This window comes from Nothobranchius furzeri, chromosome 7 (genome assembly GCF_043380555.1).
Source record: "Nothobranchius furzeri strain GRZ-AD chromosome 7, NfurGRZ-RIMD1, whole genome shotgun sequence".
Classification (NCBI taxonomy): Eukaryota; Metazoa; Chordata; class Actinopteri; order Cyprinodontiformes; family Nothobranchiidae; genus Nothobranchius; species Nothobranchius furzeri.
The window spans coordinates 78,710,675-78,771,622 of record NC_091747.1 but is presented as its reverse complement, the minus strand read 5'-3'; the positions used below and the strand labels follow the sequence as shown (position 1 = coordinate 78,771,622).

The following is a 60,948-nucleotide window of genomic DNA, read 5'->3' as shown; positions in this document are numbered from 1 at the left end:
GCATCATTTGGAGACCCTGCAGGCTTAAGACGACCAACAGTCTCCGTTATAATGGACAGGGTCACTGGCTCAAACCTGCCAAAGACAGCAGAGCAGGAAACAAAGACTGAGGGGTCATGAGCACAAGGACAGATTTGAGCCCTTGTTGAGGAAACCTTCTCAATAAAAAAGTGTAAAAAAATTTCACAAATAGCACGATTAAGTGGAGTCAGGTATTAATGTCGATGGTGTGTGTGTAAGTGTGTGTACATGCCAGACTTTCATTTAGCTTGTTATGTGCCAGGTTAGAGCACAGTCTCATGTTAGAGTTTTGTCTTGAGAACATTGAGATACCTCACATGCTGATGGCATCTAAAAATTAACTTTTTTTTTCCAAAATAAAGAATAATTTTAATCACAATTGAAACGTACAATCCATTAAAAACCTCGTCCAATCAATGTGCACGTCCTGTTCTCACTGACTGGATAGAAATCCTTCCATCAAACTGTGTGTCCGTGTGTGTGCGTGCACACACGAGCGTGTTGTGAACTGGTGTTGTGGTTTAGCACTGATGTAGCCATCTTTACGCTGACAAAAATGTAACTAAGTAACTTTTACTTTGAGTACATTTTATTTACGGTACTTTTTACTTTTACTTGAGTAAAAATTTAGGCAAGTACTTTTACTTGTACTTGAGTAAAAAATTATCAAAGTACTGGTACTCGTACTTAAGTAGGATATTTTAGTACTCTTTCCACCTCTGCGTATAACTGGTAATCTTTACGTTTTGTATAAAATAAAAAAGAATGGAGCCACAGACACCGTGCACAAGCTTCCAGCTGCCGTAGCGATCGGCCGCCATTTTGGATAGGTCTCCATTTGCCCCCAGTGCATTTATTTCCACTGAGAAATGTGCTTACCCAACTAAAAAACAAATTTGCTTTTGCTTTTTCAGAAAATTTGTCTTATGGCATGACACGATAATTAAAATATAAATATAATAAAATAAAATGAATTAAAATATAAAATCCCAACAGGTAGGGTTGAAAAGTCTATAGTAATCCCACGTGATTAGTTTTCAATAGCACACTGGTTGTTTAAACCGTAAGCTACACAAAAATGGGCATTGTTTCTTACTCTATGTTGACTCCAGTTGTGTTTGGAGAGTGAGGAACCCATCTAATACGGCAGTGGCAACGCTGTTACGCTTTCCAGCACCCAATGGGGCGTCGACGTATTCTATGAATCACACAATTCGTACATATGTTGTACTTCATTTTAAATGACAATGAACATAAATAATATATCTATATATAAACAAAACATTTTTTTTACAAATGTACATGGTATTGGAGTAGGCTGGTGTCAATAATTCATGTCTATCCCACATTAAGCATTAACATGTTCACTTCTGCAAACGTTAGAGAATCGTAAAAATTGTTAAAAAATAAATTAAATTAAACCATTTAAATTGAATATCTGGGCTACATTTTCACATAATGACAGTCTTTTTATCTTTTGTTTTAAATTTTTTCCAAGTATTGCTTACATGATCGAACAAATTAAAATGTCCTACTTAGAATGAATGTTGTGGACATCATTCTGAAAAGTCAGACTGTAATCTCAAAATTCGGAGGTTTAACGTAATCTTACTTAGATTATTATGCGTTGCTCTTTTATTTTCTAAAATTTAACAACAACGCTAACAACAACAAACAAAGTCAGAATTCAGTGGCCCAAACATCTTATATGCTACAACAGCCTGCCATACCCTGGATGACAGACAGCCCCCATTCGATTTGGTAAGGCACATGTATATGTATAAATATGTATATGTATACATATACATGTGTAAGTGTACAAAAGTTGAAAATAGAAATGTACAATTGTTCATTTATTCAAGCGAAAAAAGTGCCAAAGAGAAATCTAAATGTTGGTCTAATTTTGGACAAAATACATACTGAGAAGCTGGCAAATATCATTAAACTGTTGAAATTGATCTTGTCTGTTCCCTTGGCCGCTTGCCTTCTTCATACAGTTTTATTTAAAATTATTCACATCTTTAATATTAAGTGATTTTAAAAGCCTGTTCTTTAATTTATTGTTGTCAATCTTTATAATAATTTGTGATGACTATTTCTAAAAATGTATTTTATTTTAAATGAACTTTACTATGAAAAAGACCCAAACTTTACTTTATTACACTTAAAAATGATTATCGTTTGATGAAGAAAGTTTCATTAAGCATTGGTAGAAGTATACATTTGTGCTACTAATAAAACCAAAACGATCGTACGCTGCATGGTGATGTTAGGTTTTGTTTAGTTGCGCTCGTGGTAAGTAGGAACTTTGGTAAGCGCAGTGTATTTCCACCGGACAGCTTAGATGAAACACAGGGGGAGCACTTTGGTGTTACACCGGCGGTTCTTTTCGATTTGTTTTCGCTTACTGTTTGAACTTAGAACGTAAAACAAATCCAGGTATAATGGCGTTTTTTATTGTTTAAAAATTGTGAGTTTAAGTCTCGTGAAAATAGTTACATCACTTACATGCGTGTCATGTTAAACGCACGTTTATTAAAACTTGTGTCAAAACAAGTTCGACTTAAGGATGACCTCGGGTCCTCAAAAGAAGAAAATTTACTTGGGGCAGCATCAGATCAAAAAGAAGACAAGGTACGGTTAGGCAGACGTGTTCATATATCTCTCCTTTGAAGTATAATTGCTTTTGTTTCCCCCTGAGAGGGATCTGTTAAAAGTTGTGTCTGTTTTGTGCTTCATGGCAAAGCATCTTAGGCAACAATGAGGCATCAGATGGAGAGAAGTTGCAGAAAACGTGCTATCTGCCAGACAAAACAAATAAATCACACATCAGCAGAAATTCCTTCACGGTCAGTGTGAATATGTAAATAAACATTTACTGTTTCGTCCATCTAGATAAAAAGTCGTATTATGAACGTGTTTAGGGTGGAAGGCCTGCGGTGGAGTTTGGGGAATCCACTTTGGCTATTGATGAAGAGCTGATGCAGGTTCTGGATGCTGTCGATCATTCAACCGCTGTTAAAAACAAGGCTTGTTCAGTAAATAGACACGATGTGGAAGAACCGGCAGCAACATCAGCTGTTTGTGATCTTCCACAACCCCAAGCACCGACTGCACACAGCGAAAAGGAGAGAAACTCAGTACAGGTGAGAGGCAGGCCATGTCCCCAGCATTCAGACGGTGGACCAAACAGAGAGCCTGGTTCTCAGCGGTGGGTCTGTCAGCAGTCACCAGGATGGAGAGCTGACTGCAAAGACCTTGCTCAGAAGCTTCTCTTCAGTGAGGACTCTGAGGAAGTGGATCATGCTCAGAGGGACCCAGACAACTGCCGTTCCAACCCTTCTACTGTTAGAATTCTTCCTTCTCAAGAAAACAACCAGGAAGCAGGCAGCTCCGACAAGCAAGTGTTAACTTGAATGTATCTTCAAATTTTTCATCTTTTTGTTGTTTTTTTTCTGCACCACCCCAATCACTGTCTGTGTTTCCTTACAGGCATAAGGTCACAAGAAAACATTTTCCTCCCAACAGTGACAGATGCAGATCGAGTACGAATGCTGATCCAGCTCTGGATTTATCTACAAACTATATCTTATTTAGCCCCTCTCGAATCACAGCAGCCACAAAGAGGGCCAAACTCCTGCAGTCATTACAGAACCAGTCTACTTCAGTGCTCACCGCCCCCAGCGGCTTGGAGCTCAGCTTTCTCAGTGACACATTACCTGAACCAGGTGAAACCCAGCTTTAAAATCTGTTTTTGTGTCCTTGTCCTCATAATGTCCCCATGATCTTTTAGGATAGGTTAGTTAAACACTAACATTATAAACTTGTGGGGCAACAGTAGTTCAGGAGGTAGAGCAGGTTCCCCGGTGATCGGAGGATTTCATGTCTGTGCTTTGGTGCTTCTTTGCAAAAAGCAAAATAAATACACAAAAGAAAGTGTGTGTGTGAGTGTGAATGGCTGTTCATACTGAGCCAGGTTCTGTTGGAGGCTTCTTCCTGGTAAACAGGAGTTTTTCTCTCCGCTCTAAATCGGAGGATTGCTGTAAGTCTCTGACACAAGTCAGTCGATGCAATCTGCTGGTTTCCTTACATTGGAAAACTAATTGGCATAAAAAACTTAACTCGACTGGAATGTTTACTTTGTGAAGAAAGAAAGCACTCATAAAAACAACAGCAGGGTAGGGGAAGTCGCTGTACGTAAAAACATTAGAAGTACCCATAACTGAAGATAGAAGTAAAAGAAACTTGAAAACGGTTCATCCTAGAAGCCAGGCAGTGCAAATTCTCACATTTAAATTAAATAAAAAGTACAAAACTGTCAAATGTGAATTTAGAGGATTTGGTGCAGCGGGTCTTTTGCAGGCTGACTTCTTGAGATTTTTGTAAACAGTTAGATTTATCACCTTGAGGTACTTTGTTTTCTTTTGCAGGCGTTGCCTTGTGTGCTCCTGGTCAGCAGGCTGAAAAGCTGCTCCTGTCCAGCTGGGGTTTACCGAAACCAGTTCTAGAGCGCTACCAGAAACATGGAGTCACTCAGATGTTTGAGTGGCAGGCTCAGTGCCTCACTGTGGGGCGGGTCCTGCAGGGGGGCAACCTGGTGTACTCTGGTGAGAAACTCTTTTCTACTAAGTTAAAAGCAGAGGAGGCTTTTTAAAAAAAATTTTTTTTATTGATTATTAATTTGTTATTAAATTCAGCACCGACTAGTGCTGGCAAAACTCTGGTGTCAGAGCTGCTCATTCTGAAGCGGGTGTTGGAAACCAGAAGGAAAGCACTTTTCATCCTGCCGTTTGTTTCTGTGGCTAAAGAGAAGATGCACTACCTGCAGGTGAGAAAGAGATGGACACTTTGAACACTGTTGTTTACAGATCTCACGTTGTTTGTGTTTTTCTCTGCAGAGCATATTTGAAGAGGCCGGCATCAGAGTGGAGGGCTACATGGGAAGCACATCAGCTGCTGGAGGTTTCTCAGAGCTGGATGTGGCTGTCTGCACTATAGAAAAAGCAAACTCTTTAATAAATAAGCTCATTGAAGAAGACAACATGGGTCTCCTAGGTAACACTTCTGTTTTTATGTGCTTTGGCATAAAAGGAAAGTTTTATTGGTAAATTAGCAGAACAACAATAAAATACCTGCTGGTTTAGAGTTTCATTTCAAAAATAATTTATTAATCCCAGAGGGAAGTTTTATTCAAAAGCAATAATAATGACTATATTGTTATTAATAATAATTTTTTTTCTTTTTTTTTTCTCATTTTAACGGCATAAGGATACATAAAAAAGGTTAGCATTATTGCACTGAAGTGTGGTATTTTTGCTATGTCAGGTATGGTGGTGGTGGATGAGTTGCACATGGTTGGAGATTCTGGACGAGGATACTTGCTGGAATTGCTCTTAACCAAAATCCGCTATATCGGACAGAAGCAGAACACCACAGGGTCAGTTTCCCTGAACTTTGTTTTTCTAACCTTTACTGATTCATGAACATCACTCATCCCTTGTGTTAATTCTTCTTCTATACAGATCTCTTGCCAAGGGTGTGCAGATAATAGGTATGAGTGCCACGTTGCCTAACCTGTCTCTCCTGGCCAGCTGGTTAGGCGCAGAGCTTTACCAGACAGAATACAGACCTGTACCTCTGCAGGAACACCTCAAAGTGGGCAGCGACATCATTGACAAGAGCTTGTCTGTGGTGCAGCAGTTCAAGCCGACTCTCAGTGTTAAGGTAGCTGACGTAGTTAACAATTCTCAATGGGGATTTGAATGTTAGAGTGCATGTAATGACAATGAAGTTGCTTGTAAATAATTGAATTTAAATCGACAGCTTCACCTTTCGGCTCTGCGCTTTCTTCACCACAAAAGACCGACACAACGTCTGCATCAGTGCAGATGCAGCACCAATCCGCCTATCGATCTCACGCTCCGTCTTTCCCTCACTCATGAACAAGACCCCGAGATACTTAAACTCCTCCACTTGAAGCAGGGCCTCGTCCCTGACCTAGAGATCCTCTCAACACCTTGGCTGCGCCTAGAAATCCTGTCCATAAAGGTTATGAACACATCTGTGACAAAGGGCAGCCTTGGTGGAGTCCAACTCTCACTGGAAACTAGCCAAACTTGCTGCCGGCAATACGGACCAAGCTCTGACGTCGGTCATACAGGGACCTAACAGCTCTTATCAGAGAGCTTGGTACTCCAAAGTACCCCCCACAGGGCCCCCCGAGGGATGCGGTCAAACGCCTTCTCCAAAACCACAAAACACATGTTGACTGGTTGGGCGAACTCCCACGCACCGTTCACGACCCCCCTAAGGGTATAGAGCTGGTCCAGTGTTCCACGGCCAGGACGAAAACCACATTGCTCCTCCTGAATCCGAGGTTTCACTATCCAACAGACCCTCCTCTCTAGGACCCCTGATTAGACTTTACCAGGGATGCACGGGAATGTGATCCCCCTGAAGTTGAACCGCTCGGACTGTTGTTATTAATAAACTGCCTCTGGAGTCCCACAGGCCAAACTTAACTGATAGGACTCTTGATTCAGCTTGACAGAATCTCTAACTGCCGGTGTCCACTAGAAGGTTTGGGGGTTGTTGCCACAACAGGCACAGATGACCCTGCGACTGCAGCTTTTGTTGACTGTCTCAACAATAAAGGTCTGAAATATGGCCGACTCGGACTCGATGTCCCCCATCTCCCCGACAAGTCTTTCAAAGTTCTGTCGGAGATGGGAATCGAAGCTCCTTCTGACAGGAGACTCTGCCAGATGTTCTCAGCAGACCCTCGCGATACGTTTGGGCCTGCCTGGTCTGACCGGCATTCTCCCCCACAATCAAAGCCAACTCACCACCAGGTAGTGGTCAGTTGACAGCTCCGCCCCTCTCTTCACCTGAGTGTCCAAGACATGCGGCCGCAGATTGGATGAGATGACAACAAAGTCGATCATTGAGCTGGGACCTAAGGAATCCTGGTGTCAAGAGCACAAATGGACACCTTTATGTCTGAATGTGGTGTTCATTATGGACAATCCATGACGAGCACAAAAGTCCAATAACAAAACATTGCTCGGTTTCATGCTGGGGGAGTGTGGCGTTCCCCCCAACCACACCACTCCAGATCTCAGTGTCATTGCCCACGTGAGAGTTAAAGTCCCCCAGCAGAACGAGGAAGTCACCGGAAGGCTACCCTCTCATTCACCAGGGTAAACCCCAACGTACAGGCACCAAGACGGAGGGCATCAAGTACGCCCACCCCTGCTCTCCTCAGTAGGGGCAACTCCAGAGTGGTAGAGCGTCAAACCCCTCTCAAGGAAACTGGTTCCAGAGCCATTGCATCAAGGTGAGTCAGACTGTATCTAGTCGGAACCTCTAAACCTCCCACACCACCTCAGGCTCCTTCCCTACCAGAGAGGTAACGCTCCACATACCAAGAGCTTGCCTCTGCATCTGAAGATTATTCCGCCAATGTCCCCACCTTCAGCTACCACCCATCTCACACTGCACCCGACCCCTTTGGGCCGTCCCGCAAGTGGTGAACCTATGGAAATGGGGACATAGGTTTCCTCTTGGAGCTGTGCCCGGCTGGGCTTCATGGGTGAAAACTATGCCACCAGACACTCGCCAAACGTGCCTCACCTCCAGGCCCGGCTCCAGAGAGGGGGCCCTGGTGACCTGCGTCCGTGCAAGGGAACACTGTTTCCATTTATGTTAATCATCATAAGGGGTCTGTGGGCTACACTTTGTCTGATTCCTCACCTAGGACTTGTTTTCCATGGGTGACCCTACCAGAGGCATAAAGCCTCCGACAACTTAGCTCCTAGGATCACCGGGACCCTCAAACCCCTCCACCACGGTAATGTGGCAGCCCAGGGAGCGCTAAATCTATAAACATTTATTTATTTCGGGTTTGCGTGTTGTTCTTAAAAGGCGTAAATAATCTAAATCTTTGCATGTTTTTTTAATACATTTTCCCTCTAACAGTAACACGATTGTTTTTGTTTTCTGTTTAAAGGGTGACGATGACCACATTGTGAGTTTGTGTTATGAGACCGTGAGAGAAGGCCACTCTGTGCTGCTGTTCTGCCCCTCAAAGAACTGGTGTGAAAAACTGTCAGACATCATCGCCAGAGAGTTCTTCAAACTCAGACAACAGGGTACGAGTGCAAATGAAATGTAAACAAGGACGCGTCAGACCGCCCCAGGGCGGCTGTGGCTACAAAGTAGCTTACCATCACTAGCGGTGTGTGAATGTGAGAGTGCATGAAAGCGTCTTTGAGTGTCCTAAAAAGCTCTATATACCGTAAATCCTCTAATACAGGCCTGTGTTCAATTAACGGCCGGGTCTCATATGTTGGCCGGAGTCGGTGGAGGTGAATAATGGCCGGTCTCTTATTGTGGCCGGGTGGAAGGTGGTAACAAGCAAGTACGGGGGGCGGTTGTGTCATCGTCTCACTTTTGATTTGCCAGTGATAGACCGCGAGGGTAACTTTAACAGTGCGGAGACGAAGAGGAGGCGAAAATTTGATATCAAGTTCAAAGAGAACGTGCGCTGCAGAACACTGGGGAGCAATAGGGGTTGTATGAACTAGTCGACTTCACTATAGTGACTTTTTATGCCTGTCGTCGACTAGTCGCTGTCACGTGATAATGATCGGCAAGATGCAGCCCTCGGAAAAGACAGCAGCCTGCTGTCAGCAGGTGACAAGCTCCTGCGCTCGGGGGGGGGCGCAAAGCGCTGTGCCAGAGCGTCGGTACTGACGCGCGATCGTTCATGTCGGTTCATTTCCTTTAATGTTTTCTGTCTTTTATTTGTGCCTGATGTGTTTCGCTGCTGTGGAGCGGGGCGCATCAACTTGTCATCCGGTGACACACCGATCACTGATGCGGCCGCCAAGCAGGAAGCACTCCGCTGTTTTTGCGGTCGGTAGATCTTTTAGAACTGCAGTTCAAAGGTAACTCATGAGGTGAATATATATGAACCCAGGTAGCAGTTTCTCTTTAGGATTGAGAGGAGATGCAGGAAGATAATAAACAGGCAGGACAGAAAAACAGTCAAATAAAAACAAGTTAGTTTTTGTACCTGCTGGTTGCAACAAACAGACACCATTAAAGGTAATCAGAAGTGAGGAACAGAAAATGAAATAATTATTTTAATGTTTAGAGCAGCAGGAACTCCGAGAGGCTGCAGGCGCATCAGTGAGTTTGCAGCCGCTGCGCAGGGGGAGGGGGGAGAGGGCTGAAGCAGAAACTACAGTTGTTAAAAGAAATGTGTTTAACTTTGAAAATGTGGGCGCAATTTTAATTCAAAAATTCCAGCGAACCATTAGTTCATTTTGCTCAAATAGAAATTGAGGCCTGCCTCTAATTCTGGCCCTCCTTCCAATAAAGGCCTGGAGCTTGATGAGCTTGAATCAAATACAGGCCCAGGCCTGTATTAGAGGATTTACGGTAAGTTTGATGTATTATTATTACATATAATGTAGTTCAGAATGCACTCAGATCAACTAATTCGTTTGAGGGACTGTTTCTGCGCACTGCACATCTATTTTCAACGCGATGCTTTTTTTTACACTAAAAATTCAGTTGTGATTTATGTTCCAGGTCTCCAGGGTGAAGCTGATCCCCAGCCGGTGTGTCTGGACCAGGAGGGCCTGGTGGATGTTATAGCTCAGTTGAGGAGAACTCCAGCATGTTTAGACCCCATCCTGCAGCGCACCGTGCCCTGGGGGGTGGCCTTCCACCATGCTGGTACACACATTCACTCAACCTTTAACAATTAAAACCCTGGAAAACTGCCTGTTTTGAGTATGTAAACGAAATATAGTGTCCCTCTGCAGGTTTGACGTTTGACGAGCGAGACGTGTTGGAGGGAGCTTTCCGTCGGGGTTTGGTACGGGTCTTGGCTGCCACATCCACCCTCTCCTCAGGGGTTAATCTTCCAGCTCGCAGGGTCATCATACGAACTCCGACGTTTAACGGACACCTGCTGGACCCACTCACTTACAAACAGATGGCTGGACGAGCAGGAAGAAAAGGAGTGGACACCGTAGGTAAGGAGGGATGATAGTGGATTAACTATTATTAATCATTAGGGATGTAAGAAAATATCGATATGGCAATATATCGTGATATTTTCCCAGCAATATTATATCGATATTCAAAAGCAGTGTATCGGAAATATCGATATGGCAATATATCGTGATATTTTTTCCTGCAATTATTACATCGATATTCAAAAGCCGTGTATCTAATTCCTGAAACAATTTACATGCAAACATTTGTGTATTTTCTTTTCGTTTTGTGCAATTCAATCGCCACCCGCTAGTTGGCAGCAGTGTGCAACGGGTTTTGTTTCCACCACTGAAATATAAATCCCTCCATTATGGTTCAGATACCTCATGTTAAACATGTTACGCATCAGTTTGGACTGTTTATTGAACATTCTTACAATAAATTCAGTAAAAAAATTGCTTGTTACGTCTGACTGAATGTATCGCAATATATCGTGATATATCGTATCGTCTCCCCTGTATCGTGATATGTATCGTATCGCCAGAATTTCAAAAATACACATCCCTATTAATCATTACTTTTAGTGTTTGAAGTTTTTTTCTTCTTCTACCATAGGTGAGAGTTTTCTGGTGTGTAAGCCGACAGAGCGTCAGAAAGGTATTAGCCTTCTTAATGGGTCTCTGCAGCCAATCAGCAGCTGCCTAGTGAAAAGCGAAGGTGAAGGTGTAACCACCAGCATGCTGAGAGCTCTCCTGGAGGTGTGTTTGATGTCAAAGTTACATTAACAACAGTGGGAGCTCTGGCAGCATAAATGATTTTCTTTGTGTGTTTTTCACATCCAGATCATTGTTGGCGGCGTGGCTAGCACTCCTCAGGATGTGAGGCTTTACGCATCATATTCACTTCTAGCTGCCAGTGTGAAATGTGACAGCGGGACAGGATCGGATGAAAAAACCAGCAGAGGAGTTATTGAGGCCTGTGTTGAATGGCTGATAGAAAATGAATTCATTAGTTTTCAGAGGGATGGACAAGGTGATGCCACTGCTGGCTGCTTTTTTATTGATCTTAGATCAGTTGAAACTATTCATGAGTACACCGCTACACAACACATGTTACCCTGTCAAACATCCTCTCTGATGCTTCATTTTCAGATGAGCGGTATCGTCCAACCCAGCTTGGTTCTGCCACCCTTTCATCCTCACTTTCCCCTCCAGAGGCTCTGGGAATATTTGCAGATCTCCAGCGGGCCATGAAGGGCTTTGTACTTGAAAATGATCTGCACATTCTGTATCTGGTACACAACGTAATTTTTACCTAACTTAAATAAGTCGTGCCATAAAATGAGCTAGAATGAGAAATCCTGACCCGTGCGTTTCAGATCACCCCACTGTATGCGGAGTGGACCACCATAGACTGGTACCAGTTCTTCTGTTTGTGGGAGCAGCTGCCGTCTTCGATGAAGAGAGTGGCCGAGCTGGTTGGAGTCCAGGAGGGTTTTCTGGCTCGATCTGTCAGTGGAAAACTCGTTGCCAAGACGGAGAAGCAGCACAGACAGATGGCTGTTCATAAACGGTAAAGGAGATAGGTGTAGGAGACTATTTTCCATCAGAAGCTGATGCAGGAGATAGGTGTAGGAGACTATTTTCCATCAGAAGCTGATGCAGGAGATAGGTGTAGGAGACTATTATCTATCAGAAGCTGATGCAGGAGATAGGTGTAGGAGACTATTATCTATCAGAAGCTGATGCAGGAGATAGGTGTAGGAGACTATTTTCTATCAGAAACTACTGCAAGAGATAGGTGTAGGAGACTATTTTCTATCAGAAACTACTGCAGGAGATAGGTGTAGGAGACTATTTTCTATCAGAAGCTGATGCAGGAGATAGGTGTAGGAGACTATTTTCTATCAGAAACTACTGCAAGAGATAGGTGTAGGAGACTATTTTCTATCAGAAACTACTGCAGGAGATAGGTGTAGGAGTCTATTTTCTATTAGAAGCTGATGTAGGAGATAGGTGTAGGAGACTATTTTCTATTAGAAGCTGATGCAGGAGATAGGTGTAGGAGACTACTTTCTATCAGAAACTACTGCAGGAGATAGGTGTAGGAGACTATTTTCTATCAGAAGCTGATGCAGGAGATAGGTGTAGGAGACTATTATCTATCAGAAGCTGATGCAGGAGATAGGTGTAGGAGACTATTATCTATCAGAAGCTGATGCAGGAGATAGGTGTAGGAGACTATTATCTATCAGAAGCTGATACAGGAGATAGGTGTAGGAGACTATTTTCTATTAGAAGCTGATGTAGGAGATAGGTGTAGGAGACTATTTTCTATTAGAAGCTTATGCAGGAGATAGGTGTAGGAGACTATTTTCTATCAGAAGCTGATGCAGGAGATAGGTGTAGGAGACTATTTTCTATCAGAAGCTGATGCAGGAGATAGGTGTAGGAGACTATTTTCTATCAGAAGCTGATGCAGGAGATAGATGTAGGAGACTATATTTTATCAGAAACTACTGCAGGAGATAGGTGTAGGAGACTATTTTCTATCAGAAGCTGATGCAGGAGATAGGTGTAGGAGACTATTTTCTATCAGAAGCTGATGCAGGAGATAGGTGTAGGAGACTATTTTCTATCAGAAACTACTGCAGGAGATAGGTGTAGGAGACTATTTTCTATCAGAAGCTGATGCAGGAGATAGGTGTAGGAGACTATTATCTATCAGAAGCTGATGCAGGAGATAGGTGTAGGAGACTATTTTCTATCAGAAACTACTGCAGGAGATAGGTGTAGGAGACTATTTTCTATCAGAAGCTGATGCAGGAGATAGGTGTAGGAGACTATTATTTATCAGAAGCTGATGCAGGAGATAGGTGTAGGAGACTATTTTCTATTAGAAGCTGATGTAGGAGATAGGTGTAGGAGACTATTTTCTATTAGAAGCTGATGCAGGAGATAGGTGTAGGAGAGTATTATCTATCAGAAGCTGATGCAGGAGATAGGTGTAGGAGAGTATTATCTATCAGAAGCTGATGCAGGAGATAGGTGTAGGAGACTACTTTCTATCAGAAACTACTGCAGGAGATAGGTGTAGGAGACTATTATCTATCAGAAGCTGATGCAGGAGATAGGTGTAGGAGACTATTATCTATCAGAAGCTGATGCAGGAGATAGGTGTAGGAGACTATTATCTATCAGAAGCTGATACAGGAGATAGGTGTAGGAGACTATTTTCTATTAGAAGCTGATGTAGGAGATAGGTGTAGGAGACTATTTTCTATTAGAAGCTTATGCAGGAGATAGGTGTAGGAGACTATTTTCTATCAGAAGCTGATGCAGGAGATAGGTGTAGGAGACTATTTTCTATCAGAAGCTGATGCAGGAGATAGGTGTAGGAGACTATTTTCTATCAGAAGCTGATGCAGGAGATAGGTGTAGGAGACTATATTTTATCAGAAACTACTGCAGGAGATAGGTGTAGGAGACTATTTTCTATCAGAAGCTGATGCAGGAGATAGGTGTAGGAGACTATTTTCTATCAGAAGCTGATGCAGGAGATAGGTGTAGGAGACTATTTTCTATCAGAAACTACTGCAGGAGATAGGTGTAGGAGACTATTTTCTATCAGAAGCTGATGCAGGAGATAGGTGTAGGAGACTATTTTCTATCAGAAGCTGATGCAGGAGATAGGTGTAGGAGACTATTTTCTATCAGAAACTACTGCAGGAGATAGGTGTAGGAGACTATTTTCTATCAGAAGCTGATGCAGGAGATAGGTGTAGGAGACTATTATTTATCAGAAGCTGATGCAGGAGATAGGTGTAGGAGACTATTATCTATCAGAAGCTGATGCAGGAGATAGGTGTAGGAGACTATTATCTATCAGAAGCTGATGCAGGAGATAGGTGTAGGAGACTATTTTCTATCAGAAGCTGATGCAGGAGATAGGTGTAGGAGACTATTATCTATCAGAAGCTGATGCAGGAGATAGGTGTAGGAGACTATTATCTATCAGAAGCTGATGCAGGAGGTTGGTGTAGGAGACTATTATCTATCAGAAGCTGATGCAGGAGATAGGTGTAGGAGACTATTATCTATCAGAAGCTGATGCAGGAGATAGGTGTAGGAGACTATTATCTATCAGAAGCTGATGCAGGAGGTTGGTGTAGGAGACTATTATCTATCAGAAGCTGATGCAGGAGACTATTTTCTATCAGAAGCTGATGCAGGAGATAGGTGTAGGAGACTTAATTATTTCACACAAAATACAAATACTGAAGAGACGTCTTTGTAATCTCTACACAGGTTCTTCACGACGCTCGTACTGCAGGATCTGGTCAGTGAGGTGCCTTTGGGAGCTGTTTCTTCTAAATACAGCTGCAGCCGCGGGCAGCTACAGTCTCTGCAGCAGTCTGCTTCTACATACGCAGGTAGAAACATGCTCAGAAGTTTTTTCTGTAAATACTGTGAATTAGGATGCATTAAGTAGATGCTTCAGAGACCAGTGATTATTATATTATTAAATATATAAACTATACAATATGCAGGTAAAGCAGTACTCAACATCAGCATCCAGTTTAGAAGGCTTTGTTACCTAATTTTTCTGTATTAGAATCATTTATTTTGAGTTGAAGATGGAAAGTGTTGGAGTTCCTCTGCTCTAAATAATCACAGATCATAAATCAAAGCAGGAACATTTTTGCTGACAGGAATTTCAGCTTGGAGAGAATCTCACAGACCTCCCTGCTACCCCTTCAGGTATGGTGACTGTGTTCTGCAAACATCTGGGTTGGCACAACATGGAACTGCTGCTGTCCCAGTACCAGACCCGGCTGAGCTTTGGAGTCCAGAAGGAACTTGTGGATCTGGTCAGGGTTTCCCTTCTCAATGCAACACGAGCCAGGGCACTCTACGTTCAAGGCCTGTGTACTGTTGCTGAACTCGCCCGGGCGTCTGTAGCTGACGTAGAGAAGGCCCTGAGGAACGCAGTCCCATTCAAGAGGTGCGTGTCTACAAGTTTATGCTCTCCCCGTTAAATTATAACATCATATCCAGGATGTTGGTCCCAAAAGAACGTGTAGAAACCTTGATTAACAAACTCAAATCTCACTCTTCAACTTCTGGACTTAAGGTTGCCACTGCATTTCAGCTGCTTATCAAACGTGCTCCATAAGCATCAGTCTGTTAACATCAGCTGTTAGTTGATTTTTTTATGTTCTCCGGGAAAACATTACTAGTAGACTTGACTCCAGGTTTAAAATGAATTTTTTCTGTCTGGATCATCAGCTCCAAGCGTGCGGTCGACGAGAGTGAGATGGAGGCGGTGGAGAGACGAAGCTTGCGCTGCGTGTGGGTCACGGGGGGGCAGGCCCTGACGGAACAGGAAGCAGCTGTTGAGATTGTGTCGGAGGCAAGACTCCTGCTTCAAGGAGACCTGGCTCAGCTTGGAGTTAAGTGGGATCCAGGAGCACTTCCTCCGTCCAAATCCAGCCCTGATGATCCAGACTTGGGTATCTCACCTGTCTTCTGTATTGGTCCACGTGAAGCACGGACAGACAGGACCGAGGAGCATCAAAAGAGGAATCAGAAAAGCAAAGTCTCTGAAAAGCTCAGAGATGAGGTCAGAAAAGATGTTAAACGTCAGATGAAGAGGATTGATGCCGACACAAGAAATCTAAACATGACTGAAGCAGAAATCAGACAAACCGTTTGTGAAGATCTGATGGAAAGACACAAAGAAAGCACGGAGGTAATGATGAATAAATCAGCTGTAAATAATAAAGGAAGCCAAGCTAAAGGACGGTCAGAACAAGAGTGCAAACAAATCACATCGAAGGAAGGAGAGACCAGAGAAAGACCAGGGAAGCATCAGCCTATTGCTGCTGAGAGGACCTTAACGCAAGAGTTAGCTGAGATTATATCCAGTCCTCTACCTCAAATGCTGCCACAGCCTCAGCTCGTAGCATCTCCGGTGTCTCCTCCACGTTTCAGAGCCCCGATATCACGTCTAGAGCAGCAACAAAACGTTTCTGCAAACGGAGAGCGCCTCACAAAACTCACTGTATCGCCTCTACACCCGGGAAGGCTGAAACATTCCAGAGCATTAAGCAAAGTCCTTCAGTCTATAAAAACACAAAACAGTCTGCAAGATATCTCAGAACCCGTCGGAAGATCACAATCAGTAACCAGAGTGATTTCTTCCTCTGAACATCCACCACCTGTAGCTCAGGTGCCCTTAACTCCTCCTCCTCCTCCTACAGAAGTAACAAACTCTCCTCAAACCGTCACAGATCCCATGTCGGGTCCTGATGCCAAACGGAGAAGGGTTGACCACAGAGAGGTCGCTAATTTTTCATCACCAGAGCTATACGCAGGAAATAAGACAGATGAAGAAGGTGAGGAACAAATCAATCTGGATGGACAAAGCTTTGGAGACAGCTTTGACCTAGACACTCAAACGGAAAGAATCATGGCTCAGCAGTCTTACAGAGATGGAGCTAAAGATCAGCTGGTGGAGACACAGAAGGACACAGAAGACGAAACAATGGATGCCGCCCTAGAGCCCGCAAAGACGATGGGTGAGAGAAGTGGGCTGGAAGGTCTTCATGTGGCGTCTCCCAGATTTGATGCTTCTTTCACAGAGAGCCAGCTGGAGCTCATCCTCAACACCAGCCATCAGGTAAGTGAATGCTAAATAATAGTGAATTTAAACATGGTTGACCTCTAAATTCAGGATTCACAATGCCGTTTTCACAGATATCACTCAGGCCAGTCAAGGACCAAGATAAAGATGAAGATGCTCATCAAACTGAGAGTCCTAACGGAAGCAGCAGCTTCCTGTTTGACAGCATGTTCGACAGCCCTGTCCTGGAAGCGCTGGGCCCACACCAGAGGCCTGACCAACCAGAGGATGATGAATCTTCTAGCCAGAGAGATGCCGTTCACGGTTCTCTTCCATCAACCCAGCAGAGACGACGCAGCGAGCTTCTCGCCAACCAGGAGGCAGAAGAGCAGGAAGCGGTCCGGTGGGGAGAGTCCTTCTTTAACCTATCTGAATGGGGGGACTCGCTCTTGGTGGGTGAACACTTTTTGGAAAGGCATAGTTTGTTGGGAGACACGGAAAGAGAGCTGCAGGAAGCGAAGGAAGACCAGGACCTGTGTGGAGAACAGCTGTTGATTTCACCGTTTGGACACAGTCGAATACAGCCGCCGCTTCGTTTTACCCACCTAAAGGAGGGCGTCACGGACAGGGCCGACAACGATCAAGTCCTTGGTGAGAAAATATTTAACGATGAAGATCTAGAACCAATTGAAGAAAAAGAGGAAATAAGTCATAAGGAGGGTGAAATCGCAATGCAGCTTGAGAAGGAGGCGAACAAAGAGGAAGACACTTTAGAGGAAATGGATCTGAGTTCAAACCGATCTCAAAAGGATTTTTATTGCAGCCCAGGTTTACAAGAAATCTTTGATCGCTGGCCCAGTATGTCTGACCAGTCCGGCTCAACAAACCGTCAAACACAAGCTGCTGTTGCTGCCGCAGAGAAACCACAACCAGAGATGCAGCTAGACAGGAAAAGGAAAATATCACATCAGTCTGATGCTGCGAAGAATGGCTTCCAACATGGACGAAGCTCAACCAGCGAGAACACTCCAGAGAGACCAGGCTCTGCTGGTGACCTCATCCCACCAACCCAGGAGAAACCGCCGGTCACACCGAGAGTAAAACTGACTACTTTAGCGGTCCAGTCGCCTGTAACCACTCAGCCCCGTAAACAGTCAGGTCCCTCAGACCCTGTTCAAGAGAAACCAGCAGCCAGGAAGCTTCCCACACACCAAACCGCTCAAACAGGAAACAACAATCAGCTGTCAGAAGGCGTTTTGGCTTCTGCCTGTAAACAGGAAGCAGAAATGGTGACAAAAGCAAATTCTGCCACAAGTTCAAGTTTAAAAACGAAACCCCTGCCTCGGGTTAACCAGAACCTTTACCTCCCTATGGAGGGTGCACCCCCTCCCCACCTCCACCTACAGGCACCCACCGACGCAGAGCATCATGCCAGTCTTGATGGCTTCAGTCTTCAGCTCTCCCAGGATGCCTCGCTGTGCTGTAGCAACTCGGAGCTGTTCTCCATCATCGATGTGGCGAGTGATAAACGTCTGTTTTATACTTTTGTCAAAGAGTGGAAAACAAAGGAGAGGTTTTCTGTTGCTTTGGCCTGTGAGAAGAGAGAGCCCAGACACCAGCCTGAGGGGGAACTTGGAGGGAAGCATAACAGAGGTACCTGACCCTCCCACCAACGCCACTTTACTATAATATTTAAAGTATCACCAAGCACCCCCCCCCCCAGTTTGTGATCGGGATTTGTGTAGGTGCAGTTTTCATTTTGTGAGACACGTTTTAAAATGGTACGTTAACTGTGTTTGGTTCTTGTGCAGCTCATCAGAGGCTGAATGCCGCTGATGGTTTTCCAGTAAGAGGCAATGAAGAGCTCGTTCTGATTGGACTCTCTATTTGCTGGGGAGCCAAGGATGCATATTATCTATCCTTGCAGCAGGAGCAGAGCAAAGGTGGTGAAAACTACATAGAGGTAGATATTGGTAACCTTCCAAAGTGTTTTTTATGCTTTCATTTGTTTGATCCCAGGTCTGAGCTCCAGTCTGGCTCCTCCTCCACTGGATAATGATTTGACAGTCAGCGAAAGGCTGGAGCAGGTGAAAGACTGTCTCAACAGACAATCAGCTGGTCACAAATTGCATGTGGTGGTTACATATGACATTATCAAGGTGTACAAGACACTAGCGCTGAGCTGCGGCCTCAGCTTGGACGGAAGCTGTGAAGATCCAAAGGTGAGAAAACAAAACAAATTAGACCGTTTAAGCGCCTCGTTCCCCTTGTTAAAGGTACAGTAAGCAAGAATTCTACAGTGAAATAATTACAAAATTAAAGTCGCAACCATGCTGGAAGGAAGTTACACTGAAACCGATTTCCTTCTCAGCTGGCTGGGTGGTTGTCAGTTGTTCTCCTTTTAAAAAGGACACAGAGGGTTTGTTTACAGTCTGTTCTAGCACCATACTTCCTGGTTCCACAGCCAATCATACTTGAGCCGGTGGGGTTTTCAAGCAGGTGCAGGCATTTGTAATTCAACACCGGTCTACAAAAAAACAGCAGCGTTTCTGAAAGGATATTAGCTAGTAAAAGGAGCAGCCCACAAGTTATTTCTTGCACCCCTAAAACACCATGTAGTGATATATGTAACAGAAGTTACTTGAAAAAGAAAAAGTAGATGGATATTTTTTAGAGCATTGTTAGCATTGCTAGCTCAATGTTAGCTTCTAGCCTTCTTTACCCAATATTAGGGTAAAATTATTATTATTATTATGAGCTACTACAGCAATCATTTTCCCTCTGGGATTAATAAAGTATTTTTGAATTGAAAATAAAATGATGCAGTTGAAATGTCCCTGTGATAAACTATATATTGGTAAAACAACTCGACCACTTAAAGAATCAGTGAACATAAGTAAGTAAGTAAAGTTTATTTATAGAGCGCTGAACAACATGAGTAAAATCAGGGCAAATACCTCAAACCAATAAAAACAATAGCAGTGACAACAATAGTAACCAAAATCATGAGTATAAACAAAGTGAAGGTGTGAACAAGAACAAAGCCATCTTTTAGAAACATTTAGGGAGGGAACGCCTGGATGAAAAGGTGAGTTTTAAGATGTTTTTTGAAGACTTCTACTGATTTCAAGAGACGGAGATTTGAAGGCAGACTGTTCCAAAGTCTGGGTGCAATAGTCTGAAAGGCCCTGCCCCCTTTGGTTTTCAGTCTGGTTCGAGGAACAGCCAGGAGGTTTTCAGATGTGTATCTAAGGTTCCGAGAGGTGGTGTGTGGGGATAAAAGCTCAGATAGGTAGCTTGGAGCCTGGTTGTTAAGAGCTCTATAGGTCAGGACTAAAACTTTAAACTGAATTCTATATTCTACCGGGAGCCAGTGGAGGGACTGTAAACCTGGAGTGATGTGAGCTCGTCTGCTGGATTTGGTTAGGAGTCTGGCTGCTGCATTTTGGATGGCTTGAAGGCGTGAGAGGGAGGTTTTGCTGAGACCAGTAAAAAGAGCGTTACAGTAGTCTAAGCGTGATGACACAAAGGCATGGATGATTGTTTCCAGATCTGCAGTAGAAACCAGTTTACGGACTTTTGAAATGTTTCTCAGTTGAAAGAAACAAGACCGGGAGATGGTTTTGACGTGTGTCTAAACTTAAAGCTGGATCAAAAATAACTCCTAGGTTTCTAATGTTGGCCTTGGCTGATGGGCAAAAAGAGGCAATTTCCTGCTCGATTTTTGGCTGACGTTCCGGGGCTGCAGCGATCAGGGTCTCTGTCTTGTTAGCATTGAGGACAAGGAAGTTGGGGAATTCTGGGTCAGGCAGAACATAAGAGTTGAATCAGACGTAAGGATTTGAACCGTCGTTTTCATGATTGTTCACATCCTGTATCTTCACTTAGATTCCAGGGGATTGAACATATCTCTTTACACAGAGGAGGTAACATAGATAAAAACAACTTTGTCAAAGGGAACTGTTCCGGATCTACGCTCCTAATACACTCCAACCACTGGGACTGAATGAGGACTTTGAAATGTCTGTATTTCTCTAAATACAATATAATTGTGACTTTTAATGTAACTTTATTGCCTTGCTGTATGATGGCTTTTCCTGCTCGATGCCTGCCATCTCTTTCTTCTGAAAGATGATTTGGAAGTGTTTTTATAAGATTTTGTTAACGTCATGAGTCAAGGCACTATGTTATACAAAAGGGACTCCATCCCCCATAATGCCTTGCTGTGTGGAATTAACACAGGTGTTCAACATCAGCTGTTTCCTCCTCTAATAGGAACTCTCTGTATGAGCATTTACAATCCCCGATGAAGGTCTGTTGATCGAAAGCTCGAATCAATACTACATTTTTGCAGATTGAAGTGTGCAGGTTTTGCTCCTCTTCAGCTGTTGAAGACTTGAAATGAAAAGGTCCACCACGAATGACAGAAAACCCAGATTTGAAGGCGTTTTGAAAGCAAGAGTCAACAGCTTTAACAATGGTGTTAATAAATGTGTCAACAATGATGCAACACTGGTGTCTTCCACAGGTGGCGTGCTGGCTGCTGGACCCTGGCAGTGAGGAGAGGACTCTTCCAAACATGGTGACGGTCTACTGTCCTGAAGATGTACCGCTGCTGGATGGTCTCGGTAACACGCATTCATACTGTCCTCGTGTCAGAGCGGCCACACAGTGTGTGCTCACACACACTGTGATGACGCATCTCACTGGCTTGCTGGAGAAAGATAAAACTCTAGGTAAAAAGAACCGTCTTGTTTGAAGGCTTCTGGAGAAGATCAGATCTTTATTTCTCAGTCAAGCCACTTTGGTTTATTTATTTTTTGTCAGATTTATTTAGGAAAATAGAGATGCCCTCTCAGGTGTGTTTAGCCTTGTTGGAGCTGAATGGAATTGGCTTCAGTGTGGAAGAGTGTGAGAGGCAAAAACATGTGATGCAAGCTAAACTCTCAGCTCTGGAGACTGAAGCTTACAGCCTGGCTGGACACAGCTTCTCCCTCACCAGTGTTGACGACATAGCACAGGTCCGACTCGTCTTTCAGCTCTCCCTCCCTTTTGAGCCATTGTAGTTAGAGTGAGACATGATAATGTGTGTGTGTGTGTGTGTGTGTGCCTTAGGTGTTGTTCTTGGAGCTCCACCTGCCTCCAAATGGTGAAGTAGGGGGATCGAGGAGTAAAAAGACTCTGGGTTACACCAGGAGAGGCGGTGGCAGATTTCGACTTGGGAAACAGTTCAGCACCACCAAGGTGTGACCCTACAGCCTTCTGATAAGTTATTTCTCTAAAAATATTTTATTATTCTTTCTGATTTTTCAGAAAAGACAAGTTACTTGAGAAAATAGGATTCAACTAAAATATTTCTGAAAAGATCACAGCTGTGATATATATATATATATATATATATATATGTGTGTGTGTATATGTGTATATATATATATATATATACATATACATATATATGTGTGTATATGTGTATATATATGTGTGTGTATATGTGTATATATACATACATATATATATATATACATACATATATATGTATATATACATATTTATGTATATGTATATACATATACACAGATATACATATTATGTGTATATACATATATATGTATATCTGTGTGTATATATATATACATACATATATATATATATATGTATGTATGTGTATATATGTATATACACATTTATATGTATATACATATATACATAGATATACATATATATATATATATATATATATATATATATATATATATGTGTATATATATATATATATGTATATATATATATATGTGTATATATGTATATATATATATATGTGTATATATATATATATATGTGTGTGTGTGTGTGTTATATATATATATGTGTGTCTAACAATGTAGATAGATAGATAGATAGATAGATAGATATTACTGAAAAAGCTGTGGAAGTTAGTTGAGTTGAAATACTTTGACAAGTCATGAGCTTAGTGATGTGATCATACCAAGTCAAACGTGTCCTTGGGCAATCTCAGAAATCATAAAATGTAAATTGTGGTTGTTTAAAAATTGTAAAATTTCCATCACAACAGGCTCTGTGATCTGTTTAAACTTGTTTGATCGTCCTACTGTCAAGTCTACCTGAACTGCTAGACTTCAAAATTCCCAAACTGTGTGCAGTTTTCACGTGTTTTACCATAGCACACTACTTTTGATCCGTCTGCACATTCTGTTGTTTTCTAGTGAGATTCTTCAAAGACAGTTGATGTCAACAACTTATGTATATCATGCATACGCACTGGCACTCATCAAGTCTTTTCTACAGAAGTGCAGAATGTTGCAGCAACAATCAGTATATAAAACAGCTGTAATGGCTCCTAGTTGATGTGGTTGGAGCAAGGCCTCTCAGATTTGAGACATTTATCTTCCACCTCAGGATGTTCTGGAGAAACTTCGTCTCCTGCACCCGTTACCAGGTGTCGTTCTGGAGTGGAGACGGATCACGAACGCTTTGACCAAAGTGGTATTCCCACTGCAGAGGGAGAGGCAATATCATCAAACACTGGAAATGAACAGAATATATCCAGTCACCCAGACCCACACAGCCACAGGTAGCACACACACACACACACAGTTCATTTGATTTAGTCTCAAACACAATTTAGTTTTAGGTATACAGAAATACTCATTTACTCCTTCTGTTGTAGGTCGAGTTAGCTTCACAGAGCCAAACATACAGAACGTCCCTAAAGACTTTGAGATTCACATGCCTACAGTGGTGGGTGAGAGCCCACCGTCACAAAACGCCCTCCAGGTGACCAGAAAACCAGGGTAGGAGGATTTTGTTTTTAAAGATCTGCAGTAAGTTTGTGTGTTCATTACGGAGTATTGTGATTCACTTGTAAAAGGCACATATGGAGTTAAATCTGAGACTTTATTCCACATTAAGGTATTTTAAAAGTTATCGTTGGGAGGAAATAGTAAAATGATCTGTTGTTGCTATTTATATAAAAATCAGAATCGGATTTATTGCCATGTAAGTGAGAGGCTCGTCTACTAGGAATTTGTTTCGGTGGCGAGGTGCAAACATACATTCAAGTCAGGTCAGGCAGTTTTTACAAAATGACTCTGGTTCTTGTTCAAATGGAAACCCACTGGTGACTGCTTGTTTCATGAGACATCATTTCATTTATTTGACATTTTCAGAAACTAATCTTTTTCTCTGTTTTTAATCCTTTTGATCGACGTGAAGGTGACCCTTCTCAATAAATACTTGATTATTCATAGATTGTAGTCCTAAACAGTGTTGGGCAAGTTACTTCAAAACTGTAATGCATTATTTATTACTTATTACCCTCATTTTAAAGTAATTCATTACATTACAATATTACTGATTTTAAAATGTAAGGCATTACACTCCTTTTGCATTACTCTTAAGTTACTTTCAACAAAACAACTTCAGTATGAATTTGGTAATCTGATGCCTGGTGAACTCATGACACATCCGGTGGAAGGTGATGTGGTGTCTGAGCTAGGATTGCTGTTAAAAACAGTTCTTTAGAAGGACTGTTTATGAAATAAATGAAACAACAATCTGTACTCTCAGCACGCTGCCATCTTAGATTAACTGAGCAGGGAGTGAAGTGGTGGGGGCTCCAAGCCTATATTTGCCTTGGTCCCCAAATGCCTTGATACGGCCCTGGATGTGGGACTGACTTCTGGGGTGATCTGATTCTATCGCATGTATAAATAATAAATGCTTACGTATATTATTGCTTTTCACTGGTAAAAATGTGTATTGGGGATAAATCTATCTACTTTTTTCTTTTCAAGCACTTTGTTTGTTTTCTTGGTTTTATTTGAAATATTTCCGGCCCTTTCTCTCTCTAACCTTCCTGCATGCTGCATGTTTTCTCCGTCTTCCAGAAAAACTGTAAACTAGATTTCCTACTTTCTAACTAATCAGCCAAAAGGATCTTCACATGTGCAGCGCTCCAGCAGCAATGAGTGGAAATCACCGGGGCCCAGATTAACTCAGCTGAGCACGTCAGAAAAGTACAGAATACTAGAGAACATGCGCTGATATGAACGATCGCAGGGGAATTATTTTGATTTAGTGGAGCAGTTTTGTGAATATAACAGTGGCCGCGTGCAGGATGCAGCTGGAGTATTTGAGCCATTACCGCTGCGTCCTCTCTGCCTGCAAAGCTGAGTCCATGAATGATGTCATATATGCAGATACTGGATCTTTTTTCGGGTTTCCCGCAGTTTGAATTTTTAAGAAACGCAGCTTGATTCTGGGTTTAAAAATGCATCGTAATTACTGCATTACTGACAATTGTATCGAGTAAATATTACCATTTTCTTTCCCTGTAATGCCTTACATTACTGCATTACAGCAAAAAGCAATGCATTACAGTAATTAATTACTTTTGTACCGCGTTACTCCCAACACTGGTCCTAAAACACACGTTTTGTCTGGTTGACCCTGGATCCAGATAAAAATGGGTGCTGATTACAAATTCCACTCCTGGACTTCCAGAAAGCTGAAGGAAAACACGGCCATCTTGTTTGTAGTTGACGGTTTACTAAGTGTTAACTGGACTGTAAATCTGTCATAAATAAGCTAAACTGAGTCAATATTGTTGCAGGAGGAAGAGGCGCTCTGCAGCTTCAGCAGTCACAGCCGGACCTGCAGAACAAGGCCCAGCCTTCTCTGTCAGCATGAGACATGCGTTCATACCTTTTCGAGGTTTATTTGATGAAACAGTTGAAATTTATGGTTCCTGTTTTCTCTTTTTGTCACTTGCTTTGTGTTTTCATTCCTGTTGTTTGTATTAAACTGCAGGTGGGATGATTTTAGCAGCAGATTACTCCCAGTTAGAATTAAGAGTGCTGGCTCATCTCTCAAAGGACCAGCGCCTCCTGCAGGTTAGTGCAGCAAAATCAGTGTTTTATTCCTTTGTATTCAGAAACCACTGACCCAGTGTGTCACTAAGGTGCTGAACGGAGGAGCAGACGTGTTTCGCTGCATCGCTGCGGAGTGGAAAAGCGTTGACCCAGATTCTGTTCAGGACAGTCTCAGACAACAAGCTAAACAGGTCCTTCTAGGAGGGAGCAGGAATGGGTGTGTGGAGATTTTCAGCTGACTGCTTGTGTTGACCGACAGATTTGTTACGGCATCATCTACGGAATGGGAGCAAAGTCTCTGGGGGAGCAGATGGGAGTGGAGGAGGAGGACGCAGCCTGCTACATCGAGAGCTTTAAAGCCAGATACAAAGGTTCGCCCTGAGTCCGCAGCAACACTTTGGGGTTATTGCTCAAGTGGCTTTAAGAAGTTGTAAATTAGTTTTCACTGGAGGTCTGTTAGAGATGGATGACGCAATCCTGCACACGGGATTTTCCACAACAGCTGGATCAAGTATTAACGGGGACATGTTATAGAGAACTCACCTTCTCTGCTGCCTCTGTAAACACGCTAATCATAAAAAAGCCCCGTCCATCCGTGCCAGTGTTTGGTTTTAGGAATCATGCGCTTAAAACAAGCCATTTCAAAAAGTTTGTGACGTCACAACATTTGGCATAGAACCTCTCGTGCAATAGAGCTGCTGCCGGAGGAGCAGCTACTCTACTCCAAGTTCCTCCCAGATATCGGAGCGCCACAGCTTATAGCAGCCTGAGTGGGGCATGGGTAGGCATGGCCAGCTCCAGGCATGTTTTGTAATGATCATAGAACCATAACTTAAGAAAAAGTCTTCATGTGTTCCCTTTAGGATAAACCGGGTGAGTTCCACACACGTCATCTTCTGTGTTTTCTGAACCTAACAGCTGTTTATTAACGCACTGAGACCTAAAGCTGGATTTTGTGGGGTTAAAAACTAATCTTACATTTAAATGAATCTTTAAGGCAGTTTCCGGAACACTGTAGGTCCAGTGGAAGGGCCTGGGTCTAATTGTGAGATTGAGGTCTATAAAACACCAAAAGTCATGTGACGTCTCGTCTTCTGTTTCAGGGATAAATACTTTTCTCAAGCAGACTGTGAAGAACTGCGTAAAGGACGGCTACGTTCGGACGCTGATGGGCCGCAGGAGGCATTTAGCTGGAATCGCCAGCACCAACAGCCACATTAAAGCTCATGTAAGATGGATCACTCATGAGAATGTTACTTACTCTATGGGATGAGATTTGAAAGTTTTGTCTCATCCTCCATCTGTGATGCAGGCAGAGCGCCAGGCGGTGAACACCACGGTTCAGGGTTCAGCAGCTGACATTGTTAAGCTCGCTACTGTGAACATCCAGAAGCGGCTACGGCAGACGTATCCTGCAGAGCCGCTGTCTCACCGGCACACAGGTGCTCTCGTTGTGGGGTTCTCTTCTCTTTTTGTACCAACGCATGCAGACGGGTCCTGAAGACTGATCATTATGTTAATCCAGCAGCACAAAATCAGAGCAGAGCCGGGAGGTCGCAGCTCAGAGGAGCCTACTTTGTACTGCAGCTGCATGATGAGCTCATCTACGAAACCACAGAAGAAGACCTCATACAGGTATGAATGCTGCTATTCGGCAGAGTTTTGCTTTATGATCGACGTCTCCTAATTATTCTGAAACAGCTACTTTTGTTGTCCGCTCAGGTTGCACAGATAGTCAAGAGGGAGATGGAGACAGCGGCCAAACTGTACGTGCAGCTGAAAGCCAAGGTCAAAGTGGGACCCAGCTGGGGGAACCTGCAGGACCTTGATGTATGAAGTGTGTAAAAATCAAGTGCAATGTCTTTAACGCTAGTATTTTAATCCCGTTACTGACAGCAATGAATTTAATCCAGTTTATTAACTACATGAACTTTTAAAACAGCATCTGTAGATATATTTATCAGTGTACAGCTTGAGTTTTTAGCCAATTCTACATTTTTGAAGAAACGAGCAATAAACTAATGGTACAGATTTGACGGTTTCAGATGTTAGCGGCCTCTTCCTCAAGCAAAGATTCACACGTTTGACCAAATTCGTCCTGAATCACATTTTATTGGCCCGTCGCTGGGGCTGGTTGTCACGTGAACAAACATGATCTTTCATATGAACACGGTTATACACTGATGACACTCACTGCACAAGAAGATTCAACATGGGAGAAACCTGCAGTTTGAATAAAAACATCTTTAAATATGGGCACAGAAATAAATGAGACATTTTGTGAATTTGGCCTTGAATGTGTCGTTCGGAGCAGATGACTCATCTTTGTTTAAAACTAAAGCTGAACTCAGGATGACCTCTGACTCAGTTCAGAACTACACAAACATCTGTAGAACATCAGCCATCACAGACCATTTCACAAACCCCTTTTCGCAACCTTCAAGTGGAACTAGATGAGGAACGGTCACCCTGCCTGCATAACAGAATCAACCGGAGCTCATCAACAGGCTCAGTTTGACACCAAAAGTAAATAAATACACCACAAACAAATCTCTAAACAAACTCAACGGTACAGATAAATTAAAACAGGAGTGTGGATGCAGATGTTTTGTTGCTGCCTTCCTTCCATGAAACATCTGCAGAACTTGAATCCAATGAACTTGAGAGCCAACATGTATTTAATAATGTCAGTGTATAACATACTTACTGTAGGTAAGAAGCCGCTCCAGTTGGGTGTTTTTGCTCATTAACAGCTCCTCACACTGGATGCATTATGTGACTGAAGTGTAACGTGATAGAAAACTGCTTTCTGAGCCGTCAGACGTGCACCCACCCAATGTGTGGTTGCTCTGTAATGTTAAGCTGTGACGTAAACACGAGGCTAACTGATAGGAGAACATGTATCTGCAGACACACTGACGATCAGGATCTTTGGTCGTTTTGCTGATGAACCCTTAAACGGCTTGGTCTAAAAGAAGAGAACTGGCCTGTTCTGAGCAGGAAGATGACATGTTTGATTTTCAAAGTGAATTTGAAGAGAAAGCTGAAAAAAGTTTGTCTTGATCAACATAAATGTCTATACCACTTCGCTTTTACATGTTGTTTTTTGGCAGCACTGCTGCTGCAAAAAGAAGAAAGTTTTCAATTAAGGCATCAACACAGGCCGAGCTGCGAGTCTCAAGAGTAAGAAATAAACCAGAACAAATAATATGTACAGAGGTACGATAATACGTGCTACTCAAGCATCCTTGTGTTCCACCGGCTAGATGTGAGGCAAGAGAAACACCAGGTTGTGCTGCGGGCGTCGCCAACACCCATGCCTACGGTTTTGGGGTTTAATGGTTTGCATGAGAGAAGAAAAATAAGGACACAGTAGGTTTGAAGGTTTCTCTGAAGCTGTCAGGGCGCCTTCCCGTCGGGACTGAAGTGGTACCTGACAGGAGGACCAGGGAGGTCCTCGTCCCCATCTGATTCTGGAGCGAATGACACGGTGAGATCAACGTAGCGGCGTCCGGCTAATGGCTTGATAAGCTTCTGCATCCTGTGAGGATAAACGGGTCCACTTACATTCAGCCAGTAACAAATCATTTTAGTGAGAAAATCAGTGGAAATTAAAAGGAGGATGAGGTTAAGCGCTCACGTGAGCTTGAGTCTCTTCGAGTGTCCAGGCATCACAGGCACATAAAGCATCTTCACCCCATGAACAACCATGCTCGGTTCAATCCCATACTTCTCCTATCATCAACATTTTTAGAATTAATAACAGCTTTTAAAAATCAGGAAACGGCACTAATACAGACGAAAGCCTCACCCTGACAGCGCTCATGAAGTCAGACAGAGTGAAGTCCTCGTGGCCGAAGATGGTCCAGCAGTCCCAGATGGAGAAGAAAATGTTGTTCCTGGAACAAAGCCACGGTCACGGTCTTGCACTAAAACCGTTTGTCGTGCAGCTGAGAGTGAGACGGGGATGTGCTCCTACCTGATCAGGGTGTGTTTAACCGTGGCGGGCTCGGTGAGAACAACCACCGGAATGGCCAGGTTAAAGAAGCAGTTTTTAAAAGATTCCAGCCCATAGCCTCCGACCACCTTGATCAACTCCAGCGCCACCTTGGTGCATCAAAAAACACCAAACATCACTCTCTGACACCTCGTTTAAACAATTCAGGCACTTGTTCAACAGAAAATCTGTTGTTTTCCAAAAGCTGTGTCATTGTAGAGAATTTGGTCGAAAGGCAATAAATGAATGAAAGGCTGTTCTCACCATTCCAGCCACAGCAGCCGTCGCCGTGGCGATAGCAGGGATGATCTTCCCAGCGATACGTTTGGTCTTGAGTCGGTCAGCTGGCTCGATTGAATACATTCTGGCTCGAAGGGAGGACGCTGACGTGACAAAGTCTATGTGGCCGTTATTGTCATCATCTTTTTCAAACTGAAGGGAACTCATGTGCAGCCCATCTGCAGAACAACAACATAAATATGTTTTACACTAATACTTGTTCAGGATAAACAGAATACAGCGAGCTAATAATTCCCTTTAGACTTATCTAAAAGCTTCAGTTCATCTGAGCTGAAGTCGCGTCTAAACTCGTCTCCGTACCTGGCGTGGTCTTGTTGGAGGTGATGGCCTGCTCCAGCTGTGTGATGGCCTCCCTCTCCTCTTCGCTGCTTAGAGGCATCTTCAGCTGGTCAGGCTTCTTTGCTGACTCATCGGTTTCTATGCACTAACAGGCACAGATCGAAGCTCGTTAGATTTTCCGTTTCTCCACTGAAACAAAGATGAAACCAACAGACGCCTACTTTCTCTGAAGGTCTGTACTCGGGAATCTTGACACCTGAGAGAATCTTTGACACCGCCTCTTCAGAAAGATCCTGATGAACAGAATAGCCATGCAAGAGGTCATTGTGTGTGTGCGTGCGTGCGTGTGTGTGTGTGTGAGGCCTACCTTCACGGAGTAAGAGATGTTATAAATGTCTGCAAAGAGCCGTGCAGTGCTGATGATGAAGCTGAAGTGCCTGACGGGAGCAGAGAAGGTTTTGTACATTTGAATGATAACTGCGCGCGTGTGTGTGTGTGTGTGTGTGTGTGTGTGTGTGTGTGTGTGTGTGTGTGTGTGTGTGTGTGTGTGTGTGTGTGTGTGTGTGTGTGTGTGCATAAAACACAAACCAACACAAGAACAAACTCACAACGGGTCCTTCAAGTCGAACTCAATCGGTGTTGGGGGTCTTTTTGGGGACTGCCAAAACAAACCTAAACAGATAAAGTCAGGATGACGTTTGTGGCACAACTGATGTTGTTTAGAAGCTGCTGACCAACTTCATAAGAACTTACTTCCATCTTTTAGTCTCGTCTCCAGAGGGAAAGAGTGCAGCAGCTGTTGGCCCTACATGAGCAGCACATATAAACAACCCATAAGGCCTGAAGCTCATCACTATGGTTGCTATATAAAGGTAGAAAGTAGTACCTTTCTTTTGAAATACTTCTCAAACTTCAGACGGGCTGCAGCGATGCACTGTTCCCAATGACTGGGCCGTCGACTCAGCAGCTTAATGACCTGGAATGACCCCTCCAGACTTTCCCCAGCCTGCATCCTCTGCATGAACACAGACAGATTTTAAAGGCGTGCTACATGAAGAACACGCGTTTCCTGGTGAAACTCACATGGAGCACCGCTTCAGCTGAAGGGTGCATCTGCCAGAAAGCGTTGTACATGGAGGGCTTGTGGACAAACGCACTCTCAAACTAGACCACAACCAAAGAAACAAATATCAAGTTACTAGGACTCCTAACTATGTGCAGTATGGAAAGAATGATTATTGAGGCAGCGACACCTTATCTCTAGCCCACTGGATGGTGTGCTCTATAACGGAGGGAAAAGACTTGAGAGTGCAGAATGGGATCTCCTCTTCTGGAGGGTCCCTCTGGGAGGCAGAAGGATGGAGATTTTAGAGTAGAGGGGGAATTATTAATTATTAATTAAGCTATTTTAGAGAATTAAACCAAAACAACTTTTTCCATGAACTCACATGGCTGTTGTAAGACTCGGTCAAGTTTGGCACAATGATCTCAGTGTGTCCTTTAGTTCCCATGGTACCCGAGTCTAGAAGAGGTCTCTGATTGGACACACAGCGGCTGAAAAAAACAAACAAAAACAAAACACATCTGCATTGAATTAAGTATACGTGTGGTATGTGCATGTATATGTAACCTAAAACTTGTCGGGAGCAAAGTTTATCCCACGTGAGTGATCAGTTTTTGAACTGGACTGTAGAAGGTGTAAGAGACCCACCACCCAAAGATAAGAAGTTCTGAAGGTCTGTCCCCATCTTCTTACCCAACATTGCAACGTGCACTACAAATTAGGGGTGCTCCGACTGATCGGTAGCGGTGATCGGCAGATTAAAACCTGATCGGAGCATCCTCTCTTTTAAGTGGAGCTTGCATCTACACAGTGTCTTCACACACCTGTCCACGTATCTCCTCGCCTCCACATTGTCCAGCGCAGTGACCACGATGTTCATCGTGGAGTAGAAGGAGTCGTTGTAAATGTTCTCAGTAGCTGGACACACCTTGTGCAGGTGAGCCTCCACCTGCAGCTCTGGGTTGATCTCCCGCGTGGCTTCTGCTGCGGTCGTACTTTTTGGCTTCTAAACGCAGACGACAGGAAAATCAGATGCTCGATCTGATTCGACTCGTGTAACAGCCAGAACTAAAGCATCGACTCGCCTGGATGTGATGGGGTCTGAAGAGAAACTGCCTGTTGAGGTTTGACTTCTCTATGAGGTCTGGGTCAGTGATGCACACCTGAGAAGGTCACACACACACACACGCACGCACACACACACAGCAGTAAACACCAAAAACGGGTCAAACTGCAGGAAGAAGCTGAGGAAGACGTGCACACCTCCCCAGAGCTGCTGGCCAATCCCACACCAAGGAGAGCAAAGTTTTTAAGCATCTCACAACCGATGGCACCACAACCGACCTTAAAAAAAGAAAACAACGACGTTTATTTAGACACAATTGAACAGAGGTGTTTCATATGCAGATAAAGTCCAGTTCCTACCATAAAGACCCTGAGCTTGTGTAGATCAAGACACATGGATTCACCAATACAAGCTCTCAATCCGTCATATCGATCGCCTCGTGGAAAAAACTCCTCAGAGGGAAGAGACTGGAGAGGCCTGACGAGCTCCAAGGTGTCCAGATAAAACTAAACACACGAGAAACGGTTTGGGAGAGATCAGATCATTACAAGTGGGAGAAAACCCACCGATGTGCTACGTTTCAACGCTCTGACAGAACCCTACCCATTGCTGCAGAGGTGCAAACTTCCCTGTGATAGCCTTTAGAACTTCCTGACTGGCTATTCCTCCCACAGCTGCAGCTAACGGAGCCAGAGTTCCTCTGGCGGTCCTGGACAAACATCGCACCAGCTCAGAGTTTACAGGAGCCTGCGAGGGAGAGAGGCAATCAAAGGGTGTGAAGCTGGATCAACAGTGTGAAAACAAACCTGCTGACCACTAAGATGTCTTACACCTAAAGTAGGAGTAGTCTTATATTCAAATGCATACATTACATGTAACTGTATTTATTATAAAGCTACTGGACGGTTCTGACTATAATCTAGGAAGCATCATGTTCATTCTGAAAATCCAACATTCACCCCTAAAACCAACAGCTACAAAAGAAGGAATAAAATACTCACCTTGTTTTTAAGGGTGGTGTTCACCTCCTCAGTCAGCTTTAATAAAGTATCAGCATCCTGTAAACACCTGAAAACAGCAGAAACGTTCAGGAAGTCCCTCCTCTCATCCATCCATCACCTGCTTCACTCCGATAAAGCACACGGGCTAGTTCTGTTTACCCGACGTTGGGGAGTCTGCAGAGCTGCTCCTGAAATCGGTCCAGAGCCAACATGGCGGCATGGATCTGTAGCGGGGCCTGATGGGTGGATTTAAAACAACAATGTGACACTAACTAAAGGATTTGGATGTTTAATCAGAGTATGCAACTATAATTACTTTAGTTATCTGGTTAAACTGGTCTTAACTCGCCACTGGACAAAAGCAAATCTGACACTCTTACTGTTAAACACACATTCAATTATGAAGGGCATCAAGTGACCGTATGGATAACTGATCTGCTGCTGTGAAAAGCTCTCAGGTTTAGTTTAGCATGTTAATACAGCCGATTACACACGCCAGAAAATCCAGCATTAATCCATCAGGTTAGATCAGAAGGCTGTGTGAACATAACCTGGCCTAGCCCGGTCTTGGTAGCACGGCCAGGTTCCTTTCACTCAGCCTTCTCGAGAACGCGGAAATGTCAGAGTATGTGGGCGGGGCCAAAGATGTGCAGAGACATCAGTGGTGTCACCCTTAGACTAAGGAGCCTGTGTGCAATGTTGCTTTTGGGGACACCGACTTAAGGTTGCAGGGATTAACCGGTTTGACTGTTAACCCCGGTTACCCCCCCCAAAGACATCTCCAACTCCGCCTATTAAGAAAACAACAAAAAGACAACATTGCGACCCGCACCGACCAAAACAAAGGTGAAACTGAGGAACTGCTTCATTTCCATCTAGGAAGCGGTTCAAGTCTCCTGTGTGGGAATGTTTTAGATATATTAGATTTATTCCCACAAAGGAGACTTGAACCACTTCCTAGATGGAAGCGGAGCAGTCCTGATGGTTGTGCTTCTGCTGCGTGCACGCGTTCAGTTTCAATTTTGTTTTTGTTGGTGCGAGTCGCGCTATTGTCTTTTTGTTTTTTACGAGCATTGTTGGACACGTCGGGGGGGGGGGGGACTCGGAGATTAGGGTTGTCACGGTGTGAAAATGTAACCTCACGGTTATCGTGACCAAAATTACCACGGTTTTCGGTATTATCGTGGTATTTTTTTAAACATGTTACATTTTCAGACAACTACATAAACCCTGTATATAAGGAACATATTGTCCTCAGTTTGTGTCTAAATTTAGCCTAAAATGTGTTATTTTGTAATTATGTTGTTTATTTGTTTACATTTTTCCCCTTTAGTCTTTAAAATACCAATATTTGCCCATAACTTCTTATTTTTTGTCTGTTTGATGTCATCATTTTAAAAATATTGGACCAGATGATACTCAGTACTCAAGTAGCCTTCTAATCAGATACTTTTTTACCCTTACTTGAGTAATAAACCCTATATCAGGAAAATATTGTCCTCGGTTTGTGTCCTTCCAGTGAGCTTTGCAGATGTGGGAAAATGTCATCAGGCAGTAATCATTGTTAAATTCATAATTATTCTCGGAGAGAGACCAACTCTTATCTGCCCCTGGGAGCCCCGTAATGCATAGCGTCATTTCAACATAGGGGTGTCCGCGACACGGTTTATATGCAGGTAGCGGCGCTGCGGCTGCTTTATATAGCGACTCGTTGCATTCTCCCTCGACCCAAATCCTCGGATCAAGCATTTTAGCTAAAACGCTAACGTTAGCTTGCCTTGCGTTGACTGTAGAGTTGTGGGTGATGGTCACGCAGATGTGTCATGAGATTTGAAGCGTTGCTGCCTTTCACAGACACTTTTTCTGCACGTGCTGCAAACAGGATAGCCGTCTTCTATCAACTGTCCCTCGGCATTCTTCACATATCCAAAACATGCCCGTACGTCCCACTTTGTCTTCTTTGAGGGATAATAAATGTCCTGAGCGCTGCCGTCTCCTCCTTTGGCCATTATTTCAGCTTTAACTTCAAGAAAGTTTTGGTTGTAAACAACAAAGCGCGCATGTGCCGCCGGCAACTTCAGCAGATGATACGGTGGCTGGTAAGGGTCACTGCGCCTACACCGCAGCCACGGTAACCCACCGAGAAAAAAACAAGACGGTTATTGTTATTGTCAACTTTTTTACCGGGGTTTACCGCTACACCGGTTACCGTGACAACCCTACCTGATCACTGTCACTGAACTGTCACAGCTGGAGCTGCAGTCAGAGATGTTTACACCCCAGTGTCCTAACTGATAATGAATCGCACACGCAGGAAGCCCCTGCTGGCTGATTCTACCCGCCTTTCGGAGGCTCCCTCGAAAGACAGGCATGAATTTCAACTGCCCAATCAGTCGGTGGTGGGTGTGGTAGGTCGGTTCGGCCTGAAGCCGACCACCGGGGGAGGAGGTCTGAAAAAATGGTCAGTTGAGCACTAAAAACACACAAGCTTATCCAGATGTCACCACAATGTGCCCTACCAGCACCATATGTTTACTCACCTCTGGTTTACTAAAGTCTGGGATCAGAACCTGAGGATCACACAGCTGCTGCTCTAACGTTCCCTGAAATACATAAAAGTCAGGAATATTTCAGGTAGCTCATTGAAATAATACTGACTGACTTTCTGTGCCATCATGATGCTCACGGAAACTCACAAACGTGTACGTCTTTGAGGTTTTCAGCAGAACAACGAAGCCTCCGTGTGTGTATGTCGGGAGCTGCGACGTGTCTCCTATTTCAAAACTGTGGGGGGAGCGGACTGATACGACACACGCAGACTAAATCAGACTTAGGTTGTTAATTATGTAAAGACATATAAGACTGGCTGAAACTCTTTTGCTTAATAAAACACAACCACTTTGACTGTTTTTTGTCTGATGTAATGTAGACATGTCACCTGTAATCTGTCGTGTGGAACCATTGAGCTGCAGCATGCCTCCGACCTCTCTAAACACAACACTCTGGCCTGTCTGTAAGCCGTGGGGATGGTTGTCCATGCAGGTCACCACCCCTGGATTGTCCTGATGGAAACAAGGACGCAGAACACACCAATAACACATCATCTGTTAAAATAGTGACGCAACAGGGTTTCTATAATCAGGAATTAGAAGTGTAATCGGATTACCTGAGTAATACTTTGGATAAAAATCTCCTTGGGCTCCTCTCCTGTGGGATCAGACACCTCAAACTCTTCTCCAAAATCACAAAACACTCGCACACAGATGCCGTAGGCATCACAGCAGATGAACTGGAGAAGGCAAGAGTCAGACACGTTATCACCGATACACGAGAAAAAGATTTCTGAATGTTGTTCCCCCATTAGTAAAACTGGGAGCGTGGTCTTACCCTGACGGGGGGTTGTTGTGAGTGGCAGAACTTATTTACTCTCTTCTGTAGGGTCAAACTGGCCTCAGTCAGAATCACACACTGCAGAACAACAGCAGGGTCCACGTTTACAGCAAAGATCGCCGATTTTATCAACGATCCAAATGAAAACAAGCAAACTGCATTGCTTCCATTAATGAAAATCAAAAAGGTTTCCGTACATGATCCTTGATCTAAAACAACAAATTTAGCCTAAAAATATGTTTTAAATTGAAAAAGCAACATTAATTACCAAAATCTGACCATTTTAAACATGCACACGGGAAGTTGTGACATGGATCAGAGTACACGAGTGGCCTGTTTTATTGACTTATTTGTACCATTTTAAAACTTTCCCCATTTTAACACCTAACTGAACTAACGCAGCTTCACTGATTCTGTCCATGGCAACAGGCAGCATGGTCATTAGAACGAGCAACAGCCATGTACAGGTAAAACTCCAAAAATCAGAATATGGTACAAAAGTTCATTTATTTCAGTAATTCAATTAAAATGTGAGACTAATAAAAAATATATATAAACCCATGACATGCAAAGCCAGAGATTTTAAGCCTCTATTTATTATAATAGTGATGATTACAATTTATAAAACTCCACATTCAAAATATTAGACAATCAGAATATTGTGAAAAGGTTCAATATTCTAGACTCAAAGTGTCACACGCTAATAAGCTACTCAATCCAGAACACCTGCAAAGGGTTTCTTAAGCCTGATTTATGCTTCTCCGTCTGCGTCAGTGCGGAGACACGCAACGCCATTATCCGTCCTTGCGTAGGGCTCTGGCAGGCACGCAAGTACGTACGGAGTCGAGCCCACTTTTATAAACATCCGTCGAACGAGACGGATTACGCAAGCTTGTGATTGGTCAGGACGCCGCTGTTGTTTACAGCGCCGCCATTGCAAAGAGAGCCGAGGATAACTAGCGGCAGACACGGAGAAGCTTGAAGAATACCTCGCGAAAAAAACTCTAAAAACAAGAACGTTTAATTCTCCCGTGACTGGAGGAGTGAAAAGATGCGCAGCAAGCGTTTTATTTGTGGACGGAAATGACAGGAAACGTGGGTTTAGAGGTGGGGAGCGCATGAAGCGGTGGGAGAATGAGAGACAAATATGTCCGTGTTAAAAGTCTCTTATATACACAAAAAACACAATATAGACACTCTATCTTGGACCGGTACATGACAGGATACCACAGAACAGCGCTACGCCCTCTGGTGTCCTGCTGGGGAATTGCTTTGCAACACTCTCCAGGAGACGGAGAATTATGAGAGCAAAACGCTTCCATCAGTCCGTGCGTGTCTGTCCCTTGCGGAGCTGACGGAGAAGCATAAACCAGGCTTTAGACGGTCTCTCAGTCTAAATAAATCAAGTCTTCAATAAATGGACTTTTACTCCATATTCTAATTTTTTGAGTTTCTGCATGCAAGCCAGTGGGAATATACTACTATTTAAATTATCACCTGAAGAGCACCAACTTACTTGATACTTCCTGAGAAAACTGAGATCCGTGTTGTCATCCAGGGGTACGGAAGATGCGTCGACTTGGACGTAAGGATTCAACTCAGCTACTCGAGGGCATACCGCCTCCACCCTTTGAGAGCAGGGGAAGAACCAGGTCAACAAACACGAGAAGAGCCTACGAGGAGGGGCGGCCTGACACTGAAGTCTTGCTTTATAACATGAGTAGATTCGTTGGCTATGTTGTTATTGATCACATGACTAATGATCTGTTTCTAGATAAACAGGCTGATTGAAATACAGAATTAAACAGACATTAAGGCAAAACAAGCTTTTCATTTAGGCACCACGCGCTAATGGGTCTGATTTAGTCTAAGAATAGCACCAAGGCTAGCTATAGGAATCACACTGAAGCACGTTTTCTGGACATTCAAACCCTCATGTCTCATTTGCATAACAGCTAGCTAACAATTGATCATCCCACAAACACTAGCAGCTGTATCATCTTTCATAAAATGTTTTAAGACAAAAAATGAGCAAACTGTATCATCCTTAGCAACATGCACCACCCAGAAATCATCTAATCATAGATAAAGCAGACGATGCTGATTCTGATTACCGGGCAGCTCCTTGGTACGTCTCTTTTAATTAGGACTGCTCTTATGTGTATGTTTGTATTTATGTTTTAAGTGTCTGACTTCTCCTAAGCTTTGTTATAATATATCTTTAAGTGGTAATGTTGTATTTTTTCAGATGAAATATAAAACATAGAAAAACCATGACTGCTCATGCTCTAGTTAGGACTGGCTTTAGAAAAGGCTAGTGAAGCGTTGGGCTAAAAATGACATTTGATTGAAGTTAGCTGCTGGCAACACACTCCTCCAAACAAACTTTGACTCATACAAGTGTCATTCTGGTTGGTGTATGCACACGAGGACTGTGCAGATTATGTATAGTTTCTGTGTTCTGATAAATGTACAAAGAATCTGTGCAGTCCAATCGTGTAGCACACTGTACCTCCTCCTCTGGCTCGATACATCATCTCTGCGAATAAAGAAGTTGGAGCCAAGATCCCAGGTCTCACACAGCTTTGTGTCATGAAGCGTTACTGACTGTACAACACACACACACACACACACACACACACACACACACACACACACACACACACACACACACACACACACACACACACACACACACACACACACACACACACACACACACACACACACACACACACACACACACACATGCAGTAAGCACACAAACAAATCAAATTGAATTGGCGATGTTTGAAAATCACACAACCTAAAGATTGTGCCTACCTTTACACCTGCCAAGGCAATATTCTTTGCTAAACAAAAAAAAAAAGAGTGTAAACATCAAACTTGTTTATAAAGACCAATGCCAGAGTGCTGCTGGGCTAAAAGCTGCAGTCTTGCTCACCTATTTCCACTCCCATTGCTCCCATTCCACTGAGAAAGACTGAGGACTGGGCCATCTGGTGCATAGCACGGTCTCCGAGCACATATCGCTGGCGACTGGAGGGAGAGATGAAGAAGAAAGAGCGTGAGAAGATGAGTTAGATCAGGGAGAGAGGTGGTTGGTGATCATGTCTTAAGTTTCGAGTTATTTAGGTGAATCGCTGGCTAACTTGCCTGTAGAGAGAGTCGTCAATCTCCATCAAATCAGAAGCCATGGTGGGAGGGGAAATGGGGTTCAGCCGTTTCACAGATAGCGACTTCACCTATTAAACACCAATTATAACCGCAGATTATAAAACGCTGTTAGAGTTTATACCGTAAACCAACGCCCTGCTGTAACTTAGCAAGGTGGCTAAGTGTAACTGTCACCCAAGAGGGAAACAGAGCTTGACAACAACCGCTTCTAACACTCAAAGTTTAACTATAACAACGTGACTTACAAAGTACTACTATTTAGAAAGCTTGCTGATAAAAGCTCAAAGCTAGCTGCTTTAGCTAACTAGCAGCGAGTGTCACTCCTGCCGGCAGGGATGCTTTTTTTCGGTACAACACCGGTGGCGAGGACTTCTACATACACTCAATGGCACCCGCGTTAGACCATACATCACCAAAATATTAATCATTTGTTCAAGACAATTGAGCTTATTGGAAATATGAATAAGAAAATGTTTAAATGTTGTTAAAATAAGGCGGAATATCTTACGCGAATATCTGACAGTGAGCACGACGAAATACAGCAAATGAATGGCTGTGACTGGTTAAAAACTTGGAGTACTTCCGGGTTATCACAATCACGTGACCAAAATCCTCCAATAGGGCATTTTTTCATGATGAAAGTCGAAAGAAATTTTTTCATATTTTGTCAGATGTTTACCAAATAACGGAGGCTATTGAGTTATCAATATTTCAGATTACACTTTTGTGAGTTTCAAACAACACACACGCACACGCACACACACACGCGCGCGCGATTCAAAAGCTCAGCACTACAAACGTTTCAGATCATAGTCCTTTGGCGGCCATGGACGTAATTTTCACTTTAGAAGTGGGGGGGACACGGAGTGGGGTGGGGTGTGTGTGTGTGAATCTTTACAGTATGCTCTAATGGGAAACAGGCTTCAACACAAACAATTGTTTTCCGCTTGGTCCTAGAGCTCAACCAGTGTCAATTTAATATAGCGTAATATTGTTTTTGGATGGTAAAAAAAGCAGGGGTCAAAACTTGACTTTGGAAAAAGTGGGGGGGACATGTCCCCCCTGTCCCCCCCCCAAATTACGTCCATGCGGCCACAGGACTTAGGAATTTAGTTCTAATACATTTATTATTAATAGATAATATAAAACAAACATATTTATTTATAAAGTGTTACCAGAAGACGTTTTTAGTTTCTAATCAAACATGTCAAATATAAAACTATAAGTTAGGCCAATAAATACCCTACTGCATCTAATAAACACAATCAGACATTCATAGACATTTATTTATTTCAAGGTCCACATTTTGTTTTAAACAGGAAAGCCATTTATGTATTTGGATTTCACAAAGAATGTATAAAACTACTCAAATTAATAAAATGAGAACCAAATACAATCAAAAAACAATTTGGTAAAATTAATCGAAGCTCCTGAAAGACAAAGTGTGTGTGTGTGTGTGTGTGTGTGTGTGTGTGTGTGTGTGTGTGTGTGTGTGTGTGTGTGTGTGTGTGTGTGTGTGTGTGTGTGTGTGTGTGTGCGTGCGTGTGTGTGCTTGTGTTTGTGTACTTGTATGTACTACCTACTGAGGACCTTTTTCACTTCTTTCCCTACAATGTGAGGACATTTTTCAAAGTGAGGACCTCACTTTTTTAAAACAGCTTACCAGTTGTTTTAGTCATACGGTGTGAATTACGTTTTTGTTACAGTTAGTGTTAGGGAGATGTCTGGGAAATGAAATACAACTTGGAAAGCTGGAGAGGAATTTCTCAACCAGTTTAAACTGAAAGAAAACAACCAGAACATTTTTCGGTTTTCTACTTTTTAAAGGAGCAAAGGTCAACTTGTGAGTAAAACATTTACCTGTGTTTGACTCTAGTTTTGGGGCTGACGTAGAATAAAGAAAACCACATTTGTGCTTTTTAATCAAACAGCTTGAAGATTAATTTATCGTGGATTATTTACATTCACTTTAATCTGAAATACAAAGGGCTCTGTTTCGATACACAAACCTTGACTCAGATACAGCTCAGTAATTTTGTCTTTTGCATGCTTGTTGAAATATCACTCAGACTGTGGATGCACCCTCCCTCTAACCATATTGGTCAGACAGGAACCTCCCCAGTTCTCTAAAATCACATTTGTAAACGTTCCCGCAATAGACGCTAAACTCCAAAGTACCACCTTTATCCCACAGACAACTGTCTACAGGCTCACCCTTTCCTGGCAATGTGGGGCAGTCGTATGGCGCTACATCGGCTCCAGAGGATCGCAGTTGCCCCTTTGAGTGTCTCCGGCGGTGCACCGACTAAAGTGCAGAGGGAAATGTCAACCCTGCCACGGGTGTATGTCACCAGACAGATCCCTCCTGAGGGACTGAGGCTCCTCCACAAGTCAGGACAGTGAGTTAAAGAATGTATTCAAACAGAATATCCCAAATCAACAAATTTAACAGATTTTGTGTTGCTTGTGAGTTTCAGGCATTTCTGAACGATTCTGTGGCTGGCGAAGTAATATTTGCATCAGAGCTTTGGTTACAATGTTCGTACCCTTGCAGGGTGCAGTTGGAGCTTTGGGACTCTGACGACGTCCCAGTGCCGAGGAAGGAACTGCTTCAGAGAGTCAAAGGGGTTGACGGTCTGCTCTGTGTGTTGACAGAAAAGGTTGATGCCGAACTGTTGGACGCAGCAGGTAGGTTACCTAAAATCTTTCAGTTAAATAACCTAAAATATGGTCTTTCAGTTTATGCTAAATGTTTCATAGGTCCAAACCTGAAGGTCCTCAGCACCATGTCAGTGGGTTATGATCATCTGAATTTGGAGGAGCTGAAGAAAAGGTGACCCCCACCTTTCTGATTCTGTTGTCCACATTGAAATATGAAGAGTTATGATAAATGATAAATAACCCGCACTTGTATAGGGCCTCTCAGAGTAAGGACTCCAAAGCGCTTTACACTACAGTGTATCATTCATCCATTCACACACACATTCACACGCTGATGGTGATGAGCTACGATGTAGCCACAGCTGCCCTGGGGCAACCTGACAGAGGCGAGGCTGCCGAGCACAGGCGCCACCGGTCCCTCCGACCACCACCAGCAGGCAAGGTGGGTTAAGTGTCTTGCCCAAGGACACAACAGCAGAATTCTCTGTCTGGAGTCGGGATAGAACCTGCAACCTTCCGATTACTGGACAACCCGCTCAACCTGTTGAGCTACTGCTGCCCCAGTTCATGTGTGTCTTTATGTAGCTATTTATGCTTTCACAAATAAAACCCAACGCACAAACTTTCGGTATGATCAACATGGAATAAGATGTTTGTTTGCATGTGTTTCTGTAGAGGAATCCATGTCGGTTACACCCCGGATGTTCTGACAGACGCTGTTGCTGAGCTGACTGTCGCTCTGCTGCTGACTACTTCCAGGAGGCTTATTGAGGCGGCGCATGAAGCTAAGACGTAACGTTTTACACGCAGCCACACACTCCCAACACTACACATTCATGTGAACTTAGCACAAAGGAAGAAGCTCTGTGTTTGGTTGAGTATTTCTCTGTTGTACAACCCATTTCTAGCCTATATTGGAGGGAGCTGAACCCCCCCTTCACACATTACTGACTACTGAATCTGGTTAATTGAATGAGATGGTTTAAGTATGAAGAAACACAACATGCTGACCATGAGTCTAGTTTCTGTCTTCGTAAATTGGACCAGGTCTGCACTGATGGGGAACCAGCTTTGATGGAGGCTGTGTGATGGTGTAAGGCACATATGTCAGACTCAAGGCCCGCTGGCCAGATGCGGCCCGCGGAGCATTTTTATGTGGCCCGCGAGATAAATATCAAAAATATATTAAAACTAGCTCGCTGGCCGATTTTACCGCAAAGACTTCAACTCCCATGATACTTTGCGGCGTTAGCGCAGAGCCGACGCGCCCCCTCCTTTGTGTTTTTTCCAGTGCCTGCTGCCGGTCTGCAGCTCCGCTGTCTCGGACAAACTACACTCCTCTCACTCAGCTGTTTTCTGACGTTGAAGCCCAGAAACGGAGATTCTAGCCGCTCAGTAATGTGTTCACGACGGAAAGAGAAAGTTTTCCAACTAACGTCCAGACAGAGCTGATATAACTCCAGCGAGCAGCGACACGCTCAAACCAGCACGACTCTGTGGCTGCTGTCGTTGTTGTTTTTCCTCCCCGACACACAACAACGTGGTCAAGCTGCTCAGACATGTTCATCAGCACAAACCTATGTGAGCACCTATTGTCATCTAATGTTGTCATTATTATGATGAAGATGAACAAAACAACAGGAGTCTCCTCCTCAGCTCAGATCAACCCCATGATGCAGGTATCTGGCTGGAACAGGTGAGCATCACAGTAAACCAGTGGAGCAAACTGAGCATTAAAATATGTTGGTTTTATGCTGTTTTTCTGCTCCAAAACATGAAAGTTAACAGGTGAGATGTTGCATTTTCATTTAAGATAAAATGATATTTTTATTTTGTTGTTGGCCTGTGAGAAAAGATTTAACCTACAGTAAACAGGAAGTGGAAAGGCTGCAGATAGATGAATAGAATAGAAAATCCCTTTACTGTTCCTCAGTGGGGAAAGCTAGACGTCACAGCAGCGATGACACGTATTACAGGAGAAAAAAGGAGAATAAAAATAAGAAAAATGAATAAACAAGAAAACATAAATCCTGAATAGATTTTAAAAATGCTGATTATACCACAAGTAATGAATACCACTGATGCATTTTATTTAAAACTGACTTGCTCGTGTGTAATTTGGTTATTCCACATTCAGTGTTAATGCAGAAATATGTTTGTTTCCAAATTTAAAGGTTCAAAATTGCATATATGTTGATAAAGAAAATGTGCAAATTTGCCGTCACTTTTTCAAAAAATATTAAGTTTGGCCCTCGACTCCGTCCCAGAGTTTCATTTCGGCCCCGTGTGAGTTTGAGTTTGACACCCTTGGTGTAAGGTGACAGGTTGTTGTGGGTGTGCATCACGACACTTCCACATGCTGCTGAGGCCCATCCTTGATTTGATGACTTTTTCATAAATGCAATCCAAATACTCAACTCTGCCACTCAACCAACAAACATGTTTCCTAACGTGTGGAACTGTTTAAGCTGAAATAATCAAGGTCTGCATTCATGAAATACCTTGCCTCGTGTCTACCTTTGTCAGAGGTGGCTGGGGCACATGGAGAACCCTATGGTTATGCGGATACGAGTTGGCCAACAGTACTGTGGGTATTCTGGGCCTCGGACGGATTGGTAAGAATCATGTTTGTGTATCATAGAACTGATTTTTCTGTCAACTTACCGTTTCTTCTGTGTGTCTCTAGGCGTGGCTATTGCTGAGCGTCTGGCACCTTTCAAAGTCAGGAAGTTTATCTACACAGACGTGGCTCCACGGCCTGAGCTGGCCAAAGCGATCAATGCGGAATACGGTACGACATGGATCATGGTCACTTAGTCACTTTTATCGAATTAAGTAGAGAATTTTAAACTTGCCATCTTCCCAGAAAGTAAAGCTAATTTCTGAACTGCAGCTTTTTTGCTGTAATATACTTAAGTTACTGATGCCGTTTTCATGTTGCAGTCTCTATGGACGAGCTGGCGAAACAGTCCGACTTCCTGGCTGTTTGCTGTGCATTAACACCGGAGACAAACAAGATCTGCGACAGGAACCTTTTCTCCAAGATGAAAAAAACCTCCATCTTCATCAACACAAGCAGGTAGTCCAGTCACCTCCTATTGATGTGAGATTAAAACAAGACTCCTGACCCTAAAGGGAATCTACAAACCAACATGTTTATGTATTTATTTAGGACGGTGCATGTTAATGAACATAAATGTAAAAGCAGCTTACATGAATGTAAACATGCCAAAGGCTAATTTCCATCTGTTGTCCTTAGACATAAAAAGACATAAAAAATCATCATTCATTCATAATAAAAACTCCATCACCAAACTTACACATACACACCATTCTATTCACAAATAAAACATTAAAACTACACAACTCATCCATGATCACACACTTGAGGATCAGGAGAAGAACTTGTGAGCCAAGATTCAGATGTCCTAGTGTATTTCACTACTGTTGGTACATCAATTATTTTATATCATTTAATAATGCATTATTTCAAGTTCTAACTTTTGATCTCCGTCACTCAGTACGACTGTTGATTTCAGATGTAGAGAGCTGGCTTGTAGGAGAGAGGGGTCAACGTAACATTCGGACTGAACTGCAGGTTTGTTGGTTTTCTCTTGTGACAGAGGCGGGGTGGTGAACCAGGAGGACTTGTATGAGGCTCTGTCCACAGGGCAGATAGCAGCAGCGGGGTTGGACGTTACCGTCCCTGAGCCCCTCCCCACCAACCACCCTCTGTTTACCCTGAAGAACTGCGGTGAGTCGGACAGATTTTTGTACCAAATCCTCTGCTGTTAATACCAAACTCAGCTGTACTTTGTTGTTTTGATAACTCCCTTCTCCTCCTGCAGTGATCCTTCCACACATCGCCAGTGCCTCATACACCACCCGTAACGCCATGTCCGCCCTGGCCGCCAATAACCTCCTGCTCGGCCTGCGGGGTGAGCCGATGATCAAAGGGCTCAAGCTTTAAGAGAAAACCTGCTTTTGCTTTGGAACAATTAGTCTACATGTAACAGGGTTATTGCACCTTGTAGGCTTTTAATCAGTTTACTACTAAAACAGGCCAATAAACAGATTTTTGTTGTTTTTATTCAGTTTGATACAACAGCTGAACATACTTTACAAACTTCATGACTTTCAAACCGCAAAGAGACAATTCAACCAACTTATGGCCACACAAGAGACATACAGTGAAGAGAAACAATTTGGAGTGAGTCTTTTTTTTTGTCCAAATTTTCAGTCATAGTCACAAAGTGTGATTTTTAACCAATCATTTACCAGTTTTGAGGACAGACGTCCCAGCAGGTTTCAGCCTGTAAAACTATTTTAGAGGCTTTAATGTGAGAGGAGGCTGATTTTAAACCCAAACCGCAGCAAGTTCCAATTAAACCACTACATTGGTTTGTTCAAAAACACGGGTTTCTGTCCAGAAGCAAAGTTTTCAGATGTTTGATAACTATGTCCAATAAAAGCATTGTACTATACGAAAGGAGCTTGTCATGACTTTAACCTGTGAGGTGCCGACCAAACTGATATGGCGCGGTATGGGGGCCAAAATTAAGACTGCTGCCCAGCAGCAGGAGGCTATATAAATTCTGAAGCAAACTACCGACCTGATTAATGATAAGCTGGTGCCGGTAACTGAGAGGCTGGCACTGCTTACTGAGGAATAGCACCTTTACCGGCGTTACTACTAGATACGCTAGGGACTAGCAGCTCTCGGCTGGTCATTGACTGATTCACACTCCCTCTGATGTCTATTAGCATGGATAGGCTAGCGTTAGCCTGGACGGGCTGGTGTTAGCATTGGAGAGGCTAGCCATTAGCGTGCCTAGGCTGGCCACTAGCTGACTAGTGACTCTCTCGAGACACGCTAATGGCTAGCCTCTCCGATGCTAACGCCAGCCTATCCATGTTAATGGTCCGTCGAGGAGGTAGGAAATCCAGCTAGTGGCCAGCCTAGGCACGCTAATGGCTAGCCTCTCCAATACTAACACCAGCCTGTCCAGGCTAACACTAGCCTATCCATGCTAATAGACAGCAGAGGGAGTGTGTGAACCAGTCAATGACCAGCCGAGGGCTGCTAGTCCCTAGCGTATCTAGTAGTAACGCTGGTAAAGGTGCTATTCCTCAGTAAGCAGCGACAGCCTCTCAGTTACCGGCGCCAGCTTATCATTAATCAGATCAGTAGTTTGCTTCGGAATTTTTATAGCCTCCTGGTGCTGGGCAGTAGTCTTAATTTTGGCCCCCATGCCGCACCATAAACTGAGAGCAATGGCCAATACACTGGAGTACTTCCAAGGCAAAGACGTGATCAGTTCCATAAAACAGAACTCTACAACACAGCAACAACACTGAACTTCCCTAAAGTACGACGATGCTCTTATTTACAGGTTAGACAGGCTGATGGGTAATCACTCACATAGGATACAGGGAGTTTATGGGTCAGCTGAAACCAAAAACACTCCTTCTGAAATTATATTAGAAAACAGACAAGTCCTGTTAAAAAAGTGTATTTAAATGACGTGTCAGTAGACATCGTGCATGACTGATCGCCCATGACGGAAGAAAGATCCTTAACTCTTGACCTTTATAACCAAGGAAACAGCCAACAGAGCAAAGATGGACACTTGGAATAAATCATTTCTGTAAACATGTTAATGATATAAAAAGGCTCATTTGTCCAAGTGCTTCTGAACTAAAATATATTAAAATTACTGTAACGTTACCTGGGAAACGGTGGAAGTGAATACAAACATGTGTAAAGCTTTATCAGACAAACCTCTGTCCATGATCTCACTCTGTTAGTCAAAACCAGAGAACTGCTGACCAGAAAAACATTTCCAAGCTTAAAAAACATTTTTCTTTGTCACAGCTCGACTTTTTCAGCTAGTACGAAACACACGACCGCGTTTCATGATCATAACCACAGTAAATGGAAGAATTCTGGCAAAACGTGTGTATTTACAGCTATTTTAATCAGACTAATACTTTAGTATTAAAGGAATATTTCTGTGATTAAGCAGTTTCTATGTAAGAGTTAGAAATAATTACCATCTCATCAGAAAAATAGCCTTCACGTTCCATTTGATGGATGAGCTAACGGCTAGTCGGAGAGCAGAAGTCACCCAAGTGTGCTGGAAATATAAAAAATGTTTTCATTACTGTTTACTTACACCAGGAAAGATGAAATACTACTATCAGAAACACGTGTAAAAATTGCTGAAATATCCCTTTGATAAAAAGCTTTTGAAAGTCACCATTTTAGAGAAGACTGTGAAAAATGAAGGAAGGTTGAAGCTTTCTTTGAAAGTCATTGGTGCGAGTTTCCTCCACGTTGTCCTGATCTTTCCTAACAAAAAATCTTAAACTTGGTTCAAATGTAACTCATGAAGTTCAAACAGGACCACCTTCTCACGTTTTCACAGATGTAACATCCTGGCTAGGGATGCACCGATACGATACTGGTATCGGTGCCGATACAGATACTGATACCAGTATCGGTAAAAGTTAACAGATTCCAGTAACTGATACCAATGCAGTTGCTTGAAAGTGTTTTCACTGTAACTTGTCATTTCTGTTCACCTAATATTTTAGTTTTGTGATCACTTATACTACCTTTTATCTACCTCACAGTCTTTTCCTATTGAAAAAAGAAGAAAATAAAACCTGTATTCCAATTCATTGCATTTTTTTGTGTGGTAGAAGTATCTGTATCGGTAATCAGTATCGGCGAGTACTCAGATCCAAGTATCGGTATCGCATCGGTTTGGAAAAAAGTGGTATCGTTGCATCCCTAATCCTGGCCGTGACTTTATATGATTTTGATTTGATAAATGATGGTGTCGACGCTAGGCTAACATATGACAGCAGTCAATAATGAAACATGAGCCATTTGTTCTCACCCTTACCTAAAGTAAGAGTCCGATGACTGGAATAGTTTCTACTGCTACTATGGTTACATGCATAAATCCTTCATTGAGCTTGCAAGAGCTCAACATCATGAAAGCGTTTTGCAAGAAAGGAGCAGCTCCTCATAATTACGAGATACTTGATGTTTGTCATTTTGAAAAGGTTTCTTGGAACAAGGAGTTTAAATCTTGTTATGACGAGAAACGTTGGAACAATAAAATAGCAACGTTTTGCGAGATGTTTGGATCTCGTCTAGAAGAACGGAGGGAGAAGATGGAGAGTCGGTTGTTATTTCTTTGTGAAACAAACAAACCCGTTTTTGGCTGCCTTCGTGCATTTTCCTGTTTCAGATGCAAACTTTTGAGTTTTATTTTGAAAATCTTGTAAAGCGCCAGTGGAAACTAAAATATAAAAGCAAGAAATCTGCTTCAGCTGGCTAAGTAAATGACTGCTGACACCACCTACATCAACACACGGTAATGCCATGGGTAACAGGCAGATAGACGCCTTCACCACTGGACTTTCTTAAGGTGTTGTTACTAATTAAACTTGTTTCTACAAGAAACTTTTGCACTGAAAGGAGTTTAATATCTCGTTATAACGACACACTGCTCCGTAACGTTTTCAATACGCTTCTGTAAACAATGACACAGATTAAGGGTGACTATAGCATGAGCACCTGTGGGGTGTTTTTTCTGTTTACTGCAATTAAAAGTAAATTTCAAACACATTATTTCCTAAGAATGACAGTTTTAAAGCTCACTGGATTTTCTGCTGTGTAAACTTTGAGTAGTTGAGTGTTTCTGGTTTTGATGCGCGGCTGTGTCAGTGGTGATAACCCTAACCCAACGAGGATGATGGGAATGAGGTGGAGAAGCGTGCGCCAGCAGGCGGAGGAAGTGTTTGGTCAGGTGTGATGTGTGATAAAAGGGTTACAGCAAGAATGAAAGGAAAGGTGTAGAAGAAGGTAGTGAGACCAGCCTTCTTGTCTAGCTTTGACATTTTCATGGGGAAAAGACAGGAGACACTACGGGAGGTTGCAGAGCTCAACATGTTACGGTTCTCTTTGGGAGTGAGGAGCATGGATAGGATCAGGAACGAGTCCACCAGAGGGACAGCTCATGCTAGTTCAGGTAAAACGTCTGATGACATTCATACAGAAAGCGCACCGTTTGCACTACACAATCTATTGGGCCATTCCCATCTGTACCGGGTCGGCCCGGGCCGGGTAGCGTAGGTTGTTTACATATCTGGGTGGCCTGGTATTTTTCTGGGCCAACCAAGGCTCATTCTCAGCCCTCTTCTCGAGGAGGTCTGCTTCAGGCCGACCAGGGCCAACACACCCACTGCTGACAGCAAATTCACACCTTCCATTAGAGCAAGCCTCTGATTGGTGGGTAGAATCAGCCCACATGGGCTTAAGACAAGGATGTGTGGAATCAACCGGGCCAGGCTGGGGCCGACTGGGGCTACCCGGCCCGGGCCAACCCGGTACAGATGGGAATGGCCCATAAGATGACTCACACCTATGCTTGTGTCATTTTGCATGTATAACTTAATACTTAAATAAAAACACGAGCACGTTATTTTCCTGGAAAAGTGCCAATATGACTCCATGATCATCCCCATCTTTGGTCTGTGATCAGAACAGTTTGGGACGTAACGTTCAGTTCACTCCCGTTCTGTTTACAGCAGGGTGTTGGACATGTTACTGTTCTGCCAGCGCAGACATGTGGTCTTCGAGTGCTTGTACAGGTGTGACGACTGACTGAAGCGTTTCCCACACTTGAGACACGCGTAGGGCTTCTCTCCCGTGTGGACGCGGATGTGTTTCTTGCAGTCTGTCAGGGTGAGGAAGGTTTTGCAGCAGATCTTGCAGGCGTACTTCCGCGCCCCCTCCACCACCAGGACATTGTGCTCTGAGAGAGCTTTCTTGCACTTGGACAGGACGTCTGCTGAGGCGCGCGTGAGCTGAGGCGGGAGAGAGGTGGGCCGTCCACCGCTCACCTCGTACCCTCCGCCCTCGTTGAGAAGCAGTGGGCTGGCGAGACTCGAGGAGGAGGAGGAGGATGCAGCATCCTGAAGAACTCCACTTACTCCTTCTTCTCCTCTCATGCCGGTGGCCATTTTTGGAGCGATGCGTCTGTAGCTCGGGTAACCCAGGAAGGCGGCACCTCCTGTTCCTCTTGCGGGACGCCCCAGCGAGTGAAGACCCAGGCTGGAGCGCTGGAAGTCCAAGCCAAAGGGATCAACCCCTCCACGCCCTCCAACCATAGTCCCCCCATTTCCTCTGGGGTTTCCTAAACCATCATGCAGGGGGCGGAGGAAGAGAGGATCAGCTTCCCCAAAGCTGTTTCTTCCCTCACTGAGTGGAACCGACTGCAGGAGAGAGGAGGAAGTAGAACTGGATGGTCCAGCACCATCCTGCCTCAGCAGAAAGTGATGAGAAACAGCATCCCTGGTTGTTGTGTTGGGAAGAGCATCCTCTCCAGTAACCATTCCAGACCTGCTGCTACTAAAGTCCTTCTGTCCCAGGAAACTGGAAATGTTGAAACTAGATTTGCCACCCAGCCCATTATTACAGCCAAAATCTCCAGCCACGCCGCCATCGCCTCCTCCGCCCACGCTGTTCTTGAGGGGGAGTTGAGAGCTGGGCTGGGGTTCAGAGGTGAAGCTGCGGTCGCTGCTTTCAGGGCTCAGCTCCACCTTCTCTTCCTCTTCCTGACAGCCCGGCTCGGCCGGGTCACTGCCTTCTGCCTGAGACGTCACGTCGCTGTTTTCATCTGCTGGCTCGGGAGAACTCAGGGGCTCCCTCTTAATCATCACCTACAGAACGCCAAAGAAAGTTGTTGCAGGTCAAAATAACGAAATTAGCTTTGACAGTAAATCACACTGCACACTTATTACAGAATGTTCTTTTTACCTTCTGCTCTTCTTCTTCAGCCTCCTCTTCTGCACCTGATTTGATCTTAACCCCCCCTCTTTCATCCTTATGATCCTCATCCCCCATTTCCTCCTCCTTACTCACTCCTCCATGCATTCGCCCGTGGTTCTCCTCCTCACAGTGCCCGCTGTCCGACTGGCTCGGCATCTGAGGGTCTTCTTGAGGAACCGCTAACCCTGCGATGGCAGCATCCAGCTTGGATTCATCCCCCATCTTGTGAGAGTCAGGAGAGAAGAGCGCCCCCTCCTCTCGTACAGCACCCCCTCCCTCCTCTACTAGCAGTCCCAGGTTAGGGGCAGGGAGCCGCTGCCTCTGTCTTGGTCTCTCCTCTGAAAGTCCCATCGCTAGCGAGGGCTTGCGTTTGTGAAAGCGTCGGACAGGGAAGGAGGCCCTCTGTTCCACCACCCTACTACCCACTCCGTCCTCCTCCATCCCCCCCAGTGCAGAGCTCACCAAGCTGAGCCCCAGCTGCTGCAGCAGAAAGGAACGCTGCAGCTTGGATGAGGCAGAGCTGCCTGCAAGGTTAGAATTCGCTGGCAGAGTTGGGTTCACCAAATCTGCTGCCTGCTGCTGCCTGTGCCTTTGCTGCTCCTGCTGAGGGTGGTGGCTGGACGAGGGAGACATGGGCAACGTACGAGTGGTCAGGTAGTGTTTGCAGGCCTTGACAACATTGTTCAAGTGCAGATGAGAAGCAGCGAGGAGAATATCCATGACGTTGCTCTCCCCCAGCATCAGTGTTGACGTGTACATCATGTCCACCAGAGCGGCAAACGCTTCTGCTGTCACCACCTGCAGACACACAGACGTTATCACCATATTATCCCTACGAAAACGAGACACTGTTGGCAAATTCCAAACCTCGCTGTCCAGCTGGATCATATTCATGCTGGCATCACCCTCTGCGACAGTGAACAGTGCTCTGAAGTGGGTGCTGCAGGCCGCGAGTACAGAGCGGTGGGCTTTAAAGTGTCGGCTGCCGACAACGATGACGCAGTCACACAGCTGGCCGTGCACACGCTGATAGTTGAGCTGTTGGAAGATCTGCTCAAAGTGACCTGGGAAATCCATAGCTCTGCAAACAAGCAGACCATGAAAATCAGATGGCATAAAACAATTTGCATGGCTGGAATATCAGCAAATATTATAGTGAAGCTTCTTCAGTTGTAAGATTTGCTGCTTGGTTTGGTTTAGTGTTTGTACACTGACTTTTTCTAAACTTTTCCCACTCGACGAACATTATACAAGCCTGTCAGGGTCCCTGATACATTATGAGATTGAGATTAAGTGATTAAAGCTACAAACTAAAGAGACTAGTGAGATTTGTCTTTAAATAACTTGTTAAGCAGGCTCCTCGAGGGTCTAAATAGTTCCAGTTTAATAATTTAACAGCAGCTTTAGCTGTGGATGTTACAACTAGGCGATCCATGATAAAATAACTCCCAGCAGTCTGAGTAAGGTGGATGTTACCATTAGCTCCACTGATAACACAGTAGCTCTTCACCGCTAGCTAACTCCAGTACAATTATAGGTAACTACTTTGCTATTTCAGAGCAAGTGAATAGGCGACACATCCAACATTACCTTCACTTTTACCAAAATGTTGATATCAAAAGACAACGTGGTCCTTAGCAGTAGCTGGAGATGCTAAATGTAGCTAGCTGCCCAGTAGAGCCTGCTAACTACGGTACAACTAGCGGCAGCATTTGGTCCTCCGAGAATGACCCGTTTAATGGACTGAAATCCCTTTTCTCCCCACAAAATGTCCACTCAAATTCAGCAACCGTAAGCTAACATTTCCTTCCTTCGTCCAACAACACCGGTGGTGCACCTTACGGGTTGTCCGTATTATCTGGATGTTTAGACCGGTGGTTTAAACACGAATATCATGAATTTAACTACCGCCTAAGGTCATAATAACGGGCATCAATACTACCGGATGTTAAAAACATGCACCATGCTATTTTTAATAATTTCTGATCACTCAGACGGCTTTTCAAAGCAGACTCACAAGGTGGCGCTGTGCTTCTCGTCCATGCTGACCTCGAAGAGGACTTATTAGTTGTAGTTTTGTGTTCCCGCCACTGGATGCCGCTGCGTCAACGATCCAAAGATTACTTGCTTGTCGTGTCAAGATGGTAATCATCCCGCTATGAAGACAAAACAGAAGGGAATCATATTTCCAGAAAAAATGTTAAATAACCTGATGTGCTCCTGAAACTTACTGTAACTGTTGATAATCCAATGGCAGAATCGACTGATTACCTCAAAATCCCCTAACACTGAGTCAAACACAGGGAGTAGGTCTACATATATTCCATATTTCAAACGAATGAAAATACATTGAGATTTCATAGAAGAGCAGTATTAGATCAGTTTGCAGAGGTGGAAAGAGTACTAAAATTTCCTACTTAAGTACGAGTACCAGTACTTTGATAATTTTTTACTCAAGTACAAGTAAAAGTACTTGCCTAAATTTTTACTCAAGTAAAAGTAAAAAGTACCATAAATAAAATGTACTCAAAGTAAAAGTTACTTAGTTACATTTTTGTCAGCGTAAAGATGGTTACATCAGTGCTAAACCACAACACCAGTTCACAACACGCTCGTGTGTGCACGCACACACACGGACACACAGTTTGATGGAACGATTTCTATCCAGTCAGTGAGAACCGGACGTGCACATTGATTGGACGAGGTTTTTCTAGGATTGTACATTTCAATTGTGATTACAATTCATCTTTATTTTGAAAAAAAAAGTTAATTTTTAGATGCCATCAGCATGTGAGGTATCTCAATGTTCTCATGACAAAACTCTAACATGAGACTGTGCTCTAACCTGTCACATAACAAGCTAAATGAAAGTCTGGCATGTACACACACTTACACACACACCATCGACATTAATACCTGACTCCATTTAATCATGCTATTTGTGAAATTTTTTACACTTTTTTATTGAGAAGGTTTCCTCAACAAGGGCTCAAATCTGTCCTTGTGCTCATGACCCCTCAGTCTTTGTTTCCTGCTCTGCTGTCTTTGGCAGGTTTGAGCCAGTGACCCTGTCCATTATAACGGAGACTGTTGGTCGTCTTAAGCCTGCAGGGTCTCCAAATGATGCTGTTCCTCCTCGGCTTTTAAAAGAGGTGTTACCTACAGTTGGTCCTCTGGTTCTTGAGCTGGTAAACCATAGTCTGATGTCAGGCGTTGTCCCTAAAGATTTTAAACATGCAGTAGTCAAACCCCTGATTAAAAAACCTGCTCTTGATCCACAGGATCTTGCGAATTACAGGCCTATCTCCATACTAAGCAAGCACGGCTGTCGGACTGTGCTTCCGCATTTCACGGGTAAATTGGAGAAGGCATGAGTATACCGTACTCCCTCTTGTGGCTATTTGGTGGTGTTACAACTGGCTGGCTAAATCTTGTCTGACTGGCAAGAGTGATTAAATAAACATCTGCAACATAAAACCCGTTATTAAAAATAATATTTTGATGTGTTTGTGTCACACGTTGACACATTTCTCAACATTTTCTACTGAATAACTTTTGAAAACAGTTCTTGCAAAGATGCAACTCATGTTTAGGAGCATGGAAACAACTAAAACATGGTGGAAAGGGAATGTCGAGGACCAGAACCAGGTCTGAATTATTCACAATGTTTGTTTTTAGCTTAAAAGTAAAACTAAAACACAGCTGTGTTTCAAGGCCTTGAGGAGCAACAAAAGATGCTCCTAAAACCGTCCAAATTTATTGCAACATTTTTTCTTAACATTACAATCCAAGCATCTCCAGTTCACATGGATGATATTCAGACCGGCACAGAAAGCACCTCGAGTTCAACTATATTGGCAGAAGGAGCAAGTCATTCATTGCACTCCACAACCACATTGAATCAATAGTTTTATTGTCATTGTTTTAATAAAGGTGTAGCATGAAAAAAAACATGGAGGATAATAGTAATTAAGTGACTATTTTTAGAAACTTCAAACCAAAACAACCCATGACTGGCAACAAGTTTAAGTCAACTCTGGAAAAGAATTTACCGTAAATCCTCTAATACAGGCCCGGGCCTGTATTTGACTCAAGCTCATCAAGCTCCAGGCCTTTATTGGAAGGAGGACCAGAATTAGAGGCAGGCCTCTATTTCTATTTGAGCAAAATGAACTAATGGTTCGCTGGAGTTTTTGACCATTAAAATTGCGCCCACATTTTCAAAGTTAAACACATTTCTTTTAACAACGGTAGTTTCTGCTTCAGCCCTCTCCCCCCTCCCCCTGCGCAGCGGCCGCAAACTCACTGATGCACCTGCAGCCTCTCGGAGTTCCTGCTGCTCTAAACATTAAAATAATTATTTCATTTTCTGTTCCTCACTTCTGATTACCTTCAATGGTGTCTGTTTGTTGCAACCAGCAGGTACAAAAACTAACTTGTTTTTATTTGACTATTTTTCTGTCCTGCCTGTTTATTATCTTCCTGCATCTCCTCTCAATCTTAAAGAGAAACTGCTACCTGGGTTCATATATATTCACCTCATGAGTTACCTTTGAACTGCAGTTCTAAAAGATCTACTGACCGCAAAAACAGCGGAGTGCCGCTGCTCACCGGCCGACTACAATGGGACCGTTTTTGCTGCAAAGTTCGTGCCAGAGCGGAGCGGAGATAGTGGAATTTTGGGGGTGCGTCAAAACAGGTGATGCGCCTCGCTCCGCAGCAGCGAAACACATCAGGCACAAATAACCGACAGAAAACATTAAAGGAAATGAGCCGACATGAACAATCGCATGTTTATTTTGTTTTTGAGGTGGTGACACCTGATTTGGCGGTGCTCAGGACGCAGATGTCAGGAGCGCGTCAATGATCAGAGCTTTGCATGCGCAAGCTGGTTAAGATTAGGATGGGGGTGAGGGGAAGGTTAAATTACAAGAGGGAAAAGGTCACAGTTTGGTTAAATATCCGTTTTACCGCCGGTGTCAGTACCGACGCCCTGGCACAGCGCATCGCCTCCGCCTCCCGACGCGCAGAGGCTCATCACCTGCTGTCTTTTCCGAGGACTGCATCTTGTCAGTCATTATCACGTGACAGCGACTAGTCGATGACAGGCATAAAAAGTCACTACAGAGCCGTGAAGTCAACTAGTCGACTAGTTTATACAACCCCTAGTGAGTACAGCAGCGCACAGATTGAGATCAGCATCAGCAGTTTTGGTAATGATGGTTTTCGACTCGTCAGGAGCGCCAAGCTCTTCCACCATTTTGGAGACGCCAAAGGTAAGAAGGGCAATGTTATTTCCTGCAACGCCGGTCTGGAAGACGCACTGGTGTGCGCAATCGGTGAGCCGCGCCAGCAGATGGTCATGCTCAGAAGCGGGAACTGCTCGCTGGCCATCGAGGTGGTTCTTGGCGCCAAACAGCGAGGCCAAGTCCGGCTCCAGTGGAGGAACGGTTGGCCAGCCCTGGTCGGAGAAGCCCTCGACTTTGGTAATGGGCGCATATATGGAAATTGGCGCTTTGAGCTTAGCAGGCTTGGAGAAGGCGGCGGACCAGCAGCTCATGGCAGCGGGGAAGCACGGCCAGATGGGGTCTGGACAGCGTGTTTGTGTAGCCCCAAAAATTCCCGCCAAATCATCTGTTTCAGGCGGAGCCGGTTCTGGCACGGCTAGCCCCCTGCGGACCACAGCCGCGGAGATGATGGCAGGTAGCTCCTGGAGCAGTGCTCTAACTGCTGGCAGGGAGGAGCGAGAAGGCACTGGAGCAGAGGAACCCGCTGAGGGAGGCTCGTCGACCTCCGTGTAGTCCAGGAGGGAAGAATCACAAGCTTGCGTTGTCCGTCTTGTTAAACGAATGTTTAAAAAAGTGGGCTCGACTCTGTGCGTACTTGCGTGCCTGCTGGGGCCCTACGCAAGGACGGGTAATGGAGTTGCGTGTCTCCGCACTGACGCAGGATTGTACGTTTCAATTGTGATTAAAATTAATCTTTATTTTGAAAAGAAAAAAGTTAAATTTTAGATGCCATCAGCATGTGAGGTATCTCAATGTTCTCATGACAAAACTCTAACATGAGACTGTGCTCTAACCTGTCACATAACAAGCTAAATGAAAGTCTGCCATGTACATACACACACACACACACACACACACACACACACACACACACACACACACACACACACACACACACACACACACACACACACACACACACACACACACACACACACACGCTTCATGACTAATTCAGCTACACTGTACTGCTTGTGTAATAATTTAATCTCTTATACTGGAGCAAAATAAAGAAACAAGCTAAATCATCACATATCTGTGGCATCAAGAAGCAACGGTTTAGATGCGGCGCTCATGCAGGTGCCTCTCTCTGTTCCGATGCTGCTACACGTAATATTTTTAATTTATTAAGCCTAAAATTTATTTTTACTCAGTAACGTATATGATTTAAAATGTAGCGAATTACAATTCTTTTTTAAAAATGTACTCAAGTAAAAGTAAAAGTACACATTTTAAAAATGACTTAAAAAGTATAAATATACAAAAAAGCTACTCAATTACAGTAACGTGAGTAAAAGTAATTAATTACTGTCCACCTCTGTCAGTTTCTGGAATTAGCATTTGTCTCAACATTTCGACTTTATTGTAGTGATACTTTTTGTTAATATTTTGACAAATTCTTTTAAATGTTTATTTTAATCCTGACAATGGTCAAATTTTCTTCTGATTGGCACGCTTTATGTTAATTCACAAAATTGTCTAAAATTTAAAATATTATGATTTATATTTTAGCATAAAAGAAGACAAAAAAAAAGCAGCTTTCGCCTAAATATTTATATTATATGTAAATCACAAATCGCAAGAAACTCTTTCAGCGAATCCGGAAGTGTAGAGCCGAGACCCATCTCTTGTGTCAAAACTCAAAACTGTCATGGCTGCCTCCTGCTCGCTAGTGTGCTGCGGTGAGGAGAGTGAAAGCGACAAAGCCTTAGTTGGTAATTATTTGTTCTTTTCTTGTCCAAACATTATTTCAGGTGTAATATTGAAATATGTATGTTTATCGGGCCTCGGTGCGCTTCTTAAACGGCCTTATGAACGCATGCGTGGCTGCTCGTCAGCGTAGCCACGTTATAGACGAGGCTGAAGTTAGCTCACGATTCCAGTTGCTGAAAAAAAACCTCGCATAAATCATGCTTTGCTGAAGTTTCACAAATCAGGAACAGGTTTCACAAATCCCAAACAAGGTTGTATGCAATCTGCTATTATTATAGACTAATCTAGAACAGGTTTGAACAGTGTGGCTGTTGTAGTTTTTGAGCTAGAGCAGATTAAAGATGGTCAGAGTAGAGAAAAATTGGGTGTATTGGCCCTTTAAGCCTGGTTTATGCTTCTCCGTCAGCTCCGCAAGGGACAGACACGCACGGATTGACGGAAGCGTTTTGCTCTTTTACTTCTCCGTCTCCTGGAGAGTGTTGCAAAGCAATTGCCCGGCAGGACAACAGAGGGCGTAGCGCTGTTCTGTGGTATCCTGTCACGCATCGGTCCAAGATCGTGTGTTTATATTGTGTTTTTTGTGTTTATAAGAGACTTTTAACACGGACATATTTGTCTCTCATTCTCCCACCTCTTCATGCGCTCCCCACCTCTAAACCCACGTTTCCTGTCATTTCCGTCCACAAATAAAATGCTTGCTGCGCATCTTTTCACTCCTCCAGTCACGGGAGGATGAAACGTTCATATTTTTAGAGTTTTTTCGCGAGGTATTCTTCAAGCTGCTCCGTGTCTGCCGCTAGTTATCCTCGGCTCTCTTTGCAATGGCGGCGCTGTAAACAACAGCGGCGTCCTGACCAATCACAAGCTTGCGTCATCCGTCTCGTTCGACGGATGTTTAAAAAAGTGGGCTCGACTCCGTACGTACTTGCGTGCCCTACGCAAGGACGGATAATGGCGTTGCGTGTCTCCGCACTGACGCAGACGGAGAAGCATAAATCAGGCTTTAGCCGTTTCCCCGAATCGGAAGCTGGAATCGGAAACTGACTTCAGCCTCGTCGTTATAGCTAGTACTGAGTTGTGTTTTTATCGAGTTCGTCTCACATGTAGCACGAGTCAGGTAACACAACTTTCGTTCTGCGCCTCATTTACAGTCCAGTTTTCAAATGGCAGCGTGAAAGATGCAGACAAGCTGGACTTCAGCGTGTACAAGCATGTCGATGAAATTAACCCGAGGAAGAAGAACAGAAAGATTCTGGTGAGGAAGATGATGTCTGCGACCTTCTGACCTTTCTCCCATTGATTTAAAGCTGTCTATATAAACATGTAGTTGGTGAGATTATTATATGAAGGATGCTTTATTAGTATTTTCATTTTAAAGTCAAAGAAAAAATTTTTTGTAAAGAAAAATCTAAAACCTATTTTTCTGTTAATGCCCCATTTAAAAAACACTTTACTGTTCACTTTTGTGGAAATGATGAAACAAAATGACCAATTTGTTTATATCAGTGTCAGTTTAATTCCATATTTGCATGATTTGAGGAGAAAACTGCCAGAATTTATGCTTTGTGTTGTAGCAATGAAGATAACGCATCACATGTTGTCTCAGATCTCTGCAGGGGTGT

At 43.6% G+C, this 60,948-nt stretch overlaps 5 protein-coding genes across 10 annotated transcripts in view; 3 read left to right on the top strand and 2 right to left on the bottom strand.

Annotated features, from left to right (window-relative positions):
- The first annotated feature begins 2,456 nt into the window (after positions 1-2,456).
- On the top strand, positions 2,457-27,580 carry polq (polymerase (DNA directed), theta). 3 transcript variants are annotated; one of them, XM_054751549.2, is made up of 36 exons: positions 2,457-2,655; positions 2,768-2,870; positions 2,946-3,167; positions 3,249-3,421; positions 3,514-3,749; positions 4,452-4,628; positions 4,719-4,849; positions 4,920-5,076; positions 5,347-5,458; positions 5,544-5,745; positions 8,030-8,171; positions 9,619-9,765; positions 9,855-10,067; positions 10,645-10,787; positions 10,872-11,061; positions 11,181-11,323; positions 11,408-11,601; positions 14,337-14,461; positions 14,790-15,033; positions 15,318-16,710; positions 16,788-18,306; positions 18,465-18,596; positions 18,673-18,875; positions 21,182-21,389; positions 21,481-21,674; positions 21,769-21,897; positions 23,071-23,245; positions 23,342-23,465; positions 25,286-25,386; positions 25,483-25,565; positions 25,634-25,735; positions 25,804-25,915; positions 26,648-26,772; positions 26,857-26,986; positions 27,070-27,179; positions 27,267-27,580. In XM_054751549.2, the coding sequence occupies exons 1-36, from the start codon at positions 2,591-2,593 to the stop codon at positions 27,378-27,380; spliced, it is 8,073 nt and encodes a 2,690-aa protein (XP_054607524.2). In that variant the 5' UTR covers positions 2,457-2,590; the 3' UTR covers positions 27,381-27,580. The 3 variants fall into 3 exon arrangements, with proteins under 3 accessions (XP_054607524.2, XP_054607523.2, XP_054607522.2); XM_054751548.2 differs by having other exon boundaries at positions 2,946-3,421; positions 27,073-27,179; XM_054751547.2 differs by having other exon boundaries at positions 2,946-3,421.
- A 1,290-nt stretch (positions 27,581-28,870) lies between these two features.
- uba6 (ubiquitin like modifier activating enzyme 6) lies at positions 28,871-40,466 on the bottom strand. 2 transcript variants are annotated; one of them, XM_015954160.3, is made up of 32 exons: positions 40,326-40,466; positions 39,797-39,885; positions 39,585-39,679; positions 39,464-39,492; positions 39,153-39,247; positions 38,157-38,268; positions 36,638-36,718; positions 36,417-36,539; positions 36,189-36,312; positions 35,947-36,050; positions 35,791-35,853; positions 33,410-33,486; positions 33,251-33,317; positions 32,853-32,996; positions 32,609-32,755; positions 32,447-32,527; positions 32,269-32,346; positions 32,008-32,189; positions 31,569-31,674; positions 31,374-31,463; positions 31,204-31,284; positions 31,007-31,135; positions 30,874-30,925; positions 30,729-30,792; positions 30,488-30,557; positions 30,342-30,413; positions 30,142-30,265; positions 29,806-29,999; positions 29,524-29,651; positions 29,356-29,443; positions 29,185-29,279; positions 28,871-29,085 (listed from the first exon to the last, which is right to left on the bottom strand). In XM_015954160.3, the coding sequence occupies exons 1-32, from the start codon at positions 40,449-40,451 to the stop codon at positions 28,944-28,946; spliced, it is 3,252 nt and encodes a 1,083-aa protein (XP_015809646.3). In that variant the 5' UTR covers positions 40,452-40,466; the 3' UTR covers positions 28,871-28,943. The 2 variants fall into 2 exon arrangements, with proteins under 2 accessions (XP_015809646.3, XP_054607531.1); XM_054751556.2 differs by lacking the exon at positions 40,326-40,466 and adding an exon at positions 40,063-40,134.
- Positions 40,467-41,539: 1,073 nt separating this feature from the next.
- grhprb (glyoxylate reductase/hydroxypyruvate reductase b) lies at positions 41,540-46,967 on the top strand. Of its 2 annotated transcripts, XM_015954161.3 has the most exons (10): positions 41,540-41,660; positions 42,012-42,216; positions 42,372-42,505; positions 42,578-42,650; positions 43,154-43,270; positions 45,005-45,093; positions 45,165-45,269; positions 45,422-45,557; positions 46,102-46,232; positions 46,327-46,967. In XM_015954161.3, exons 2-10 carry the CDS (start codon positions 42,044-42,046, stop codon positions 46,446-46,448), a joined length of 1,080 nt encoding a protein of 359 aa, XP_015809647.3. In that variant the 5' UTR covers positions 41,540-41,660; positions 42,012-42,043; the 3' UTR covers positions 46,449-46,967. The 2 variants fall into 2 exon arrangements, with proteins under 2 accessions (XP_015809647.3, XP_070409915.1); XM_070553814.1 differs by lacking the exon at positions 41,540-41,660 and having other exon boundaries at positions 41,952-42,216.
- A 3,959-nt stretch (positions 46,968-50,926) lies between these two features.
- On the bottom strand, positions 50,927-54,404 carry LOC107382161 (zinc finger and BTB domain-containing protein 5). Of its 2 annotated transcripts, none has more exons than XM_015954162.3 (4): positions 54,343-54,404; positions 53,193-53,406; positions 52,314-53,123; positions 50,927-52,216 (listed from the first exon to the last, which is right to left on the bottom strand). In XM_015954162.3, exons 1-4 carry the CDS (start codon positions 54,366-54,368, stop codon positions 51,077-51,079), a joined length of 2,190 nt encoding a protein of 729 aa, XP_015809648.3. In that variant the 5' UTR covers positions 54,369-54,404; the 3' UTR covers positions 50,927-51,076. The 2 variants fall into 2 exon arrangements, with proteins under 2 accessions (XP_015809648.3, XP_015809649.3); XM_015954163.3 differs by lacking the exon at positions 54,343-54,404 and adding an exon at positions 53,916-54,103.
- A 4,810-nt stretch (positions 54,405-59,214) lies between these two features.
- The window catches only part of polr1e (RNA polymerase I subunit E), a 5,903-nt gene continuing 4,169 nt past the window's right edge, over positions 59,215-60,948 (top strand). Inside the window, exons 1-2 of the mRNA XM_015954164.3 lie at positions 59,215-59,328; positions 60,478-60,581. Of these exons, the coding sequence (XP_015809650.3) occupies positions 59,265-59,328; positions 60,478-60,581 (168 nt within the window). The 5' untranslated portion in view covers positions 59,215-59,264. The remainder of the gene's footprint in view (positions 59,329-60,477; positions 60,582-60,948) is intronic.

Bases quoted from the DNA above. Each gene is read 5' to 3' on its own strand.
- LOC107382161 (XM_015954162.3), bottom strand. From the start codon at position 54,368: ATGGACGAGAAGCACAGCGCCACCTT. The intron at 53,124-53,192 runs GTTTGGAATTTG...GTGTGTCTGCAG, and splicing joins TGATCCAGCTGGACAGCGAG to GTGGTGACAGCAGAAGCGTT. The intron at 52,217-52,313 runs GTAAAAAGAACA...GGCGTTCTGTAG, and splicing joins CTGAAGAAGAAGAGCAGAAG to GTGATGATTAAGAGGGAGCC.
- polq (XM_054751547.2), top strand. From the start codon at position 2,591: ATGACCTCGGGTCCTCAAAAGAAGAAAATTTACTTGGGGCAGCATCAG. The intron at 14,462-14,789 runs GTAGAAACATGC...CTACCCCTTCAG, and splicing joins GTCTGCTTCTACATACGCAG to GTATGGTGACTGTGTTCTGC. The intron at 16,711-16,787 runs GTAAGTGAATGC...CCGTTTTCACAG, and splicing joins TCCTCAACACCAGCCATCAG to ATATCACTCAGGCCAGTCAA.
- grhprb (XM_015954161.3), top strand. From the start codon at position 42,044: ATGTGGGGCAGTCGTATGGCGCTACATCGGCTCCAGAGGATCGCAGTT. The intron at 42,506-42,577 runs GTAGGTTACCTA...AATGTTTCATAG, and splicing joins CGAACTGTTGGACGCAGCAG to GTCCAAACCTGAAGGTCCTC. The intron at 43,271-45,004 runs GTAACGTTTTAC...TACCTTTGTCAG, and splicing joins GCGGCGCATGAAGCTAAGAC to AGGTGGCTGGGGCACATGGA.
- uba6 (XM_015954160.3), bottom strand. From the start codon at position 40,451: ATGAAAAAATGCCCTATTGGAGGATTTTGGTCACGTGATTGTGATAAC. The intron at 36,719-38,156 runs GTAAGTTGGTGC...GTTGTTCTGCAG, and splicing joins GTTTTCTCAGGAAGTATCAA to TGTGTGATTCTGACTGAGGC. The intron at 32,997-33,250 runs GTGAGTATTTTA...TCTCCCTCGCAG, and splicing joins ACACCACCCTTAAAAACAAG to GCTCCTGTAAACTCTGAGCT.